At 37.2% G+C, this 72089-nt stretch overlaps 2 protein-coding genes across 2 annotated transcripts; both read left to right on the plus strand.

The window, feature by feature from the left end:
• The first annotated feature begins 30156 nt into the window (after nucleotides 1-30156).
• Nucleotides 30157-30729, plus strand: LOC141653552 (uncharacterized). The gene has a single exon (XM_074461357.1). The coding sequence runs from the start codon at nucleotides 30157-30159 to the stop codon at nucleotides 30727-30729; it is 573 nt and encodes a 190-aa protein (XP_074317458.1).
• Nucleotides 30730-30950: 221 nt separating this feature from the next.
• On the plus strand, nucleotides 30951-31541 carry LOC141653562 (uncharacterized). The gene has a single exon (XM_074461368.1). It carries the CDS (start codon nucleotides 30951-30953, stop codon nucleotides 31539-31541), a length of 591 nt encoding a protein of 196 aa, XP_074317469.1.
• Nucleotides 31542-72089: the final 40548 nt, after the last annotated feature.

The following is a 72089-nucleotide window of genomic DNA, read 5'->3' on the forward strand; positions in this document are numbered from 1 at the left end:
TTTCCCTCAATCTCATTGTCCTCCAATTCCAATTCCGGGGGATCGTCTCTTGAAAGACGGAAGTCGGGTTCATCCAAGTCTTATTCCTAATCCTTTAAAGGCTTATCAAACACGTTATCTTCATCAAAAATAACGTGGACCCTTTCTTCAATAAAGAGAGTTCTCTTGTTGAAGACTTTGTAAGCCTTGCTATGATCTGAGTATCCTATGAAAATTGCCTCATCACTCCTAGGGTCGAATTTACTTAACCGGTTTTTTACCGTTGTTGTGAACAAAACATTTACTCCCAAAGCAACGAAGATGTGAGATATTAGGTTTTCGACCTCTAAGGAGTTCGTAGGGGGTTTTCTTAAGAATAGGTCGGATCATAGCACGATTATGGATATAACAAGAAGTACTAATGGCTTCAGCCCAAAAGTTACGAGGTAAACCACTACACAAAAGCATTGTACGTGCCATATCCTCTAAAGTTCTATTCATACGTTCAACGACACCGTTTTGTTTAGGAGTTCTTGGTGCAGAAAAGTTATGCCCTACACCATTAACTCTACAATATTCTATGAAAGCTTGATTGTCAAACTCGGTGCCATGATCCGTACGAATAGATACAAGATTAGTCTTATATTTGTTTTGAACACGTTTCATAAGACAATCAAATTCATCAAAAGTTTCGTCTTTTGAATGAAGAAAGATAGGCCATACATACCTTGAGTAATCGTCTACAAGAACAAAGACGTACCTGGATCCTCCTCTACTCCTTACCTTCATTAGTCCACATAAATCCATGTGTACTAATTTCAAGGATTGATTTGTGCTTACTACTCTTTTCGGTTTAAACGATGATCTTACTTGTTTGCACCTTGCACATGTGTCACACATCCTTTCTTGGTCGAACATGATCTTATGTAACCCTTCAACCAAGTCCCACTTCTTGAGTTTGTTCAAGGTTAGTGAGCTAATGTGACCAAACCGTTTATGCCATAAACAAGGATCATCAAGAGTAACTTTCATGCATGAAAAAGAGTTAGTAGGCACAACATTTAAATCTACCATGTAAACATTTCTTTTCCTGTGACCTTCTAGAATAACATTGCTAGTTCCTTCAATAATAATGCGACAACTATCAGTATGAAAAACTACTTTATTACCTTTGTCGCACAGTTGAGATATGCTTAGCAAGTTATGTTTTAGACCGTCCACAAGATAAACATCACTGATTGCGTGAGACTTAGAAATTCTGATTTTGCCAACGCCAATAACTTTTCCCTTTTTGTTGTCCCCGAATGTTACTTTTCCTCCGTTGAAGGGCTTGAGTGAAAGAAACAGATTCTTATCTCCAGTCATGTGTCTTGAACATCCACTATCAAGATACCATTGATTGTTTTCTTTCACTACTTCCTGCAGAAGGGATTAGATACAGTTTTTAGGTACCCAAGCTAAGTTGGGTCCCTTATGATTAGTTACTCTATATACTAAATCCTTTCGAATCCAAACTCGTCTAATGACCGTTTTTCTAACCCTTGGTTTATTTGGCTTGGGAGGAGTTCTAGGGTTAGGGTTTTCTCTAGGTTTAGGAATTTCTCTAGGCCTATCATGATTGTTTCCCTTGTGAATAGGTTTACTAGATTGAGATCGACAAGGGTTTTGTGAGGTGCTAGGTTTCTTGGTGTAGTCGAAGGCCATGTCATAGAACCAACGAAATTTATTGTTTCTTTCTTCGTTAGGTTCATTAATGGCGATTTCGTCATCCTCGACAACTGTGTCAACAGTTTTAGCATGGTCGGTATTTTTTTGTATATCATGAGCCTTTTTGACACAATTGATTAGGATGTGACCCGTATGACCACAGTAATTGCAAATCAGGTATTCAGGAAGATCAGCATACTTCCTTTTTCTGAAATCAAAATCCGAAGGTGTTGATTTGCATTTAGAGTGATCTTTACGGCTGTAGCACTCATGTCCTAACCCTATCTTCATATTATTGTCAGATTGTTCGGTTAGGAAGTTTAGGACTTTTGTGCTACCTTCCCACTTATCATGGACCTTTCTAGCATGTAGAAGTAGATCTTTTAGGGTTTTAATTTCCTCTTGACATTTCGTGTGATCTACATCATTATCTTTCTTAAAGTTATCACGAAAGTCTTGGAATCGTTTGTTAAGAAGGAATACAACAGCGGAATATTGTTTCTTAACATTGATCATGTCGGTCTTAGATTCCTTTAATTGCTTTGAAAGGGAATCTATCTCTTTCTTTTGGTCTAAGATCACTTCTTCATCAGATGTGATTCTATTTTCCAAAAGTTCTTTGGCTTTTCTAAGTTCTAAAGTTATAGCTTCATTAGCTATAACTTTAGCTTGAAGGTGCTTGATGTTAAGCTTTAGGTCGGAAGTTATAGCTTCATTAGCTATAACTTTGGACTCTAATTCCTTCTTTTCAGCCATAGTAGAGTCTAACGTTGTTGCTTTCTCAGCTGTAACCTTAGACTTTAACTTCTTAGCCTTAGCCTTCAGAGTGTAATTCTCTTCTGCAATTTCGAGAATCTGTTCCTTTAAATCTTTTAATTCCAAGTCCTGTTCGTGACACTTATCAAGAGATTGTTCAAAGAATTCAATTAAAGCAATTTTAGACAATTTCTTAACGCATTTTTTAAGCTCAAGATAACTTACCTCTTCATCATCATCTTCATCTGATTCTCCAAGAAAGCAATAATTTGAGTGTGAGTTTGTGCTTTCATCGTCGCTGTCGGAGATTAGGTCAAGACTAACACTGCTGAGACAAAGGTTTGCTACTTCGTCGTCTTCAGATTCCTCGTCATCTTCTGAGTCAAGGTCTCCCCAACACGAAGCCATCATAACCTGTTTGAATTCTCTTTTTGTCTTCTCACGTTTTGTCTTGTCCTTGATCTTCTCCCATGGAGGACAATCCTTGATCATGTGACCAGATTCTCCACACTTGAAGCAGCCTCTGTTTGCGAAAGATGACTTTGATTCAGTAACCTTTTTGTTAGATGACTTGTCGTTGTTGTTGTTGTAGGATGATTTTGTTTGTTTGTTTCGAAATATCTTATTTTTGAAACGGCGTGCGAATAGAACAGTTTCATCCTCTAGTTCAGAGTCAACTTCTTCGCTCTTTAAGGCCATACTCTTATTACGGCTTGGTTCAGCGTCATCTTTATTAAGAGTAATTTCATGGGCCATGAGAGCACCGATGAGTTCTTGATAGGATAGGTTTTCAAGATCTCGTGATTCCTCCATTGCAGTGACTTTAGCACGCCACTTCTTAGTAAGGCTCCTAAGAACCTTTCTAGCAATGTCCTCAGCACTGAATTTCTTACCTAGGTTTTTCAGTTCGTTTATGATTCTTGAAAACCTTGCAAACATGCTATCTAAGGACTCATTAGGCTCCATAATGAATAGATCATATTTTTGCATAAGCAAATCTATTCAGTGCTTCCTAACAATGGAAGTACCTTCATAAGCTAGTTCAAGCCCACCCCATATCTCCTTGGCCGTAGAGCATGAAGAAAACCGATCAAACTCTGTAGAAGTCATTCTATTTTGTAGGAGACTTATTGCTTTGGAGTTCTTTTCGGCCTTCTTGTAGTAGGCCTCGACATAGTCCTCTTCTTTCTTTTCATAGGTAGTGCCTTCCTCGGATGCTACAAGAATTTTGTGCAGTCCGTTTTGGATAATCCTCCAGCACTCCCAATCGTGACCTTTCACATAGTGAGTCATCATGTTTTTCCATAATCCATAATTCTTCCCATCAAAGACAGGACACTTGAGATATTTGGAATCCATTTATCACGTGATAGGCAGCGGAATATAAAACGATAAGATAAATGAAAAACAAGATAGATCAGCCTCTTTGCGGTTAGGCAATCAAGAGCACGAGGCTCTGATACCAATTGAAGAGTCTATTGATCCAAAATACTCAAGGGGGGGGGGGGTGAATTGAGGATTTAAAACTTTTGAAAGCTTTTTCGATTATGTGTTTGTAATTGATTATTTAAAGTTTACTGATTAAACTTTAACTAATCAACTAGTGAATGTAAAACGAAATAAACAAACGAACGAAAGAACGAGGAGACACACGGTTTTTGAAGTGGTTCAGTTTCACAAATCGAAACCTCGTCCACTATTCTCGATTAATAAATTTAGTACCTTTCTACGGATTACAAATTTACTAACCCAACTCGTACAACTAACTCTAGCTATAACTCAATGAGTACCGTTAAATACTCGAGTGACTAACTTACGCTAATAAGAAAGCACTAATGATTCTTGCAAAAGTTCACGTTAATGAACAAGTAAGAAATCAACTAAGCACTATTTCTTATAACGATAACAATAAGAACGAGTATACGAGTTTAAAACACACGACCTTTCAAAAATAACAAAACGGTTTTTCTGCTTGAAAACACACGGTTTGCTTTGTAAAATTAAAATCAATTTTTATGCTTAAGGTCTCTATTTTAGATGTTGTAAAGAGTAAAGTATTTATAGGAAGGAAAGAGTAGGGCAACTCGGTTTACAAAAACCCTAATGGCCGAATAAAGAAGATATGTTAACAAATCATATCTTCTATTATTTCTTTCCTAAGCCTTAAAAGATAATAAAGAATATTCCAAAAGATAGAATATAATCTATTCAAATATTATCTTTACTATAAATTCTAAATATGATAAGATTTCCTAAAACAAGAATATCTTTTATCATAAACAAATATATTAAGCAAGATATATAAGATATGTAAAGATATTATTAGGGAATAAAATCTTTACTAAATACACCTTAGGTTACACGAGATGTCACGGCTCATATGCCTCGTGACTCGTGCAAACCCTAGCTCAATATATGGGTTAGAATTTGGGTTTTAAGAGAGGCTTTGTTGAAACCCTAATTAGTAGCAAGGTCCAACTCATAAGTTGACCCAACAAGACCACTAGTCAACGTTCAACATAAAACCGAACTCCGCACTAAACCGGACTTTATTAAATAAATACTTTTATCAAAACATTTAAAATAAACTTTAAACAATTTTAAAAACAATTTTAAAACATTATATGTCGTGTATAGAAAACTCAGCATCCCAATGTTATTGTAAGAGAGCTATAACATTGAGCTCTTTTACTAGTAATGTTATAGCTGCAAAGCTATAACTTTACCAATTCAAGAAACTCATTCTTGGTTATCATTACGAGATAATCACCTATACTATTCTAATCTTCAGGGAGATCTTCGAGTATAGGCTACGTCATCATCCAAGCTTGATTAATCTTTAGACGGACTTCGTCTTCACATAAATCTTGAATGAATCTTCACATCGTTTGATCTTGAATAGGGGCTTGACTATTGTATACTTCCATCACACTTTCCTTTGTTGCTTGTATTAAATAAGTTGCATCTAAAATATTTAGACAAACGATTACGCGCAACAAGTATATAAACTATAAAGCACCTTGACATCATCAAAACATAAACATATAAGCTATATGGTTCAACATAAAGGATTGGACTCATATCCATGTCTTATACAATTTTAGGGTCTTAAGACCTCCCATAACTTGTATGGAGTCTTATAAGTGGTTACATATCTTAGTTATAAGTGGTGTTATCAATTGGTTTACTAAATTCTCTACTTTGAGTTCAAATAACTCTATTTGACCTTTTAATCGTTCTATCTTATCTCAAATAAGATGTGATATTTAGTCATAAAAGCATAAGGGGGAATCAAATTCATGGTTTTATTACAATGATCCAATCGTTGTAATTCTTTTATGATCAATTTAAGTCAAATCAATTTGTGTTGTTGATGTAAAAGATGCATAATGACAAGTTTTTAGAACATAGAAACATTCCATAAACCGAATGACTTGGGTTGAAAGCCAAGTCTTTAAAATCATACAACCATTGTTTGCAAAATGAAATAAAACAAATTTCCATGTCGAACACGGAAATTAAAAGAAGTTATAAAACAACAAGTTAAAATACAACAATACTAAGAAGACAATACAAAATAAAAAGCCAAGCTTCCACAGGTCTTCTACTATAGGTGTAACACCCCCATTTATTCAGGAGCCTTTAGCTAGACATTCCCAAATAAATAGGACTGTTACCATCTCGGTTTCCCGAGGTAGTGAATAACAAAGTCCAACTCACCAAAGTACTTTACATTAAAACTTAACGATTACAAGTTCATTACAACCTAATCAACTAAAACTTAATATAAAATAATTACAACTCGCAGCGGAAATAAAAATAGTGATTAAATATTCTATTTGGTCTAGACTTATAGGTGGATTGGCCAAGTCCTTACGCATCTCATAGCTCCCAAGTCAGCTAATCTTTAGTACCTGTCAAATCTGCTCCCTATTATGATTCACCGCAGGTGTTTACGAATACACAGTCAACCACGAGGTTGAGTAGGGACTAACTAAACAACGTACAATAATAATAAATCCAACTCAGTCAAGATAATCGCATGTTATGGTAACACCCATAACCTTCAACCATCCATGTTATACTCCAATCACCACTACTCCTTCCAAACTCTGTCTTAACGCTTCCTCAGCTCCGAATCTCCACATCTCCCTAGTAGTGAGCCTACTAGGGAAGAGACTCTGAGGGGCGGCCAGTGATCAACTGACTCTACAAGGACTAGCGGTTGCTCAGACCGGTCCCTTCAAATAATAACCAAGGACTAGCGGTATATCGGTCCCTTCAACAAATAACTCACAAGGACTAGCGGTATCTCGGTCCCTACAATCCACTAACAAACAAGGACTAGCAGTTTGGTCCCTTCAAATAAAATCACCATCACCGACTCAACAACATCCAAATTCCCATCATACTCATAACATCTCCAACACCATAATCTCAACTTCATATAATCGCAATCACAATACTCCAAGAATCATATATTCACAAACAATTACAATTGCACAATTAAATAGTTGAGTAGGATAATCCCTACCTGGTAAGCGATTTCAATTAAGCAGCTCAAGCAATCCAAATAATTAAAGAAATCTGAGCCGATTATAATTTCTTCACAAATCAACCTATCATTATAATTATTCCATCAATTATTAATTATCACTTTCATCATTATTAACTATAAATTATCTTTATTCAAATTAATTATTTATTATTATTATTTAAGGTTTACGGTACTTAAAACCCGATTCAAATACAAAACCCGAGTCACCCAACAAAAACCCATCTTAAACAACAAGTAAACCCATACTATTACGTGAGAACTACGTAAAAACAAAGCACACCCATCACCCAACCAATCACGGCAAATCTCGTGTTCAACCCTTCGCTCAAACCCCCTCCTTTAGCCACCTATTACGCCACCCCAGCCACCTTCAGCACCACCCAACCTGCCTCACCCTAGCCTGCACCTCGACCAACCCCGACAACCCTTAACCATCACCTGAACCGTCCTGAACAGGCCCCAAAACCACGCCCTAAACAGCACCCGAAAACCCGACCTAAAAACAACAAAACCAGCCAATTCACCACCCTACTGCCACCATGACCACCTGTGGCCACCACCGTGGTCTCCCTTGAGCCACGGTGGTCCCACCACTTGCAACAACCCCGCACAACAGCCCAAAACGACACACAAAACGAAAGACAACACAAAACCCGTTTAACCACCACACCCGACACCTCACCGTACCAACCACCACCTCAGACCACCCCATTACCACCATTAGCACCGTCTACCGCCGACCTAACCAACCACCCAGACCCCAAGTCACGTTGACAACCACACACGACACAAACCCCGTCTTTCTCACCCACGACCTCCCTTTATTAGACGTCCAAAACAGCACCCACCGTGGTCAATTGTGGTCAAGGTTGGTGTTATTAGAGTCGCGACAGTCAAGGGCAACTACTAAGGTTCACGACACTGTTCACGGTGGTCCATACGGTGTATAAACGTTAACTTAAATTATTAAGACGATATAAACATGAGTTGTGATGATCTTACCTTTTATCGCTTTATTTGCTCTTTCCGTCTCTTAAACTCCTTCTCTTATTTTTATAAATTACTTTTCAGAATTAACATGGTATTTATAGCTTAAGATTAGAGAGTATGTGAGGTCAATTAGGAAACTATTATAATTACCTTATTCTAATTAGTATAGGAATTGTCATTATTATTATTATTATTACCACTACAAATTATATTATTATTATTATTATTATCATATATTATTAGTCTTACCATAACTAGGATTTTCTCATATTATCTTTACTAATCTTATTATTATTATTACACTATTATTATTATTATTATTAATAGTATTATTGATATAATTATTCGTATCTTTACTTAATTATTATTTCCTTATGTTTATTATTAAATCCTGATATAAAATCCCGTACCACCTACATATAATTTCGGCCTCCTTATCTTCTCAACAAAATCACACGGCCCAATATAGGAATATCCGTCCATTTCCAATTCCCGACTTGCTTACTTGCTCAATTATTTAATTAACGTCTTATTTTTAATTATTATTAGAAATGCCTTTAACTAATTATTAAATTACATAAATTATTCTCATAAATTAATATCAAAATACGGGGTATTACAGTCTTCCCCCCTTAAAATGAACTTCGTCCCGATGTTCGCCTACAACTACTATCACAACACTTATAACTACGCACCACTCAACATAATTAACCATTTTCGATTACCAACCACACCCATCTTATCACAAGTTATCCCAACAATAACTCAAAACTTTCGTAATATTACATTCCTTCCCCCTAAAAATAAACTTCGTCCTCGAAGTTTGGAATATCAAACAACAGGAACAAACAAATCATTGTTATAACGCCACAAAATATGAAACACACATTGTAACCCAGGACAACTATTATTTCCAACACAACATTAATTAATGGAAATATATATAGGCTTAGAGTAACACATTCCGCATATCACTAGACATGGTAATCTACTTCACATAATTTACGTCATTAAAATATCAATGTGCAAAAGATAAGAAACAAAACTTACATTTTTCAAGGCTAAGAAAACATGCTACGACTTTCAAAAATCATTAATAAATAATAACATAATTACTTCTCGAGGACTTATACTTTTTAGAAAATACAGAGAGTTAGTAAACCATGAGAGGAAGAATCAAGTCAAAAACTCATAAGGTTAATTTATAATGCATTTTACAAACTACTTGGTTGAAACAGAAATTTTACAGCAACTTGGAAGAAACTTAGGTCAACTTGTAAAAATCACTATAAATTGTCAAAGTATTTTCTTGCAACGTGGCTTATCAATTTAGAAACATATACGAATAATTTAAACAGTGGAGTTGGAATCATGCTTAACCAATAAATAGGTTTTAAATGACAAATTTTACAAAAATATGGCGCGGAAACATCACTGTACAGGAATATTTTGACCACTGTCCGCTAAAATATTTAGGGTTATTTGATAAGAATAATCCAAACTATTACCGTCCTGCTCAAAATAATCCCAACTATTCATTATCCCAAAATAATCCGATTTATTCTCTCATTTAACTTATAATGCTTCCTTACTCGTAGTGACTTGTTATTACTGGTAACTTTAACCTACTCTAAATTTCCTAAGTACCTTAATATTCTTTTACCTTATCTTATCTTCTTCTTCATTTGCTTTACTAAATTAATACCAAATCGTTCACTTTTCCATCCATCACCACTTCACCACCAACCCTCGGCATGCCCAAATCCAGGCCGACGACATCTCCGGCCAACATATGACGCATGTGCCGACCACTGTCATTAATCCCATGGCGTCTGCACTGGCCACCGTTGTTACTCTGACGCGGCCCTCTCCTATCACTAAATCGACGCCCGTCAAGTGCCGGCTATTCTGTAACCTTTCTCTCTTTCTTTTCCTCTCTCTGTAAAATCCCATAATATCAACATTCAGCAACCACTTCATTACACACATCACATCGCTTCTCTTTCTTTCTTCACCTTCTCTTTTCTCTTTATCTTTATCAATTTCACCTTTTTACATAATTTATTAATTAATTTACTAGTACTATTCGACTTTTTCCTTCAATTGTTCAAGATCGTCGATTCATTTTTAATTCAGGTACATTTTGATTTTGTATGAATATTTCTTTTGAAAATTTGTTGATTACTATGTTTTTTTTAGTTATTTGATGATTAATTGTTGATTTTCAGGAGAAATTGTGAAAAAAGTTGACTTTTTTTTAGTGAGGGCGAAGAAGAAGTGTTTTTGGTGATGAGGATCTTCGAAACACAATGGCGAAGGAGTTTTTACCGCCTTCGCTGTCAAATAATGGAAGTATGAATGGGTTTGGTTATGTTAACAATTACGGAGTATGTAATTCAACCTAACCTTAATGTTGCTAGCAATGTGAATGGTACACTGGAAGAAGGACAATAACGATTTGATTGATTTTTCAATTAGTTCTATTTTTTATGTGATCTAAATTGTGTATAAATTGTTTCATTTGGCAGAACAATTATGAGAATGGTAAAGAACAAGTTTTAAGAAGATTAAAGAGATGTGATTAAGAAGAACAGTTATGATAATGTATAGGATTGTTTGATTTGGCAGAACAGTTATGATAACTGTAAGAGTGAAGATGAAAGAGGTGTGATTAAGAAGAAGAATAAGTAAATCAAGGGTTTAAAATGATTTAAGAATAAGTGTAACCTATTTAACAGGTTGCCCTTGCACCGAAGCACTAGAAGTTAAATGATTGCATAATTTGGATTATTTTGGGTTATTGAAAAGTTGGGATTATTTTTAGCAGGACGGACATAGTTGGGATTATTCCTATCAATTAACCCAAATATTTATTCCTCCTAAACCGTATATTATTTGAACATGAGACCAGTGGCATATGAAAGCTAACTCACAAGGGTATCACAAATAAAAATTTCGTACAAGGATTTTAAACAGACAGTAAATGGCAGCCAAAACAATCAATGGTAAAATCTTGTGAAATCAACCAAAATCACATTCTTCACAATTCCACATAATAACTAATACTTTACATTTTTAATCATATTCACACCTTCCACATACATGCCAACATACTTCCTCATATCAACATGCTTATAATAATGCTTATAAGAAATCATATCACATCCCTGTTCCGTAAAATAAGGTTATGCCCCGTAACCGCAATCATTAATGAAAACAACATGTAAACAAGGAAACAAGAACTCCTAAGAGAAATATACTATATTTATTTTAAATTACCCCACACTCGCAAGTATTCTCTCGGGGTTCCCGGTTCAAAACTCGAAGGGCCAAGGTACGAATTAGGCGCGCGCTTTCCTAATGTTACTAAGAGGGGCTCCTAACAGTTTCTACCCGGGGTTCATTTTATTTAGACACAACCTAAGTTCATTATTATTCATTGGTTAGGCCTGAGGATCTTTTCGCTCTGATACCACTTTGTAACACCCCCATTTATTCAGGAGCCTTTAGCTAGACATTCCCAAATAAATAGGACTGTTACCATCTCGGTTTCCCGAGGTAGTGAATAACAAAGTCCAACTCACCAAAGTACTTTACATTAAAACTTAGCGATTACAAGTTCATTACAACCTAATCAACTAAAACTTAATATAAAATAATTACAACTCGCAGCGGAAATGAATATAGTGATTAAATATTCTATGTGGTCTAGACTTCTAGGTGGATTGGCCAAGTCCTTACGCAACCCATAGCTCCCAAGTCAGCTAATCTTTAGTACCTGTCAAATCTACTCCCCATTATAGTTCACCGCAGGTGTTCACGAATACACAGTCAACAATGAGGTTGAGTAGGGACTAACTAAACAACGTACAATAATAATAAATCCAACTCAGTCAAGATAATCGCATGTTATGGTAACACCCATAACCTTCAACCATCCATGTTATACTCCAATCACCACTACTCCTTCCAAACTCCGTCTTAACGCTTCCTCAGCTCCGAATGTGCACATCTCCCTAGTAGTGAGCCTACTAGGGAAGAGACTCTGAGGGGCGGCCAGTGATAAACTGACGCCACAAGGACTAGCGGTTGCTCAGACCTGTCCCTTCAAACAATAACCAAGGAATAGCGGTATATCGGTCCCTTAAACAAATAACTCACTAGGACTAGCGGTATATCGGTCCCTTCAATCCACTAACAAACAAGGACTAACAGTTTGGTCCCTTCAAATAAAATCACCATCACCGGCTCCTAACAGTTTCTACCCGGGGTTCATTTTATTTAGACACAACCTAAGTTCATTATTATTCATTGGTTAGGCCTGAGGATCTTTTCGCTCTGATACCACTTTGTAACACCCCCATTTATTCAGGAGCCTTTAGCTAGACATTCCCAAATAAATAGGACTGTTACCATCTCGGTTTCCCGAGGTAGTGAATAACAAAGTCCAACTCACCAAAGTACTTTACATTAAAACTTAACGATTACAAGTTAATTACAACCTAATCAACTAAAACCTAATATAAAATAATTACAACTCGCAGCGGAAATGAATATAGTGATTAAATATTCTATGTGGTCTAGACTTCTAGGTGGATTGGTCAAGTCCTTACGCAACCCATAGCTCCCAAGTCAGCTAATCTTTAGTACCTGTCAAATCTACTCCCCATTATGGTTCACCGCAGGTGTTCACGAATACACAGTCAACAACGAGGTTGAGTAGGGACTAACTAAACAACGTACAATAATAATAAATCCAACTCAGTCAAGATAATCGCATGTTTTGGTAACACCCATAACCTTCAACCATCCATGTTATACTCCAATCACCACTACTCCTTCCAAACTCCGTCTTAACGCTTCCTCAGCTCCGAATGTGCACATCTCCCTAGTAGTGAGCCTACTAGGGAAGAGACTCTGAGGGGCGGCCAGTGATAAACTGACGCGACAAGGACTAGCGGTTGCTCAGACCGGTCCCTTCAAACAATAACCAAGGACTAGCGGTATATCGGTCCCTTAAACAAATAACTCACAAGGACTAGCGGTATATCGGTCCCTTCAATCCACTAACAAACAAGGACTAGCAGTTTGGTCCCTTCAAATAAAATCACCATCACCGGCTCCTAACAGTTTCTACCCGGGGTTCATTTTATTTAGACACAACCTAAGTTCATTATTATTCATTGGTTAGGCCTGAGGATCTTTTCGCTCTGATACCACTTTGTAACACCCCCATTTATTCAGGAGCCTTTAGCTAGACATTCCCAAATAAATAGGACTGTTACCATCTCGGTTTCCCGAGGTAGTGAATAACAAAGTCCAACTCACCAAAGTACTTTACATTAAAACTTAACGATTACAAGTTCATTACAACCTAATCAACTAAAACCTAATATAAAATAATTACAACTCGCAGCGGAAATGAATATAGTGATTAAATATTCTATGTGGTCTAGACTTCTAGGTGGATTGGTCAAGTCCTTACGCAACCCATAGCTCCCAAGTCGCCTAATCTTTAGTACTGTCAAATCTACTCCCATTATGGTTCACCGCAGTGTTCACGAATACACAAATCAACAACGAGGTTGAGTAGGGACTAACTAAACAACGTACAATAATAATAAATCCAACTCAGTCAAGATAATCGCATGTTTTTGTAACACCCATAACCTTCAACCATCCATGTTATACTCCAATCACCACTACTCCTTCCAAACTCCGTCTTAACGCTTCCTCAGCTCCGAATGTGCACATCTCCCTAGTAGTGAGCCTACTAGGGAAGAGACTCTGAGGGGCGGCCAGTGATAAACTGACGCGACAAGGACTAGCGGTTGCTCAGACCGGTCCCTTCAAACAATAACCAAGGACTAGCGGTATATCAGTCCCTTAAACAAATAACTCACAAGGACTAGCGGTATATCGGTCCCTTCAATCCACTAACAAACAAGGACTAGCAGTTTGGTCCCTTCAAATAAAATCACCATCACCGACTCAACAACATACAAATTCCCATCATACTCATAACATCTCCAACACCATAATCTCAACTTCATATAATCGCAAGCACAATACTCCAAGAATCATATATTCACAAACAATTACAATTGCACAATTAAATAGTTGAGTAGGATAATCCCTACCCGGCAAGCGATTCCAATTAAGCAGCTCAAGCAATCCAAATAATTAAAGAAATCCGACCCGATTATAATTTCTTCACAAATCGACCTATCATTATAATTATTCCATCAATTATTAATTATCACTTTCATCATTATTAACTATATTTTATCTTAATTATTTATTATTATTATTTAACGTCTACGGTACTTAAAACCCGATTCAAATACAAAACATCGAGTCACCCAACAAAAACCCATCTTAAATAACAAGTCAACCCATACTATTACGTGAGAACTACGTAAAAACAAAGCACACCCATCACCCAACCAATCACGGCAAATCCCGTGTTCAACCCTTCACTCAAACCCCCTCCTTTAGCCACCTATTATGCCACCCCAGCCACCTTCAGCACCACCCAACCTGCCTCACCCTAGCCTGCACCTCGACCAACCCCGACAACCCTTAACCATCACCTGAACTGTCCTAAACAGGCCCCAAAACCACGCCCTAATTAGCACCCGAAAACCCGACACAAAAATAACAAAACCCGCCAATTAACCACCCTACTGCCACCATGACCACCCGTGGCCACCACCGTGGTCTCCCTTGACCCACGGTGGTCCCACCACTTGCAACAACCCCGAACAATAGCCCAAAATGACACAGAAAACGAAAGACAACACAAAACCCGTTTAACCACCACACCCGACACCTCACCGTACCAACCACAACCTTAGACCACCCCATTACCACCAGTAGGACCGCCTACCACCGACCTACCAACCACCCAGACCCCAGGTCACGTTGATAACCAGACATGACACAAACCACGTCTTTGTCACCCACGACCTCCCTTATTTAGACGTCCAAAACAGCACCCACGGTGGTCAACTGTGGTCAATATTGGTCTTATTAGAGTCATGACAATCAAGGGCAACTACTAAGGTTCACGACACTCTTCACGGTGGTCCATACGCTATATAAACGTTAACTTAAATTATTAAGACGATATAAACATGAATTCTGACGATCTTACCTTTTATCGCTTTATTTGTTATTTCCGTCTCTTAAACTCCTTCTCTTATTTTTATGAATTACTTTTCAGAATTAACATGTTATTTATAGTGTAAGATTAGAGAGTTTGTGAGGTTAATTAGGAAACTATTATAATTACCTTATTCTAATTAGTATAGGAATTGCCATTATTATTATTATTACCACTACAAATTATATGATTATTATTATTATCATATATTATTAGTCTTACCATGACTAGGATTTTCTCATATTATCTTTACTAATCTTATTATTATTATTACACTATTATTATTAATAGTATTATTGATATAATTATTGGTATCTTTACTTAATTATTATTTCCTTATGTTTATTATTAAATCCTGATATAAAATTCCGTACCACCTACATATAATTTCGGCCTCCTTACCTTCTCAACAAAATCACACGGCCCAATATAGGAATAACCGTCCATTTCCAATTCCCGACTTGCTTACTTGCTCCATTATTTAATTAACGTTTTATTTTTAATTATTATTAGAAATGCCTTTAACTAATTATTAAATTACATAAATTATTCTCATAAATTAATATCATAATACGGGGTATTACAATGGGCGGCTACTCTAGCATCCCTTGTTGAAGATCATCCTCAAGCTTGCTTGTCCTTGCCTTTGTCTTTGCTCACATGCCCTATATCACATTTAAAAGGGGTGAGAATCACAACTTGTATCTAAATACCAAAGTTGAAATTTAAATCAATAACATAATTGATTAGAGAATTTATTACCTACTGGAGTCACACGTCCAGCTTTAACATCTCCAAGATACTTTGGGCAATTTCGTTTCCAATGGCTCGTAGCACAACAATAGTGGCACTTATCTTCGAAAGAAGCACCCTTCTTGGGCTTGGATGAGCTATTCCCAATAGCTTTTCCTTTGCCCTTGTTGGGAGTGGGTTTCTTACCCTTTCTTGTGCTATTCTTGAATTTCCCTTTGCTCTTTTCATTAATATTGAGCATATCCTTTGTCGCACTCAAATTGAGACCCATGTCTCTCTCGGCTTGTACAAGCAAGTTGTGCAATTCATGGAGAGAGGTTTTCATGTTTTGCATATTGTAGTTTACCCTATAAACTGTACATATGCTTTGATGCGGTTCAAGGAATGTAGCACTCGATCAATGACAAGTTGCTCGGGAATTTCAACCCCTTGAATTTTGAGCGTTTCAACATGCTTAGTCAATTTGAGTACATGAGGGCTCACCTTTTGACCCTCTTTGATGTTGAGCTCAATGAATGCAGAGGCCGCTTCATATTGGATTATTCTAGGGGCTTGCGAAAACATGGTCACAAACTTGGTGTAGATCTCATATACGGTGCCTATCTTCATAGCACTCCTTTGGAGATCGGCTTCCATAGAGAAGATCAAGACATTCTTGATTTAGGCCAATTCCTTTAGGTAAGCTTCATAGGCCTCCCTAACCGCGGCGGATGACCTAGTAGTAGGTGTAGCGGGAGCGGCTTCGGTAAGGTAACGAAGCTTGTCGTCACCTTCCGCGGCCAAGCGGAGTTGCGCATCCTAATCGGAAAAGTTAGTGCCATTCTTTTCAAGTTTACATCGATGCATAAATGATCGGATCCAAGAAGCATTAGTGAGTTTTAATCCCCTATAAAATCTACTGCAAAACAGTGGCGGAAACACTGTTGAATGGGATTAAATACACAAAGATAAAAGTTCTAACTGTTATAAATTGAGAATGTATAAAATTCTCAAGGATAAAATTTAATGGTCAAGTCTAAACAAATGCCACTTTTATCAAAAGGGCAAAAATAAAGAAAACCTCCAAAATTGTTCAAGTCTAAAACCATAAAAGAAAGCAGAGAGAACATAGTAGGATCTGCAAACTACTCGCTAGCTCACACAGAAATCCCAGCAAAGTTAACACCTGTCATGTTATAAACATAACAGCCACAATCAATGGGGAGTAACTCGACGTTCTCCCAGCCATATCTCATGATATAAATGTTACAAAAGCAATAATATATCAAAATAAATTGAAATGTTATAAACATAAGTAACAAAATATGATTATCAAATCACGTTAAAACCAACGTGATGCATGCTTAAAAGCAAAATATTCAAAAGACAGAATGGAAATAATTTAGTTCAGGCTAGATATCCACTTTAGCTATACTTTTAACACCGCAGCATCTTTACTAGTTTCGGGAACCCAGTGTCACGCTAAGATGACCAACTCCAAGCTCGCTAACTAGACAACAAACTATAATAGGACACGACTTACCACGTAGTGCGAAGTCCTAGTCTAAGTACATGTACATGACTCTACGACGATCTGTACCGCCCGCGGGATACCCAACCATATAGCTGTTTTAGTAAAACCGTATGCCTTAGTTTATTATTCTTTGCCTTTACTTTCATTATTCCAAACTTAGAAATATCCTAAGTAATATAGTATATTATTCAAATGGTTCGTAAGTGAACTACACTTTTATTTTCTTTAAATTAGAAAACTTAAACTTAAATCCAAAAGTATAAAATTTATTTAAGGACTTTAAATAAATTAAGTTACTGAAATTAAACTTTAAAGACCATCCTTTGACTTAAGGTACTTTAGTAAAGACTTATTACTTAGGCATTAATGAGACGGAGTTCTATATTAATTTATAAAACTGAATAGCAGTATTGTAAAATTCATAATTAATTACAGAAAAATTGAAATGATGCAAGGCCAATTTTCACGGTTTCGTGTAGCTATTGGCTACAACTTTTATTTTAAAACAAACTTCAAAGGACGAAAGTATCAGGGGTCTAAAAATTCATTTTTAAAAACTGTCAGAAAACGTCACCCATAATGTTTCAGTTCATAAATCAACTTTTAGAAAACATTTTAAGGCAAGGCAAAAGTCTAAACATACCTAGACGTTATAAAATTTCTGTGAGAAAAATATTAGCCATTGGATCGTAAGGAAAAGTCAGTTTACGAAATATTCTTTTGACTGATGACAGATTCGCAGTTTACAAACGAGTTGTTCATAAATAATTGTTTCTGAGCAAACTGTACATTGAAAAATTATGAAACTTTTTGTGTAGATTCTAGACTTAGAAATACAGGAGTCTATTCTTTAAACTTTTGCAAATTCGAAATCAATACAGGTGATATGATTTTTACAAACAGACGAACATATTTGACAGATTTAACAACGGTTTTCATCAAACTTGTAAAATACATCATAAATCGAAAATAATGATCCAAGACCTAAAATTTTATACAAAACCTAATACTCCATGTCTCTGCCACATTTTAAAATTTCGTGAATTTATAATTTGATTTAGCATTTTTAACATAATTAAAACCGAACAGAATAGCTATAATCGCAGAAACTGCATCAATATTTTAAATTACGAAATAAATAGTAAAACTCCAAAACAATTACCACGAAAATTCATGGTATCTTTAAATCTATCATTTAACCCAGAAAAATAATTTACACCACATGGAAATCATAAAAACGAAATTATACTATCTTTATATCTTAATAATCGATTTGATCATAAAACTTGTAAATCAACCAAAATAAATACTCTATTGACAAAATGAAATTTATACATAGTCAAAATAAATTATGGATATCAAGAGATCAGAAATTAAAGGTTTTGAAAATCATATGTATCAATAAATCATCATAAAACATTAAAAATCCAATAATACATACAACTACAACAATTAAATCAATGTAATACCGAGTAACGTCGAAGTTACCTTGTTACGAATCCGAATTAATCAAGTACTCGTCCTCGTGTGGATTGTCGCGAAATCCCTTAGAATAGGATGAACGGATGATGAGAGAAGATCGATCTTAATAAAGAAGCAAGAAGGCAAGCACGTACATAGAATTTTGAAATAAAGAAGCAAGAAGGCAAGCACGTACGCAAATTTTATAGAAAGACGTACGTTGTGATTTTTTTTTGTTTGAATGAAAAACCTAATAAATCTTCACAGAAGGTAGAGTTTATAAGAGACTAAAATAAGAAATAAAGTCTTCTTAAAAGTTTTAAGTTGACTGGCCAAATTGGTTGTTTAAACAACCAAAAATATCTTCCCATATAAACAAGAATAAAATGAGTTCAAAAGAAACAAATTCCGAAGTCCAACAAATTAACTCGGAATAGAACTAGAATACGAATTAAATGAATAAATAAAACGAAGTTCTAATGATTAGAAACATAATAACTCTCGAAAACAAAGGAATATTCGAGGCATAAGAAAACTTAAGAATTCAAAGGAAGAAAAGAAATGGTTCGCAGATAAATTCCGAGTCATACAAATTAAATCGTAATCGAAAATAAAATACGGTTACGAAAATAGAATACAAAAATGGCGGGTATTACAACCTCCCCCACTAAAAAAAAGTTTCGTCCTCGAAACTGAAAGTAAAAAAAAAACATTACTTAAAATTTCAAAGACTTTCTTTTAAAATATCTCAAAACAATTTTGTTTTTTTTTTTCAAACCAGCTTTCATAATCGAAGTATTAGAAACTACTTGGCTCATCCCGTGGAATAGAAGAATACCCGTCGCGAACAAGAATTCTATTATCTAAGATAAGAGCAAGTCAACATTTGAAAAGAATCAAATCTTAAAACCAAACATTAGCAAGTACCGAACTGGTCATTAGACGTCTTTAATGAGAAGTACTAGCATTCAACCAATGTCGAAATCCAAAAGAGGATGTGTAAATTTTACTTCAAAACTATAGGACAAATCCAATTTGTAAATACAACGTAACTTTTGAAAGTTTTAGAAGCATCCAAACAAAAGTTTTCGAAACAATTCCGAAATACTTTCAAACGAGTTTTAAAAACATTTCAAGACAAGACAAAATTTAGATACTAACCAAGAGTAAAACGAAAATAGAAGTTTAACACTTTGAAATCATAAATGTCCAATATAATCAAAACTTTGGAGTCAAACCTTGTATAAAACAGAAATATTCGAGGAAAAAGGTTAAAGGTAAAAGTTTTCAAACTTAAGCCAAGGTTAAGGTAGTAACAGATGCTCAGGTGAAGAAGTGGGAAGGAGAGATTCAAGAGCTATACAAAGTTCTCTCAAGGATTACAGAAGAGGTTAAAGATCTCAAGATTCTTGGTACGACTCCTCTATGGAACCCAAACTTTTTCTATTCCCATCGAAAACAACACCAAGGTTATAAAACTCAGGCAACTAAATTATCAAGCTCAGAGTTGCCAAACTACCTAGTCTATATCCTTCAAGATTATCAAATGATACAACTCCCACCCAAACATCTTACCTAACTGATCCACTTCTCAAAACATCATGGTAAAAAAAAATCCATCAAATACTTCAACATTCAACCGACTAACTAAATTCCTCAAGTTATCAAATCCATAAGACTCCTCGAAATACCAAACAGAAAACATCGTCTAACAAAGCTCTGATGAGAATTCCTCTGAACTGAAAGCAACAATGCCTCTAACATCCACAAGTACAATCTAACGAAGATAAAGCTCTCTTAGAAGTCCATTAAATGAATATAAAGGTCTCTTAGCAGTTCATTAAATTCCCAATCATAACACTGCAACAGCTAGGGGGTTAAGAACTCAACCAAGCAACAATTTCGATCATATAAGGTCATCAAACAACAATTTCCTTTATGGTAATTCAGACCAAAATATTCTTCAGACAAATACATGTACTAGGGTTAAGACATTAAGATATGATAGGTATACATAATTCCCAACTCCGGGTTCATAATTCTTCAAATCAATATAATCAATCCAAACTGCAGTTGGGCTAAGACACTCCTTATTCTCAAGGTTAACACTAAACAACCCAAATAAAGTTAAGTCACACAACCAAAAGTTCCAAGGTTACTACAACCTTACATAAGAACTCAACAATCTAAATCCATAAGAATCAAAACTGAGATTAATCTAGGTCAACCAATAATGATACATGGTTACTATAAAAACCATAATCACATTTAGACCAAAATATGCAAGCTGCTATACTTCAAAGCCAACATCTAAGCTAAAATCCTAAATCCATAATCCACTAGCCACCATTCAAGTTAATCCTTATGGAATGAAAGCTCTTATAAGATTAGGCATTAAAGATAAAACTTACTATCCTCAAACCATAAGTAACAAGACTTTACTAAACCTCAAACACACTTAACTTCCATCACAGTTCACCAAGAAAGGGCTAGTCTAACCAGTGAATCTCAAAAGAATAGATACCAAGGTGGAGGAATCACAAAGAAGGATTAATTCATCAGAATAGGAGATGAAAATTATAATAAGGACATAGGAAGCAGCTAAGACTGAAAAAGTAAAGGAAGAAGAAAGATGATCATAGACTAACAAGGTCTGAGACCAGAGAAGGAATTTTAAAGGCTCTAGAGTTGCAAGAGGGCTCACTAGGTCACTCCATCTTCTTGTAGAGAAATAAACACACGAGTCTTGGGTCGCTTCATCTAACAGATCCACAATGTAATCATCTCTTGGTCTACTGCACCCTCGCGAATCTTGAGTCTACTCTTGGCCAACTAGTCTGTAGCTTGAGCAGGACTGAATCTGAGCCGAAACTACCATTGTCCCTTCCTTGTGGCATCAAGATCTCCACGCGTTCAGCTAGGTTGTGGAGCGAGTTCAATATCACCATAATGATCGCGTTCTGGTCTGGGAAAACACCACGTCCATGTCCACCTTCGTTCATCTTCTTCATCGGAGAAATAAAACATAAATTCAATGCTAGTCATTGATTTCGCGGGAACACATAGTCTAACATCCAAGTCCTTGTGGTTTTTACCCATCTCTCACTAAATCATTTATTTAGTCAAATCATTTATTAGGCATTTTCCTAAAGATCAATGTGTGAGCGTCGAGAGCAGTGATGCTCTGATACCAACTGTAATCCCCAATAAAATCTAGTGCAAAACAGTGGCGGAAATACTGTTGAATGGGATTAAATACATAAAAATAAAAGTTCTAACTGTTATAAATTGAGAATGTATAAAATTCTCAAGGATAAAATTTAATGGTCAAGTCTAAACAAATGCCACTTTTATCAAAAGGGCAAAAATAAAGAAAACCTCCAAAATTGTTCAAGTCTAAAACCATAAAAGAAAGCAAAGAGAACATAGTAGGATCTGCAAACAACTCGCTAGCTCACACAGAAATCCCAGCAAAGTTAACACCTGTCATGTTATAAACATAACAGCCACAATCAATGGGGAGTAACTCGACGTTCTCCCAGCCATATCTCATGATATAAATGTTACAGAAGCAATAATATATCAAAATAAATTGAAATGTTATAAAACATAAGTAACAAATATGATTACCAAATCACGTTAAAACCAACGTGCTGCATGCTTAAAAGCAAAATATTCAAAAGACAGAATGGAAATAATTTAGTTCAGGCTAGATATCCACTTTAGCTATACTTTTAACACCGCAGCATCTTTACTAGTTTCGGGAACCCAGTGTCACGCTAAGATGACCAACTCCAAGCTCGCTAACTAGACAACAACCTATAATAGGACACGACTTACCACGTAGTGCAAAGTCCTAGTCTAAGTACATGTACATGACTCTACGACGATCTGTACCGCCCGCAGGATACCCAACCATATAGCTTTTTTAGTAAAACCGTATGCCTTAGTTTATTATTCATTGCCTTCACTTTCATTATTCCAAACTTAGAAATATCCCAAGTGACATAGTATATTATTCAAAGTATATTATTCAAATGGTTCGTAAGTGAACTACACTTTTATTTTCTTCGAATTAGAAAACTTAAACTTAAATCCAAAAGTATAAAATTTATTTAAGGACTTTAAATAAATTAAGTTACTGAAATTAAACTTTAAAGACCATCCTTTGACTTAAGGTACTTTAGTAAAGACTTATTACTTAGGCTTTAATGAGACGGAGTTCTATATTAATTTATAAAACTGAATAGCAGTATTGTAAAATTCATAATTAATTACAGAGAAATCGAAATGATGCAAGGCCAATTTTCACGGTTTTCTGTAGCTATTGGCTACAACTTTTATTTTAAAACCAACTTCAAAGGACGAATGTATCAGGGGTCTAAAAATTCATTTTTAAAAACTGTCAGAAAACGTCACCCATAATGTTTCAGTTCATAAATCCACTTTTAGAAAACATTTTAAGGCAAGGAAAATTTTTAAACATAACTAGACATTATAAAATTTCTGTAAGAAAAATATTAGCCATTGGATCGTAAGGAAAAGTCAGTTTACGAAATATTCTTTTGACGGATGACAGATTCGCAGTTTACAGACGAGCTGTTCATAAATAATTGTTTCTGAGAAACTGTACAGTAAAAAATTATGAAACTTTCTGTGTAGATTCTAGACTTAGAAATAACAGGAGTCTATTCTTTACACTTTTGCAAATTCGAAATAAAAACAGGTGATATAAATTTTACAAACAGACGAACATATTTGACAGATTTAACAACAGTTTTCCTCAAACTTGTAAAATACACCATAAATCGAAAATAATGATCCAAGACCTAAAATTTTATACACAGCCTAATACTCCATGTCTCTGCCACATATTAAAATTTTGTGAATTTATAATTTGATTTAGCATTTTTAACATAACTAAAACCGAACAGAATCGCTATAATCGCATAAACTACATCAATATTTTAAATTACGAAATAAATAGTAAAACTCCAAAACAATTACCACGAAAATTCATGGTATCTTAAAATCTATCATTTAACCCAGAAAAATAATTTACACCACATGGAAATCATAAAAACGAAATTATACTATCTTTATATCATAATATTCGATTTGATCATAAAACTTGTAAATCAACCAAAATAAATACTCTATTGACAAAATAAAATTTATACATAGTCAAAATAAATTATGGATATCAAGAGATCAGAAATTAAAGGTTTTGAAAATCATATGTATCAATAAATCATCATAAAACATTAAAAATCCAATAATACATACAACTACAATAATTAAATCAATGTAATACCGAGTAACGTCAAACTTACCTTGTTACGAATCCGAATTAATCAAGTACTCGTCCTCGTGTGGATCGTCGCGAAATTCCTCAGAATAGGATGAACGGATGATGAGAGAAGATCGATCTTAATAAAGAAGCAAGAAGGCAAGCACGTACGTAGAATTTTGAAATAAAGAAGCAAGAAGGCAAGCACGTACGTTTTTTTTTTTTTTTTTTTTTTTTTTTTGTTTTTTGGTAAAATGTAAGTAATATTATACCAAAAGAGATCACCAAACAATTACATCAACTGTTTTTTGTTTTCCTACAACCATCAAGCATGCTTCAAATAAAATAAAACAATACAACTTAAATCCATGCTTTGTACTCCTCGCTTATCTTGCCACAGCTATGTAATCCATGAAGCCTTAGTCTGACATCCTGATGAACCAAAAACACCAAGGTCCGTGGCCTAAGTAGCACACCTTCAACCCTGCATTTGTTCCTCACATCCCATAACCTGTAAATTAGCACCTGAATTATAGCACCAATCACCTGTTTTCTTAAGAGACTCCTCATTCTAAGCTTCAACCACCACTGAATCACATTCCCAGTAGGAACACTGACCTTCAGAAGAGCATTAATAAACAACAAGCATTCCCTGCTATAAGCACACTCAAAGAATAAGTGAGCATGACTTTCATCCTGAATGCCACATATACAACAAATAGTGTCCTCACAAATAAGGCTTCTATGTAATCTGTCTCTGGTAAGCAGCCTGCCATGAGCCACAAGCCACCCTATAAGACAGTGCTTAGGAGGAGTCAGCCTATTCCACACAAAAGGGATCCAGTTGACATTGTTATGATTAGGCCCCAACCAAATATAACCTGCTTTAACACTATAAATGCCTCCCTGCACAAGCCACCAGTCACCACAGTAACCAAGCTTCAGTTTCTCTTTAACAGCGCACAACTTCCTCCACGACCAACTTGAACCAGCAGTAGGAGTATAATTTGTTTCTCTTTTGATTTTTTTTTTGTTTGAATGAAAAACCTAATAAATCTACGCAGAAGGTAGAGTTTATAAGAGACTAAAATAAGAAATAAAGTCTTCTTAAAAGTTTTAAGTTGACTGGCCAAAATGGCTGTTTAAACAACCAAAAATATCTTCCCATATAAACAAGAATAAAATGAGTTCAAAAGAAACAAATTCCGAAGTCCAACAAATTAACTTGGAATAGAACTAGAATACGAATTAAATGAATAAATAAAATGAAGTTCTAATGATTAGAAACATAATCACTCTCGAAAACAAAGGAATATTCGAGACATAAGACAACTTAAGAATTCAAAGGAAGAAAAGAAATGGCTCGCAGGTAAATTCTAAGTCATACAAATTAAATCGTAATCGAAAATAAAATACGGTTACGAAAATAGAATACAAAAATGGCGGGTGTTACATGAGTGGTGGAGCGGTTCCACTTGTGGAAGTGGATGAAATCGGAGTTGTCATTGCAAATTAATCGAATTGACTACAAAAAGGAAATGAAGGAAACTATTAACATTTATCATTTTACTTGTACACATTTTTAACAAGGTTTTAAAATATGCATTTATATAATGACCTCGCATCTAAATTATATAAATGATTCCGAGATCCATCCTTATACAAACATGGGCACGAAAAACCGATACAACCCATACTTGGATAAATTTGGTGAATTAACTCTTTAATTGATTCTACTATAGAATTCTCGGTCGATGTATTTCATAAAATCCATCTCTAGCCCCGGAACATAAGACTAGTCTTTATATCCCGTTGAGTCCAACCCAATTTCGCGTGTAATAATGTTTTATTACCCCACTTACCCAATGAAAAATGAAAGTACCACGGGGAACCGAATCTACCCCAAATGTCAAAGGGATTTATGAGTCCTACTATTTGGTAAGGCTAATCTCAATTTTGAATGTATGTGTGAGGTCTTGTCGATTTATTATCTATCATCTTTAAGTGAACTAAGTCAATGAATACTTGATAATGATAATTGACAATAGTCGGTAAAACGATTAAATATGCATGTTAAGTTATGACGATTTGGCAATGCATGCAAACATATAAAGCAAGCATTAAAAAAAAGCAAAATTCCAAGTATGACTTTTCCTAAAATAGAAAATCTTATTTTCTATTACATATTCGGAAACCAACTCCTTTGATCCCTTGAATCTTCAACGACACGCCTCCCAAGGATAAACACCATCTTCATCGGAACTCCTTTCCGAATGGCACCGTCTTTAGGAAACTCCGGGATTACAAATAATTTAAATAAAAAAAATGTACATTGTACTTCCTATTATACATTTGCAAAATAAAATCTAATAAAATAAATAAAAGTGATACGAGATAACATTAAATTACAACCGAATCAATATTCCCTTTCATTACGTGTAATATCGATTAAAAACTAAGGCCATACTAAGATAGAATTACATAATTCCAAATTATATAAATAAACTATGACATTCATCAAAGGAAAAATGCAGCATTATAATATGTATCTAACATGCCAAAATTCGTGCCAAATCGCCCTATTTAAAATATATCGAAAATATAGTCCGGTTTTATGGAAATTCGTGATTTTTAACTTATTAAAATCACCAAAAACAATACTAAAATCTAATTTTAGTCCAAGTTAATTACCCTAACATTTTAGGACTCAAAAATTATTCATCACTCAATCTTTGACAATAATCCAACTTGATTTACAATTTATGCTCATATTGACCTTAAAATCATAACCTTTTATGAAATAAATCCAAATTAAATTACAATAATTTGTAAATTTGAATTTTAAATTTTTGAACATTCTGGAATAATTCCATGACACTCATAATGTCAAAAATCAAGGTTAAAATTTTTCGAATTTAAATCGAGAAAAAATAGTTGCTATATATCGGTTTTATCAAATAAAACATCTAAAGTATATGAAAATCAATCTAATCAATGTTCTAACTTTAGATCTAATATGTGGGATATTTATGCAACTTTATATAATTTTCTCATGCAATGTAATTTATTTTAGCTATTCTTGCTAAATTAGTCACTATTTATGTCATTTTTACATTAAAAATTCATAAATTATGAAAACTGAATCGAGTTCATCTCAACTTTTACACAGAGTGAGTAAAATGTGCATGTGACAACATATTAAAATTTCATGGCTTGTTACGAAGTTTAACTAATTTTAACCATTTTACCTCCATTTATTCCATTTTTATCTCATAAAATCATAGATCATGCTATATTAATCACATTAATACGAATTTTTATATACAATAAGTAAAATATGCATGTGAGGTAATATAAAAATTTCAAAGTCGGAAACTTAGTCTAACTAATTTTAGCATTTTAATCATCATTTTACTTAATAAAATGTAATACAATTACTAAAAATTATTAAAATGAGCCATAAATTACCATAAATCATCAATATGACCTAAATTCATTTTAGGACCAGAATATATAACATGCAAAAATTTCGTGGCTTTTATCCTCATAAATCATAAATTTCTAGTTTTATATGTTATACTTTTAACTCGGAAAAACAATAACCGATTATGCATGCAACAACCATAGCTCTTGATACCACTTGAAAGGATTCTATAACCCTCTTATTAAACTATTTTAATTAGAGATCTAATTTACTCATTAAATTAGATATAGATCTTATGCATGCATAACAAAATTAAATCAAAGATTAATAAGAAGGCTTCTTACAATGCGAAAATCGGATTTGGAGCACAAGCAAGAACACCTTTCTTACTTGTTCTTGAGCTTAAATATTGGAAGATTTCTATAGTCCCAATAGTATGAGAACCTCCTATTAGTTGCACCAAGACAACCCCCTTAAAACTACTAAATAATTGACTAGATTACCTTAGTAGCCATCCTTAAAATGTGATCTAATAATATTTGTATTACTACTATAGTAATTTGTATATTTAGATCTTAGAACAATTTTATTTTATCTAAAACTTATTTTAGAGAAGAGAGAAAAGTGAGAAGTAAGAATGAATAATGTGTAAGAATGAATAAGAAAAAAATATGAACAATTCTTATTATATAGGAGGGGGAAAACCGGTGGGTAGGAGAGAGGGAGGAGAGCCAATGCATGCAAAAATTGCTCTTGCAATTGTTTTTATCAAAACCTATAAGGGTGTAGAATAGGCTATAATTGTAATCATTATGTTTTCCACTCAATTAAACAATTTAACCATTTCTTCCTAATGTCCTCCATAAAACCGGTTTTCCTAGCTAAATTGGAGTCCATTTTATTTTTGTCAATTTGTCATATAATGTGTGACACGTGAAACATGTTATTAATAATATTAATGCATACTTAACAATTAAATATCATTACATATATTAATTCAATTATATACAATAATTGACTAGTAATTCCCAATTACATGTAAATAAAATGGTCCATGTTAATATAATCTACAACATATTGCAATTATAATTAACTGTTCATTCTTAATTTAATTGTTTCATAAACAAAATTTTAGTAATATAACATCTTAATCACTAAAACGAATCTCATTTAATCAAATTACAATAAGATTCATATTCTTACTCACATTCGTGAATTGTTCTATTATAAGGAATTAATTAATCTGTATCATTATACAATTAATTAATTTTATCTATTAAGGGGATCGTCACTCAAGTGTGACCTTTAGGGATCAACTGATCACCACCGTATAAACGACAGTAATGTCAAACTCTAGTCAGCCAATCATTACCGATTAATGTTGACCAGTTGACTTATAAAAAGAATCATCCCTTTACGTATTCCTATTATGAGTTTCAATATTGGGATCGCACTATTGTTGAGGACACATACTCCAACACAAAGCTAGTGCACACATTGGAAGGGTACCGTCCCTTCCCGCGGTCGTTTCCCACATTGGGTTTTCCGCGTCACCAAATCTCTTGCGTTAATCTTTTATTACGTCTTTAATTTCCTTATTTAGCATTAACATAAACAATTCAATCGACATACAACGAATAAGATCACATTGACCTTACTTAACCTAATTCGGTATAAAATTACCAAAACAGTTTGGCGCCCACCGTGGGGCATTGTGGTCGTCAATCGTTAATTACTCAGATATATAATGGACAAACAAGCATCATCAGCCGTGTCACAGAGCGGTCAGCCGTCGATACCACCAAATCCTATCCAAAATCCACCATCTGCGGCTCAAACTCAAGCATCCGGACACACACCAAAAACCACATCTGTGACAAAAGTCACTCTGCCTCCCAAAACTCCTGCTGTGGCGACACAATCCAGATCAGACAAAGGAACAGGAAGTTCAAACCGCACTCCACCGCCAAGTCCAACACAAACCTTACTTAGCGGCATGGAAAATCTGCAGAAGATAATGGAAGGCATGCAAGAAGACTAGAGGAAGGCAGAAGCTGAGGCAAGGAAGAGGAACACGGAACTCTGGGCGCAGATAGACATTCTGAGACAGCAATCTAGCACACCAGCAAGCGCGGAGGATGAAGGTCGGGTCCCAATAGTGGATCTCACCCAAGGGGCATCGAGCAGTAGGAGTCAACCTCGGCAAATACCAGCCGAACTGGTAACAAGATTAGATCTGACAGCAATACCAACAGGAGAAAGGATAGTCCCACAAAGACTTGGATTCCTCACACCAGACAGCTGGCAGCCTGCCAGCCGTGTGGAAATACAACCACGTAACATCCCAGTTAGTAACCTCGTAATAACAAACCAAACACCAGGTGCAGGATCCACAAGTAGTTCGCAGGTAAGTTGCCACCAGGGAACGCTTGTGACTTCTGCCCCATTAGGCAGCATGCCGCATCAGAATCCTCTGGAATTCAGGCCTGGGAGCAGCACTCCGAATTAGCAGACAGACTAAGGAAGCCTAACCAACAAGCAATATCTAAAACTGAGGGAGATGCTGAGCAGGGTCCCAGGACTGCCACCTCCACTCGAAAAGGCAGCACCCGACAGCTATGCCTACTCGCCATTTGTGGATACAATATCTGTTGTCGCCATGCCGAAGGGATTCACAAATCCGAACATGCCTCTCTTTGATAGCACAATAGATCCCTTTGACCACATAAGTCAGTACAAGCAAAAGATGATGACAGTAACAGCCGTCGGACATGTAAAAGAAGCCTGTATGTGCAAGGGGTTTGGATCCACACTGCCAGGACCAGCATTCCGATGGCTCGTAAGTCTGCCCAACAGTTCAATATCCACGTTTGCTGACCTGGTGAACGCATTTACTCAGCAATTCGCAAGCAGCCGGAAGCCGCAAAAGCATACAGGCGACTTGTACAGAATTGTTCAAGGCGCAAATGAGACCATTGAGGAGTACAACACTAGGTTCAATAATAATAAGGTGGCAGTACGAGAGTGCGACGTGTCAACAACAGTGGAAGCCTTCAGAAGGGGCCTACACCAAGAGTCAGACCTCTACAAGCAGCTGACTATGCATCCTTGCTATAGTTTCGAAGTAGTATAAGAAAAGGCGGTAGCTGCAATAAGACTGGAAGAAGACATCCTAGCTAGAGCCAGCATACCAAGTATGCCAAGCATATCCAGCACGTCAGCCATGGAAAAGTCAAGTAGAAAACATTCCACCAGCAAAAAGGAGGAAAGGAACAGGCCATATGGTAGGGGAGTCAACAGAATCGACAACAGAGAAAGAATCAGCAACTCCCCACACTGGCAGAATATGGGTTCATGACTGACGTCGGAGGAATCCTAAAAGCACTCAGGGAGATGGGAGACGGGGTAAGGTGGCCCAGGCCACCAGTAGAAGGACAGTCATGGCGAAAAGACAATAAGAAAAAATGTGAGTTCCATCGCGACATTGGGCATAACACGGAAGATTGCTATACTCTGCACAGGGAGATCAGGCGCCTATATGAACATGGGGAGCTGAGCCACCTATTACCACGTGGGGGCAAGCAGCGGGATAAGGTAGGTTCCACGAAGCCCGCAGCACCACCTACATGCACCAAAATAATAAACGTGATAACAGGCGGCTCAGACTTAAGCGGATTAACATACTCAGCAGCCAAGAGACGCGCTACTGAAACTAAGGGAGATAGACCAGAGACTTCCTGCAGAATTTCTCAGAGCAACCTGCCTGCTGTGACTTTCGACGAAGAAGATATACATGACAGCCAGGAGCATCATGACGCACTTATCATAACACTGTCAATGGCCAATTGTACGGTTAGAAAGGTTTTGGTAGATACTGGTAGCTCGGTCAACCTAATTATGTTGAAGACCATAGAAAACATGGGGTTCAGCGAGAAGGACTTGTAGAAGAAAACCATCCCGCTCGTAGGATTCAGTAGAGAGACAGCTAATTGAAGGAAATGTAGATCTATATACTAACATATTCATATATGTTTTTGTTAATTTACTCATAAAATTAATAAATGATCTTATGCATGCAAACTAATAAACAATATAAAGAAGAAATGTTCATCTTACATTGTGATTTCGGTTTCTAGGGCACAAGAGAGATCTCCTTCTCTCTTGTTCTAGTGCTTTCCTTTATGGATGAACTAAGACCCAAGTATAGGATCTCTCCCAAGGATTAATACCCAAAGCACACTCTTAATAAAATTAATATTATGAATACTAGACAATATTAATTTTGTAAGAAAAATTGACCCAAAAATATTTGGTTTTTACTCCCAAAACCGGTTGAGAGAGAGGAGAAAGGAAGGTGAAAATATTTTATCTCTCTAAAATATTTTTGATGAGATGAATGAATGAATGAACAACAATAACATTATTGTGCATAATGTAAAAATTAGAGGAAAAACCAAAGTGGTTTTTGCCTCTCTAAAACCGGGTGGAAGAGGGCATGGGAGGGAGCCAATGCATGCTCTAGTTGTTCTTCACAATGAGCAATAGATATGCAAGGCTAGTTTAGTAGGTAATCATGGTGTTTACCACTAACAAAATTAACTTAATATTTGCCTAATCTTCCTCATATTTTCGGCACATATGGATAACATGGAATCCATTTTATTTTTGTCAATTGTCAATATGTCACATGTCATATGTTACATAAATTTGTTATGTATTTTTAACATATTAAAAATCAACGTATTAATAAAAATACGTCATATACAAAAATCGACTTAGTAATTCATAATTACTTGTACCAAAATATTTTACCAATTATAAATCACAACAATTTGTATTTATAATAATTCATTCAAATTTAATTGTTTCCTTAAACAATAATTTTATCTGAGTAATGATACAATTCGATTACTCAGACCGTATCTCATTTTAATCAATTTCAATGAGATACGTAAATATTACTTCCAAAATCGTTCGTCAATTTTAATTAAATTAATTGACTCGTAACGTTATACGAACAATTAATTGATCAATTAAGAGTGTTGCCCTATAGGTATGACCTAGGGGATCAACTGATCACCACCGTCGCACGACAGTAATGTCAAACTCTAGTCAGCCAATCATTACCGATATATGTTGATCAGTTGACAGTAAATATTACTTCCCAATTGTATTCTTTATAATGAGATTTAAACATGTGATCACCATGATCAACAGTTGTGACCGCATTATTGTCGGAGGACACATATTCCAACAATCTCCCACTTGTCCTCGACAAGTGTGCGTCACCAATTCTCTTATCCTATTACTATCTCCCACTCAATGCAAGGTCTCTTTCAGGTCGTACTTGCAAGTGATCATATCGAGAGTGGTTTCCTCGATCTGGAGAATAACTGATTGACCGGATTTATCTATCATAGATACCTTCCGAGCGTGGCCACGCATTTCCAGATCATTACTCCTCGAGTGGCCCTGAGATATTGTTATAACCCTGACTAGGGGTGGACAATTCCTATCGCACTCATTCCCTTCAACTAGCCACAGCCATCATAACCCAAAATATGCCCATTTGACCCCATTTACGAAGGTCGGAGTAACACAAATCAAAGTTAATCTGAAACTGTGCCATCTTAGGCGAATAGTCTTTAGTCAAAAGAATCGACTCATTTGAATACTATAGCAGCTCTCGCCACGACCAGGCTATATAAATTTGCCAGAACTCTATAAGCGGTCATTAGGCCCGACAAAATGTTCCTAACAGTCTGCCTATGTGATCGACTAGTCATCTCACATGACTCTATGGCACTTGAACTTGCCATCAATCGTATCACACTCTAGTCACTTCGAGACGTCACCTCATACAAGTGACTATGGGCAAATACTATGTTAATCCGTGTTCACTTTAACGGGGTTCAATTGTCACTACAGCCCGTTTGGAGATAACAAGGTATAAATTAAAGATAAAAGACAAATGTGATTGTTAACATGAACAAAACAACACTTTTATTTCATTTCAAAATCTAACAGAAACTTGGTACACGTTTAAGTCCCATGGACGCAACATGTCCATCATGCTTAGCCTGCGATAAAGGCTTGGTGAGCGGATCGGCTATATTGTCATCCGTCCCAACCTTACAAATCGCAATTTCCTTTCTTTCAATGAAATCTCTTATTACATGATATTTTCTAAGTACATGTCTAGATCTATTACTAGACTTCGGCTCCTTAGCTTGGAAGATTGTCCCACTATTATCACAATAGAGAGTGATGGGTGAAGGAAATGTAGATTCATATACACTTTAACATACTCATATATGTCTAAAATAATTTGTCATAAAATTAAAACGGATTTTATGCATGCAAACAATAATATAAAAGAAGAGAAATAATGTCCTTACATTCAATATTTCGGCTATATTGGGCACAAGAGAGATCACCTTTCTCTCTTGTTCTTGAGCTTATCCTTATGGAAGAACAAAGATCTAAGTATAAGATCTCTCCCCAAGCTTTATACCCAAGGCTAACTCTTAATCTAATTAATATTATTTGTACTAGTATAATATTAATCTAAGAGAAAATTGAACCAAAACTTTTATAAACACTTATGTGTTTCGGTTTTTAAGAGAGAAGAAGAGAGGATTTTTCTTCTCACTAGAACTTGTAATTTTTGGATGAGTAGTTGGAATCAATAATACACACATTACATTATGGTGTATATCAAAAATAAGAAGAAAAACCAAGTGGTTTTTCTTCTCTAAAAATCCGGCCAAGAGGAGGTGGAAAGGAGCCAATGCATGGGCTCATTTGTCTTCACAAGGTGAGTAGGCATGCATGGCTACTTTAGCTTTTCATCATTATGTTTTCTATTTAAAATATAAACACAATTTAACCCTAAAACTCCTCTAATATTTCGGCACTTATACTTAATATGGAGTCCATATTATTTTTGTCAATTGTCAATATGTCACATGTCACATGTCACATAAATTTGTTATGTATTTTTAACACATTAAAAATCAACGTATTAATAAAATACGTCACATACAAAAATCGACTTAGTAATTTCATAATTACTTGTGCCAAAATATTTTACCAATTTATAAATCACAACAGATTGTATTTATAATAATTCATTCAATTCCGATTGTTTCTTTAAACAATAATTTCATCCGAGTAATGATACAATTCAATTACTCAGACCGTATCTCATTTAATCACATTTCAATTTGATACGTAAATTTTACTTCCAAAATCGTCCGTCAATTTTCAAGTAATTTAATTAACTCGCAACGTTATACGATTAATTAAATAATCAATTAAGAGTATTGCCCTTTAGGTATGACCTAGGGGTCAACGATCACCACCGTCACACGACAAAGAATGTCAAACTCTAGTCACCAATCATTACCGATATATGTTGACCGGTTGACAACAATAATTTACTTCCCAATTGTATTCTAAAAATGAGATTTAATAATGATATTTAAATCATGTGATCGCACTATTGTTGAGGACACATTTCCCAACAATCTCCCACTTGTCCTCGACAAGTGTGCGTCACCAATTCTCTTGTCCTATTACTATCTCCACTCAATGCAAGGTGTCTTTCCGGTCGTACTTGCAAGTGATCATATCGAGAGTGGTTTCCTCGATCCGGAGAATAACGATTGACCGGATTTATCCACTCGGATACCTTCCGAGCGTGGCCACGCATTTCCGCTTAATTACTCCTCGAGTGGCCCCGAGATATTGTTTTAACCCTGACAAGGGGGTGGACAATTCCTATCGCACTCATTCCCTTCGACTAGCCACAGCCATCATAACCCAAAATATGCCCATTTGACCCCATTTACGAAGGTCGTAGTAACACAAATCAAAGTTAATCTGAAACTGTGCCATCTTAGGTGAATAGTCTTTAGTCAAAAGAATCGACTCATTAGAATACAATAGCAGCTCTCGCCACGACCAGGCTATATAAATTTGCCAGAACTCTATAAGCGGTCATAAGGCCCGACAAGGTGTTCCTAACATCTGCCTATGTGATCGACTAGTCATCTCACATGACTGTATGACACTTGAACTTGCCATCAATCGCATCACACTCTAGTCACTTCGAGACGTCACCTCATACAAGTGACTATGGGCGAATACAATGCTAATCCGTGTTCACTTTAGCGGGGTTCAACGTTGTCTCTACAACCCGTTTGGATGTAACAAAGTATAATAAAAGAGTTTTAAAATAAAACTCTAACGACAAATGCGATTATCACACATGAATAGTCAATGCCTGATTACTATTTCATGTTCTATAATCTAATTTGATCTTGTACGTAGTTGTTCATTTCAATTCAATTGAAATGACATGACTTATCATGTTTAGCCTTTGAGAAGGCTTTGGTTAGTAGGTTTTATCAACTTCTTGTACCTTACTCAACCTTACTACATATTCTTTTTCCTTTGTGATGTATACATTTGCATCACAAAACTTTCTGAGTACGTGTCGAGATCCAATCAAGACATAGGCCCTCTTAGCCTAAGAATAGCTCCCACTGTTTTCATAGTGTGCGGGACTCATCCTCTTGCACATCTCATGATTGCAAGTGTACTCAATTTCCGTTGTAAATATCTCTCATTGTTCTTTATTGCCTAGAACGATTCTAGAAAATCTACTTCTTAATTAACATTGCCACAATGATATCTTAACCATCTTAATGTGTTTTGATTATGGTTTTGTCGGAAACCATGCGCAACCTCAATTGTCAATTGTCACTTGTGTAACACCCTTACACAAAATTGCATCATAAACACTCTGCTTTACCTTCTTAATGCTTCTGCAAGCACTTAAGGGTAATCTTTATATACTAGGTAAAGATTACTTAAATTCGATTTTGAAAACAATTCATCATACTCAAAGTATATGAAGTGTTATACATCATTACTCATTTAATTGATCCGGCAGCGGAAGCAAATGGAATCAATCGAATATGTTCGATTTAATTGAACTAGTCATGAATCTTATCAACATAAGACTTCTTACTGACGCTAATATCATGTGGATTTATCTTCATAAATCCGGATATTCAAGATGTATTATAATACTCCAAAAGTCTTGAATCATTCTCGATGATCAATATGTCATCCACATATTGGACTAATTAAAATTTCCGTAACTCCCACAAAACTTCATGTATAAACACAACTTCTCGACATATCGAGAAATGTTTTATCACATGATCCAAAAATGTTGATTCCAACTCATTGATGTCCTACTTAAGACCCTCTCTTAAGTTTCACATTATCTTAGGATTGCAAGAATCTTCAAAACTCAAGATATGTATTGAATACATTCCTTCTAATTGAAGAAGTGGGTTTTAGATTCACTTGCTATGTATTTCATAACTCATAATGAAACACAATCCCTAAGAAGATCCAAATAGACTTAAGCATTTCAATTAGTGCAAAACCCTTTGCATCCAATCAAACCTTTATTAGTGCAAAACCCTTTGCAACTAATCAAGCCTTTTAATTTTGGATTTTCATGGCTCTAAGCCTTATATTGAGTTGTGACTTAAACACTCTAATGTAAGTCATATGTTCATTACTTTCTAGAAGTAATCAATTTGAATCAAACGATTTCTTTTGTAAGTTATAAGCTCTTTACTTTCTTAAAAGTAGCATGAATCCATCATTTTTAACAAGTGATGAATTTTAACCTCCTAGGTTTTGAAGAAACAATGTTTTACACAAAACGTCTCATGTAGCCAAGAAAGACCAGTTTCTTGCGACATAATATTCTTTGTGGCATTCTTTGTGGCTCTAGAATAATTTCTCCCACTCTGTCTTCTAGAAATAAACTTGTATTTTAGAAAGACAGCTTCACGAGCCGCAAACCCGTCGTACTCATGATAATTGAAAGGGAAAAATGAGCATTTGTTTCTTGTGAAAACTTACAAACATGGTACCCTTACCATTTCATATCTCATATGATTGGATTTTGTGGAAAATAATTTAGACAAAAATGATAAAATCCCCAAAAGGATTCAAGTGACTCAAAGTAACTTGATTGAAATCCAAACCATATCGAATAGCGTTTGATTTCTTATCTAATCACACATTATTCCATAATGCATGCTAAGAGAGATTTACTTGTGATACTATATCACATTTCCTTTGGCTTATATCAAAGTCTTCACTTTGATAATCCCATCACGACTAAATCGTGCTTCTTTGAACTCTTCAAAGATTTCTCTATTTACCTTATTAAGTGAACACATTAGCGTAAACTTAAATCGTTGGTAAAAAGAAAATGATCAACCTATTTTGGATCAATGATTTACAACCTCGATCTCCTTTTCAACCAAAAGGCACGAGGCATCTTGCTTTGAATACAAGATACGCATATACCATTAACAATCTAATGTTTTCAAGAGTACTCGATAACTCTTTGCGTTCATCATTCCAAAATTTAAGGTTTAATCTTGGGTTACCAATTTGAATCTTACATCATCTACATGATATATCATTCTAGTTTGGTTTAGAATATAATCACCTTGATAATGGGCTTGCCATACATCAAATCGTGGTGTATAGGGTCATAAAAGTGAAACCTCTTTTGTATCTTAACAAGTTTATATTCTTATTTAGAGTTTATGCACTTAATAGTCACAATTAAGTACCACTTTAAATCCAAAAACTAGATTGAGTACACAATTACTCTATCTCTCGACTTCATTGTTGCTAGTCGTCATATTCTAATCATCCTATGTATCAAACATAATGATGAAAACCACCACCGGTTTCTAATATTGACGAAGTAATACTAGCAAAATTTATGTTTAATCAAATAAACACTTTTTAAAGAAGAAGTTCCCATTAGATGTCCCACAACTAACTTGTTGATTCTTCAATAATTTGGGGTAGTTTCCTTTCTCGTGTCCAACATTTTAAGACAATGGAAACTTTATCGGTTGGGATTGATAGGTTTAGTATCGTTATTCTCAACAACTTTACCTTTAACATTACCTTGTATCAATTCCATTATAATCTTTACTTCTTGAACCTCATTCTCATCTTAACGGTTTAAGAGAATGCTCCCACTTATTTCAATGAGTCTTTGCTTTGAGAAGCAAAATTGAATTCATGAAGATCACTCTTCATTTGTTCGTTTTAGTCTTAAAACTTTCATTGAAGTGGTTGCGTTATTTTGGTCAATTACGAATTCTGAAAATCTAATCACCAAAACAATTTATCGCTTCAAGGTACTTAATTCAATTAAGTATATGAATAATGATCCATTGTAAGTAGATGTGTTAGTCAAGAATCAAAAACCTGTTTGATAATGAATAACTTTAATCTATACTCTTTACAAGAGATCCTTAGCAATGGTTCATATGAGGTCTTTAGAAGAAAATTCATATTTTGTCTTTAGTTACGATGTTTTAATGGAGATTTGAATCAAAAACGAAATGATATCGTATATGAATTGTGGTAAAGAAATAGAACAATATGATAACGGAATAGTGGAAAACAAAACATTCGTCGTTATATTAATACTTGTAAACAAGTATAGCATTTACATAGTGACCTCTACCCAACTATGATAAATGATTCCAAGACCCAAATTCATATCGACTTAGGCACGGGGTAGCCGATTCAACCTTTATCAATATAACTCGGTGGATTAACCTTTTAATCGATTCTACTTTTAGAACTCTTGGTCGATAAAATTACTCTAATGTTTATCTATAGCCCAAAACACATCAACAAGGGCACGGGGTAGCCGATACATCCCTTATCAATAACTTTTGTTGAGTTCAATCCAAATTTCGAATAAATGTGTCCATTATCCAAACCCACATCAACTTGGGCACGGGGTAGCCGATACATCCCTTATCAACATGAATTCGGTGGATTAACATTCATCACCCACTTCCCCTACGTAACAAGGTTTGTACCCCGGGGTAGCCGAGTGCACTCCCTCGCGAAATAGGTTTTCATGGTTTCTACTATTTGGTAAGGCTATGTCTCAATTGATTATTTTAGCGAGAGGTCATGTCAATTTATTATCTATCACGTTTTAAGTGAACTAAAGCGGTGAACTACGATAATTTTAATTGACACGGTCGATAAACTCGATAAAATAACAATGCATGTTCAGTTATGGCGATTTAGCGATGCATGTGACATAAAATAAAATGCAAGCATAAAGAAAAATAAATCCTAGTATGGCCTTTCCTAAAATAGAAAAACTATTAATCTATTATATATTCGGAAACCAACTCCATTGGTCCCTTGAACTTCGGTTGTTGCACACATCTCGAGGTAACACCGTCTTTATGTATCGCCATTCTTGAAGAAATCCGTCTTTTGGAACTCCGGAATGAATAAAATTACATAATAAATTACATAATTTCCTATTATACATTTGTAACTAAAATAAAATAAATCTATTAAATATTACAAAACGGTGATACGAGATCACAATAAAAATTACAACCGAATCGATATTCCCATGCATTTCGGGAAATACCAATTAAAATCTAAGGCCATACTAAGTAAAATTACATAATTCAAAATTACATAAATTAAAATTATGACAATCATAAAGGAAAAATGCAGCATTATAATATGTATGAACATGCTCAATTTTTATGCTAAATCGCCTTTTAATTAGCCAATATCGTATATTACTCGGTTTTTACGGATTTGCGTGATTTCAACATTTTATAATCACAAAAATACATAAACTCATATTTATGCATAAGTTAATTACCCTAACCTCTTAGGACTCAAAATATAGTCTTCACTAATAATTTGACCATAATTAACTTTTATTTACAAAATTGTTCATAAATGGACCAAAATTACAAAAATAAGCTATTAAACTTCAAATAAATCACAAAATTTCAAATAAATTCAAAATTTGAAATTTAAATTCATGAACATTCTGGAAAAATCCATGACACTCATAATGTTCAAAATCTTAGGTTAAAAATTTCGAAAAATTTCCGGAAAAACAATGTTGCGGTTTATCGATTTTAATAAAATAATCATAAAAACATGGAAAAATTATTTTCATTAACTTTTCAATTTTAGATCTGAAAAATATAATAAAATGCAACATTAGACGTTTTTCCTAAGTCATAGATTATGTTTTATTAATTTTTCACTAATAATGTCACTATTTATGCTATTTTTCTTCAAAAATTCATAAATCATGCTAAAAGACTTCTTTATAGCCAATTATTTTACACACATCTTGTAAAATTGCATGTGACAACATATTAATTTTCTATGACCAGATTCGAAATTTAACTCATATTAACCTATTTTTCTCTTAAATCCGAATTTAATAATGAAAAATTCATTTTTCGAGCATAACAAGTGCAAAAATTATGAAAATTTACAGGTTATCTCAAAATAATATATGTAACAACATATCCAAAAACCAAGTGAAAATTCGAAGTATAGCTAATTTTCGACCAAAAATGACATTTTTACTCATAAAATCACATTTAAATGTCATTATTGTAAATTATGAACAATAAAAATCCGAAAAATTAACCCAAAAATCCTAAAACACTTTAGGACCAGAAATATTAACATGCATGTAATTATTTCGTGATATATCATAATAACACAAATTTTACAAGTTTTATTTTGTTATTCATATAACTCGGAAAAACTTTTAACCAATTTGCATGCAAACAACCGTGGCTCTTGATACCGATTGAAGGAAATGTAGATTCATATACACTTTAACATACTCATATATGTCTAAAATAATTTGTCATAAAATTAAAACGGATTTTATGCATGCAAACAATAATATAAAAGAAGAGAAATAATGTCCTTACATTCAATATTTCGGCTATATTGGGCACAAGAGAGATCACCTTTCTCTCTTGTTCTTGAGCTTATCCTTATGGAAGAACAAAGATCTAAGTATAAGATCTCTCCCCAAGCTTTATACCCAAGGCTAACTCTTAATCTAATTAATATTATTTGTACTAGTATAATATTAATCTAAGAGAAAATTGAACCAAAACTTTTATAAACACTTATGTGTTTCGGTTTTTAAGAGAGAAGAAGAGAGGATTTTTCTTCTCACTAGAACTTGTAATTTTTGGATGAGTAGTTGGAATCAATAATACACACATTACATTATGGTGTATATCAAAAATAAGAAGAAAAACCAAGTGGTTTTTCTTCTCTAAAAATCCGGCCAAGAGGAGGTGGAAAGGAGCCAATGCATGGGCTCATTTGTCTTCACAAGGTGAGTAGGCATGCATGGCTACTTTAGCTTTTCATCATTATGTTTTCTATTTAAAATATAAACACAATTTAACCCTAAAACTCCTCTAATATTTCGGCACTTATACTTAATATGGAGTCCATATTATTTTTGTCAATTGTCAATATGTCACATGTCACATGTCACATAAATTTGTTATGTATTTTTAACACATTAAAAATCAACGTATTAATAAAATACGTCACATACAAAAATCGACTTAGTAATTTCATAATTACTTGTGCCAAAATATTTTACCAATTTATAAATCACAACAGATTGTATTTATAATAATTCATTCAATTCCGATTGTTTCTTTAAACAATAATTTCATCCGAGTAATGATACAATTCAATTACTCAGACCGTATCTCATTTAATCACATTTCAATTTGATACGTAAATTTTACTTCCAAAATCGTCCGTCAATTTTCAAGTAATTTAATTAACTCGCAACGTTATACGATTAATTAAATAATCAATTAAGAGTATTGCCCTTTAGGTATGACCTAGGGGGTCAACTGATCACCACCGTCACACGACAGTAATGTCAAACTCTAGTCAGCCAATCATTACCGATATATGTTGACCAGTTGACAGTAACAATATTACTTCCCAATTGTATTCTTAAAATGAGATTTAATAATGATATTTAAATCATGTGATCGCACTATTGTTGAGGACACATTTCCCAACAATGGGATCATTGGCGGTAGGTACTACTCTTAGACCTTCCGTGAATTGCCTGATCCACACAGCTTCCTTGGCAGCTTCTGATGCTGCAATGTACTCAGCCTCCGTTGTTGAATCCGCGGTTACAGCTTCCTTGAAGCTTCTCCAGCTAACGGCTCCACCATTGAGCATGAAAACAAAACCAGCTTGTGATTTCATGTCATCTCTATCTGTTTGGAAGCTTGAGTCCGTGTAACCATTAACACGAAGTTCGGTGTCTCCTCCAAACACTAAGATAGAATCCTTAGTTCTTCTCAAGTACTTAAGGATGTTCTTGACAGCAATCTAGTGACTCTCACCTGGATTTCCTTGATATCTACTCATCATGCTCAAGGCATACGAGACATCAGGACGTGTGCATATCATGGCGTACATGATTGATCCGACAGCGGAAGCATAAGGGATCGTCTTCATGCGTTCAACATCATGGGGTTCGGAGGGAGATTGAGTCTTGCTCAATATTGTCCCAGTTACCATAGGTACCAAACCCCTTTTGGATTTGTCCATGCTGAACCGTCGAAGAATCTTATCAACATAAGACTCTTGACTTAGTACCAATATCCTCTTGGATCTATCTCTATGGATCCGGATACCTAATATGCGTTGTGCTTCTCTTAAATCCTTCATTTGGAAGTGGTTACCTAACCACTTCTTAACAGAAGACAACATTGGAATATCATTTCCAATGAGTAGTATGTCATCGACATACAAGATTAGGAACACAACATTGCTCCCACTAAATTTCATGTATAAACACGGTTCCTCAACACTTCGATTGAAACCATTTTCCTTTATAACATGATTGAATCGATGATTCCAACTTCTAGATGCTTGCTTAAGACCATAAATGGATCTCTTAAGCTTGCACACTTTTTTAGGATTTTTAGAATCAACAAAACCTTCGGGTTGTATCATGTACACCTCCTCTTCTAATGCCCATTTAGAAAAGCGGTTTTGACATCCATTTGCCATATTTCATAATCATGAAATGCGGCAATCGCTAACAAAATCCGTATGGATCTTAGCATGGCTACGGGGGCGAAGGTCTCATCATAATGGAGACCTTGGACTTGGGTAAATCCTTTTGCCACTAGCCTAGCTTTGTAGACATCGTCATGTCCTTCTATGCCATTCTTGACTTTGAATATCCGTTTGCATTGAAGAGGTCTTGTCCCTTTAGGCAAATCTACCAAGTCCCAAACTTGGTTTTCATGCATAGAATCCATTTCGGACTTCATGGCTTCAAGCCATAAGGAGGAATTAGGACTAGAGATTGCGGTCTTGTAGGTAGCGGGCTCGTCACTTTCTATAAGCAACACATCAAGTGTTCCATCTTCTTCAATAAGTCCCACATATCGATCGGGATGACGAGAAACACGGCCCGTTCTTCTAAGAGGAGGAGGAATAACCGTATTAGACGACGAAGGAACTTCTTCTTGCGTCTCTAGCTCGGTTTGTGGCTCTTGAACTTCATCAAGTTCAAAATTTCTCCCACTCTGTCTCTTAGAAATAAATTCTCTTTCTAAGAAGACAGCCTCGCAAGACACAAACACTTTGTTATCTTGAGGTTTGTAGAAGTAGTATCCTCGAGAGGTCGAGGGGTAACCTACAAAGATGCATTTTTCGGATCTTGGGGCAAGCTTGTTGTCGTTCTTAGTCTTGACGTAAGCATCACATCCCCAAATCTTCATATAGGATATATTGGGGATCCTTCCTGTCCACATCTCACATGGAGTCTTTTCGGTGGACTTTGTGGGACTATTGTTCAAAAATCGAATTGCGGTTTGAATCGCAAATCCCCAAAACGAGTTCGGTAACTCGGTTTGACTCATCATGGATCGAACCATATCAAGTAGGGTTCGATTCCTCTTTTCGGCAACACCATTGAGTTGTGGTGTTCCGGGTGGAGTAAGTTATGATATAATACCACAACGTTTCAAGTGTGAATCAAATTCAAGGCTAAGATATTCTCCACCACGATCGGATCGTAGTGCCTTAATCCTTTTGTTCAATTGGTTCTCTACTTCGTTTTGAAATTCTTTGAATTTCTCAAACGCTTCACTCTTATGCTTCATTAAATAGACATACCCATGTCTACTCAAGTCGTCGGTGAAGGTTATAAAGTAGTCATAATTTCCACGAGCGGTGATACTCATTGGTCCACATACATCGGTGTGTATGAGTCCCAATAGTTCACTAGCTCGTGTCCCTTTACCACTAAAAGGATTACGAGTCATTTTGCCAAGTAGGCAATATTCGCATGTACCATATGATTGATAATCAAATGGTGTAATCACATTAGTCGAAATTAATCTTTTGATGCGATTCTCGTTTATGTGACCTAATCGACAATGCCAAATGAACGCTTCACTTGGGTCACTTGATTTGAGTTTCTTTGATTGAATGTTATAGATATCATTAGTCGGATTTGAGGTCTCTAAAATGTAAATGCCATTGATGGAAGAAGCTTGGCTTATAACCAAATCATTCCTTGAAATAGTACAACGATTGTTCTTAATGACAAAACAAAAACCGTCGATGTCTAGCATGACGATTGAAATAATGTTTTTAGAGAGCGTAGGCACATAAAAACAATTATGTAAATACAACTCAAATCCGTTAGGCAAAGCTAAAACATAAGTTCCTTTGGATTCGGCCGCTACCCGAGCTCCCTTTCCAAGGCGTAGATCCACATCTCCCTTGCTAAGCCTCTTCACGTCTCTTAAACCCTGTAAATGATTACAAAGGTGAGAACCACAACCGGTATCTAGTACCCATGTCGTAGTGGAAGTATAATTTATATCAATAACATAAATTTCCTTAGGAATTTTACCTTTTGGAGTGATGATTCCTTCCCTTATATTTCGCAAATATACGGGACAATTCCTAAGCCAATGTCCCATGCCATAGCAATAATGTCACTCATCATTAACTTGCTTGAAGTTTTTGATTTTCTTTCCCTTCTTCTTGAACTTTTTGCCCTTTGAAGCAAGAGCTTGATTGCTTGAGCTCCCACTAGCTTTGGCATCTTTATCTTCCAGAGACAAAGATCCTACAGATTGTATGAGGTAGTCTTCCTGAGACGGGCTCACACGAGATCTAGTAGTAGTAGGTGGTTTATAAGAAGTGATGAAGTTATGGTTTTCATCCGAACCTATCCCAAAATGAAGTTCTCTAGTAGTGTCGAAATCATTGTTGGAGCAAACGTCGTCAAAAACATTGTGGTAAGACTCAATAGTTATCGGTGCGGTAGCATGTGATGGATTCATTGTAATGAACTACAAGTATGGAGGAAAAGGAAATATTAACATTTGTCTTTTTAAATCATACTTTCAAATAAATTAACAAGATATGAACATTTATATAGTGACCTCTACCCAACTATAATAAATGATTCCAAGACCCAAATTCATATCGACTTAGGCACGGTAGGGCCGATTCATCCTTTATCAATATAACTCGGTGGATTAACGTTTAATCGATTCTACTTTTAGAACTCTTGGTCGATAAAATTACTCTAATGTTTATCTATAGCCCGGAACACATGCGACTACGGTCACGAATACTTCCGTTGAGCTCAATCCAAATTTCGAATAAATGTGTCCATGATCCAAATCCACATCAACTTGGGCACGGTAGGGCCGATTCATCCCTTATCAACATGATTTCGGTGGATAGACATTTATCACCCACTTCCCCTACGTAACAAGTTTTGTACCCCGGTAGGGCCGAGTGCACTCCCTCGCGAAATAGGTTTTCATGGTTTCTACTATTTGGTAAGGCTATGTCTCAATTAATTGTTTTAGCGAGAGGTCATGTCAATTTATTATCTATCACGTTTTAAGTGAACTAAAGCGGTGAACTACGATAATTTTAATTGACACGGTCGATAAACTCGATAAAATGACAATGCATGTTTTAGTTATGGCGATTTAGCGATGCATGCGACATATAAATAAAATGCAAACATAAAAATAAATCCTAGTATGGCCTTCCTAAAATAGAAAAACTATTTAACTATTACATATTCGGAAACCAACTCCATTGGTTCCTTGAACTTCGGTTGTGGCACGCATCTCGAGGTAACACCGTCTTTATGTATCGCCATCTTGAAGAAATCCGTCTTGGGGAACTCCGAGATAAATTAAATTACATAGCAAATTACATAATTTCCTATTATACATTTGTAACTAAAATAAAATAAATCTAGTAAATTACAAAACGGTGATACGAGATCACAATAAATTACAACCGAATCGATATTCCCATACATTTCGGGAAATACCAATTAAAAAACTAAGGCCATACTAAGTAAAAATTACATAATTCAAAAATTACATAAATAAAATTATGACAATCATAAAGAGAATGCAGCATTATAATATGTATGAACATGCCCAATTTTATGCTAAATCGCCTTTAAGTAGCCAATATCGTATATTACTCGGTTTTTACGGATTTGCGTGATTTCAACATTTTATAATCACAAAATTACATAAATTCATATTTATGCATAAGTTAATTACCCTAACCTCTTAGGACTCAAAATTTAGTCTTCACTAATTATTTGACCATAATTAACTCATATTTCTAAAATTTGTTCATTAATGGACTTAAAATTATAAAAATAAGCTATAAACTTCAAATAAATCACAAAATTTCAAATAAATTTGAAATTTGAAATTTAAACTCATGAACATTCTGGAAAAATACCATGACATTCATAATGTTCAAAAACTTAGGTTAAAAATTTGAAAATTTATCCGGAAAAACAATGTTGCGGTTTATCGGTTATAACTAAATAATCATAAAAACATGAGAAAAATTATATTCACCAATTTTTCAATTTTAGATATGACAAAGATAATAAAATGCAACATTGGACGTTTTTCCTTAGTCATGGAGTATGTTTTATTAATTTTTTTCACTAATTAAGTCACTATTCATGCCATTTTTCTTCAAAAATCCATAAATCATGCAAAAAGACTTCAATATAGCCTATTATTTTACACACATCTTGTAAAATTGCATGTGACAACATACTAAATTTCTTTGACCAGATTCGAAATTTATCTCATATAAACCTATTTTTTACCTAAAATCAATTTTAATAATGAAAAATCCATTTTTCGAGCATAAGAAGTTCAAAAATTATGCAAATTTACAGGTCATTTCAAAATAATATATTTGACAACATATCCAAAAATCACAGAAAAATTCGAAGCTTAGCTATTTTTAGTCCGAAAATGACATTTATACTCATAAAATCATATTTTAATGCCATTATTGTGTAATATGAACAATAAAAATCCATAAAATAACCAAAATATCCTAAAAACATTTTAGGATCAGAAACTTTAACATGAAAAAATTAATTTTTGTGATATATCATAATAACACAAATTATACAAGTTTTATATGTTAATCTTTATAACTCGGAAAAACTTTTAACCGATTTGCATGCAAACAACCATGGCTCATGATACCGATTGAAAGAAAAGTAGATCTATATACTAACATATTCATATATGTTTTTTTGTTAATTTACTCATAAAATTAATAAATGATCTTATGCATGCAAACTAATAAACAATATAAAGAAGAAATGTTCATCTTACATTGTGATTTCGGTTTCTAGGGCACAAGAGAGATCTCCTTCTCTCTTGTTCTTGTGCTTTCCTTTATGGATGAACAAAGACCCAAGTATAGGATCTCTCCCAAGGATTAATACCCAAAGCACACTCTTAATAAAATTAATATTATGAATACTAGACAATATTTATTTTGTAAAAAAAATTGACCCAAAAATATTTGGTTTTTACTCCCAAAACCGGTTGAGAGAGAGGAGAAAGGAAGGTGAAAATATTTTATCTCTCTAAAATATTTTTGATGAGATGAATGAATGAATGAACAACAATAACATTATTGTGCATAAGGTAAAAATTAGAGGAAAAACCAAAGTGGTTTTTGCCTCTCTAAAACCGGGTGGAAGAGGGCATGAGAGGGAGCCAATGCATGCTCTAGTTGTTCTTCACAATGAGCAATAGGTATGCAAGGCTAGTTTAGTAGGTAATCATGGTGTTTACCACTAACAAAATTAACTTAATATTTGCCTAATCTTCCTCATATTTTCGGCACATATGGATAACATAGAATCCATTTTATTTTTGTCAATTGTCAATATGTCACATGTCATGTGTTACATAAATTTGTTATGTACTTTTAACATATTAAAAATCAACGTATTAATAAAAATACGTTGACACGTCTGTCGCGTACCTGTCAAAAATAACCAACTGGCTCTAACTAATATAGCTAGGGAAGTCGGGTCGAATCCACAGAGAGGTAGGAAATTGTCTGCTAAAACTAGGTTCGCCAAGGTAACCAATTTGGGGGTTTATAAAATGTGATTTCTAAACTAAGAGGACAAGGAGAAGAGAAATAAAAAGAAAGAGTATAACAGAATAAGGAGAATAGCTAAGACAAACGGTTCACCATAATCATCTGGTCGAGTAATCTAGGTCCCAGTCAATGCGATGACGGTCTAAGGGGTAGCGAACGTCACCTTTCGGTCCTTAATTCACCCTAAGGTGTAAACAGTTTAACTTTCGCCCTCGCTGCAATACTCTATTGTTCGCTACTAGTCTGCCTCTTCCAACCTTTCGGTCCAGGTCAAGGTCCACTAAGAATAAGGGTCTAACCGCGTCGACTCGATTAGGCAATTACAATTAATTGTAGCATTTAAACAACAAAAACGATACCGGCATTAACCTAGTAGATCGATTACCCTCCCTTCATGTTATGGATCCCCTATAGTCTTAGCATAGGAAATTAGCTACTCATAATCGTCGGATTAACAATTACAATAACCAAATAATTTAAACCAAGCATGATAAATAAACTATTAAGAGACTGATTGAACAATTATAAAGCAAAGAGAGAAAAGGATTTAAAAGCGAGAAATACGATTAAGAATTAAACTAGATTGATAATACCGAATCCGAGTAACAAATGTAGAGAATAGAAATCCAAAGAACAAGGATGTAAGTAGCAATCGAAAATGTACGTCGTCCAGCGAGAGGAGTAACGTCATGTTCTCCTCAGTCTTATACTTGAAAAATCGTCTTAAACCTAATCTATGGACTAATTACAAAAGCCCATAAAAGATTAGGCGGAAATAAACTAAAAGCACACGAAAACCCCTCGATCGAGTAGAAAGATTACTCGATCGATCAGAAATCACTCGATCGAGCTAGAACAACCTCTCGATCGAGCACTCGCTGCGAACTTCCTCGATCGACTCCTTAAACTGGTCGATCGACCACTCTTGAGTGTGTAAAGCATTCGATCGAGCAGTAGACCACTCAATCGAGCTATATAGGCATGTTAGGACTTGAACTGCTTCCGAACTCAGCTCATGCGTCTTCCAAATGTTAGATGTCTAAGCTCCGGCTCCTTATTTCCCATGAATGCATAAAATTGGGACAATTAAGGCTTGATTTAGCTCCTCTCTGGTCAATTCCTGCAAAATACAATAAACGGACCAAAGTAGAATATTCGGGGGTATTTGTAGCCGGATGCTACATAAAAGGCACAGAAATGCGTGTAAAAATGAGGTGAAAACCTTATATAAAAGACACGCATCAAATCTCCCCAAACCAAACCTTTGCTTGTCCCCAAGCAAATATGAATGCAACTAAGGGTAAACAATGGAACGGGACCAACGCATCAGCTACAAATCATCCACTAGAACCAATTTAATGCAACAAAATGACAAAATGGCAACTGGAAAGTGCAAACGAGTTAAATTAATGTTTCAAGCTTACTGAACCATCGACCTTGCAAGATTCAGAAGATGTCGGACTCTCACGGGTCGCTCGTCACTCAAAATCAGGCACAGGGTGAGTATAAACGTGAAAGATAGGAAGAAATCAGACACTCACCTAACTCGACCTATAAGAACATGCATGCAGTTAACATGAGTAAAGTCTCTACAACCGTACATATGCATTCCAACCATACTAATGACCAAGACACGTGCCGAGGACTTACATTTGGGTTAGTGAGGTAATGGGTAAGAAGGGGCTAAAATGAATTTGGATATGTGGGGTTAATAGCCAGGCTAGCAACAACGGATCCAAATATAAACTACATCCCATCTTCGTACTCATAACAGCAAGATGAAGCGGTGCAAAATTATGCACTAAACTCACAAAACACCAAAAATCGTCAACTCCCCATAAAATATAGATAAGGCATGGGAGTGTGAAACATTGTGCAATTCTCATTCCTTTTTTTTCATTTTGAATTTTTCTTCTTTTCATTTTCCATTTTTTTTCTTTCTTTCTTTCCACTTTCGTTCTCTTTTTTTTTTTTTTTTTTTTTTTTCATTTTCAATTTAACATTTTTTCTTTTTCTTTCTTTCCCTTCAATTCTTCCACCATCTTCTGAAATCAGATAAAATAACCATATTGCAATAAAACATTCAAAGAACTACTCGTTACTAGCTCAGCTAGGGTAGGAAGTATTATAGAAAGTAGTTGATAGGACAAAAAGGCAATTTGGCTATGTGAGGCTCATGGGTAGAATGAAATAAGGGGGACTGCCTCTCCTAACACGTGTCACCATCCACAAACCGAATGCATACTGGTATTAAGAAGACTAGACTCATGCTTATGCAAATTGATGTTACATGTCTTAGAGAGAGAGTACTACTCACATCCTAAATGAAACCGGTCATGAATGTCACCAGTTTATAAAGCTCTAACCTCCGAATGTAATGTAGCTTGCCGACGTAATGAATCAGGTCTATTCGTTCAGATAAAGAAGGAACAAAAACTCGTAGATTATGCACATAATCATGCCAACTAACTGTCAAGAATATGCAGGGCTCAAGTAAGGATTCAAAGTAGCGTCAATGTTCAAACGTTCGGACTCAATTTAAACATGAATTTTTTGAAATTTTTTTGAATTTTATGATTTTTATATGATTTTTTTTTTTTTTTTTTTTTTTTTTTTTTGAACAACAATGCATGCGAGAATAAATAAACGTGCAAGCAAAAATGCAAGAAACATGCAGACACAGATATGGATGCATACCTCCCCAAACCAAACCGTACAATGTCCTCATTGTACTAAAAATAGGGAAAGAAATGCAGACTGAAAGGAAAAAGAGAGACGGAGTCAGAAAACTTACAAAACGTCATAAGGAGGGACCTCCCCAAACCGACCATGAACATGGGAGGTCAAAGAAAGTCGAGCAGCGGCTCCATAGACGTAAAACAGCAGCTGGAGGTCATAACTACTCGATCGAGCGCCTGGGACAGCTCGATCGAAGGAACCGGTGTATTGGAAGAGCTCGATCGAAGGACGGATCACTCGATCGAGTTAACACGGGTTTGGATCTGGTCGATCGAGGACATTATCCCTTGATCGAGTAACAGCTGCATCAGAAAGTGCTCGATCGAACACAAAGTCATTCGATCGAGTACTTCAACCTGCAAAAGACGCATTAAAAGCAAGGAAAATACAGAGGGGGTTCATAAACAGCGTCTAAAGTTCAACGTGAAGCTAAAGAAAAACAAATAGTTCAACAAAAGTACAAATAAAATCATCTGCCGCCTCCGGAGAGCGCTGGTTTAAGAGGTCCCGCACGACCTTTCGGTATCAAGTAATCGCGGCGCGTCGAGCTCGTCGAAGCGCAAGACTTCAACGCGGTTGTCCGCTTCACTCGCCTCATGGTAATGCTTCACATATTGGCCATTCACCTTGAATCTATGACCCTCGGAATCTTCAAGCTCCACGGATCCAAATTTGGTAACAGCTGTCACCGTGTATGGACCACTCCACCGGACTTCAGACTTGCCAGAAATAGTCTCAAACGGGCATTAAACAAAGAACACCTTCCGCCCCACATGAAACTCCCGAGGTAGGATTCTCTTGTCATGCCATCTCTTCGTCTTTTCCTTGTAAATGCGCGAGCTGTCATAGGCATTGAGCCTAAACTCCTCTAATTCATCTAGCTGCAAAAGACGATTCTGACCACACAATTTAGGATCATAATTAAGCTCACGGATTGCCCACCAGGCCTTACATTCTAGCTCAACAGGTAAGTGACACGATTTCCCATAAACTAACCTATAAGGTGATGCACCAATTTGTGTCTTAAAGGCAGTTCTATAAGCCCATAATGTGTCATCTAGCTTAAGACTCCAGTCCTTCCGTGATTTAGAAACTACCTTAGACAAGATCTCTTTCAGCTCACGATTAGAGACCTCTACCTGACCACTAGTTTGGGGATGATACCCCAAACCACGCCGGTGTTGGACACCAACTCTGCAGACAGATGGAAGTGAGTTTCTTTTCCTTAAAATGCATCCCCCCATCACTAATGACGACCCTAGGGACACCAAAACAGGGGAATATGATCTTTTTGAACATCTTTATCACGGTCTTACCGTCACAGTGAGGTGAAGCAATTGCCTCAACCCATTTTGACACATAGTCTACAGCTACTAAGATGTACCTGTTACCTTTACTGGACGGGAACGGTCCTTGGAAATCAATGCCCCAGACGTCGAAAACCTCAACCTCTAGGATGCCGTTTTGTGGCATCTCATGTCTCTTCGAAATTTTCCCTGATCGTTGGCATGCATCACAAGCTGAAACAAAAGACTTGGCGTCGAAACAAAGAAGGCCGAAAAAAACCGGACTGAAGTACCTTAGCCACGGTGCGCGATGGACCGTGGTGACCACCATATGAAGAGGAGTGACACCTTCCAGACTATTTTGGTCTCCCACTGCGGAATACACCGTCTCGTAGAGACCGTCTCGCACATTCCTTAAACAAGTAAGGATCGTCCCAAAAGTATTGCTTAGCGTTATATAGAAAACGCTTCTTTTCGATGAGAAAGATCGGGCGGCACTCGCCACGACAACGGTTAGCTATATCTGCATACCAAGGTTCTTGGTTAACAATAGACGATACAACAAAGAAATAAAGTATCGTCAGGAAAAGAATCATCAATGGGTAGAGAATCTTCCCCTTCTTGTCGCATCAGCCGCGACAAGTGATCAACTACAACGTTCTCAGCTCCTTTCTTATCCTTAATCTGCAGGTCAAACTCCTGAAGAAGGAGTATCCATCTCGAGAGCGCGGTTTAGCTTCCTTCTTAGCAAGGAGATGCCTCAAAGCTGCATGGTCAGTAAAAACAGTGACTTTCGACCCAACTAAATAAGTACGAAACTTCTCTAAGGCATAAACTACATACGAATGTAACGGCTCCTTCTCGATGGTAGTGTACTTCACTTGAGCCTCATCCATAGTTCGGCTCGCATAGTAAATAGCATTCAAGGCTTTGTCTTTCCTCTGGCCAAGCACCGCTCCTAGTGCATAGTCACTCGCGTCGCACATGATCTCAAACGGCAAGTCCCGGTTGGGAGGTCAGTATGATCGGCGCAGAGACTAAGGCCTGCTTTAACCTGTTAAAAGCGAAAAGACAAGCATCGATAAACACAAAAGGGGCATCCTTGAGCAACAAAATGTAAGTGGTTTAGCAATTTTGGAGAAATCCTTGATAAACCGCGATAAAAAACCGGCGTGACCAAGGAAACTCCTCACCCCCTTAACATTGACAAGAGGTGGTAATTGCTGAATCACTTCCACCTTTGCTTTGTCAACTTCTATTCCCCTATCAGAAACCAAGTGCCCTAAAACAAGTCCCTCGTTGACCATAAAGTGGCACTTCTCCCAATTCAACACAAGGTTAACCTCAATACAAATACTGCAATACTTTCTCAAGGTTAGACAGACAGTTAGAAAAATCACTTCCGTATACACAGAAATCGTCCATAAAAACTTCCATGATAGACTCAATATACTCTGAAATATCCCCATCATACACCTTTGGAAGGTGGCAGGGGGCATTGCACAAACCAAAAGGCATTCTCGCGATACGCAAAACGCCCTTAGGACGGGTAAAAGTAGTCTTGGCCTCGATCGTCCGGGTGGATAGGGATCCGAAAGAACCACAGTACCCGTCTAAATAGCAAAAAAATTTATGAGAAGCTAACCTTTCTACCATTTGATCAATAAAAGGAAGGGGAAAGTGATCTTTCTTAGTGGCGGCGTTTAGCTGTCTGTAGTCTATACACATCCGCCAACCAGTCACTACTCGAGTAGATATTAATTCATTCTTCTCATTCTTAACTACAGTTGTCCCTCCTTTCTTCGGGACTACCTGTACTGGGCTTACCCATCTAGAATTATCTACAGAATAAATAATACCTGCATCCAGCAGCTTCATTACCTCAGCCATCACAACATCCTCGCATCTTCTCGGTTCAGCCCAGCGCGCGACCCTGTCTCGCAAGGTTTGTGATCCTCCTCCAGCTCTATCCTGTGCATACAAATATCGGGACTAATCCCCGTGATATCGTCCAGTGAATAGCCCATTGCTTTCCTGTTTTTCTTAAGTACAGCTAACAAAGAGGTCAGCTGATCGTCACTAAGCTTAGCACTAACAATGACTGGATACTGCTCTGTATCGTCTAGAAAAGCATATTTAAGATGAGAAGGGAGAGGCTTACGTTCCGGTACCTTTACCTCAATGGAGCAAAGTGTGCTAATCATTTGTTACACCTGCTCTCCCTCATGCTCATCTAAATCATCAACAAGCAAATCCAATGCAGCGTCATCGTCCTCTGGGCTATCTGCACACTCATCAAAAAGCATGAGAGCTTCCAGTGGGTCCTTCATAAAAGAACCCGACCAGAAGTCATAAATAGACTCATCAATGATATCGACCGAATAACAAGTGTCCTCTATCATTGGGTGGGCTAAAGTACTGGGCAAACTGAATGTGTTAGAGCGTCATCCCCTCTGCAAGAGTCAGGCGCCCCTGTCTGACATCAATAACGGCCCCAGCTGTACAAAGGAATGGTCTTCCTAAGATAATTTGGGTCCGGGTGTCCTCAGCTATATCCAAAACTATGAAATCTACTGGGATGTAGACCTTGCCTATTTTCACAGGCACATCCTCCAAGACACCTAAGGGTCTCCTAACAGATCTATCAGCCATCTGTAGGGTAATGTTAGTCACTTTGAAGTGACTCATCTTCAATTTCTTGCAGACAGGAAGGGGCATGACACTAACACTGGCACCTAAATCGCAAAGGGCCTTATCAATAACCATATTACCTATGACACAAGTAATAGAAAAGCTGCCCGGGTCTTTCATTTTTGGAGGGGCCTTATTTAACAGTAAATTACTAGACTCTTCCATAAATGAAATTGTCTCAAATTCGCCCAAATTCCTCTTACGCGTCACGATATCCTTCATAAACTTAGCGTAAGTGGGTACCTGAGTAACAAGTTCGGAAAAGGGGACAATTACCTGGAGGTTCTTCACGATGTCCACGAACTTACCGTACTGTTGCTCGATCTTTGCGTCCCTCAGACGACTTGGGAAGGGTACTCTGATAGCGATGAGCGGTCCTGCAACCTTTTCTTTACCCTTATCAATGCGTGACGTCTCCACAGCAGGGGAAGATGACACGGTGGCGGTATTAGATAGTAAATTAGAATTTCCGCCACTTGAAGTACTGGATCGAGTACCTTTGTCGCTCGATCGACCTTGTTCTTCACTCGATCGAGTGATATCTTCAGCATGGTTGCTCGATCGAGTAGAAGAGTCACTCGATCGACCGTCTTGGAATTCTGCACCTCTCGATCGAGCACCATTTTTATTCGTTCGAGTCACTGGACGATTAGAACCGCTCGATCGAGTAGAAGAGCCACTCGATCGAGTGGTTACAGCACACGCAGCAAGTATTTCCTGCAAGAACTCGTCTAGATCATCATCTGAGTCATCATCAGCCGTCAACACCTCGTTTTCTTCTTGAATAAGGTCATTTTGAAAATTCATCGCACTGGCTGGATCGCAAATTGGAAGAAACTTGGCTTGATCTGTCGCGTGTGTCAACTGCGCGACTTGCTCTTTCAATTCCGATATAACCGTATCAGATTTTTGTGACATACTCATCATAATGGATTTCAACTCGGCAATTTCTTCTCTTGCAGAGGGAGAGACTGGTTGTGGTACTGGCGTAGAAGGGGTAGAGACGCTCTTTATCTCTTCATATAGCTGAGAAAAAGGAACCCCTTGCTTGTACTTCTTGTAAGCAAGGGCAGGCTCTATACTTACTACACATTCATAAAGGTCATGTCCTTCCTCGCCACATCTACCACATGGCTCTGTATGCTCTGTAATCGTAGGCATCTTGCAAATAAACTTCCGAGGCAGAAGTTAACCTGCAGCTGATCAAACCTTGAAAAAAAAATGAGATCGGTCTCAAGAAATAAATTCCCTGAGACGAAGGAAAAACTTAATTAAAGCAACAATTATGCGCCACCTCCCCGGCAACGGCGCCAAAATTTGACACGTCTGTCGCGTACCTGTCAAAAATAACCAACTGGCTCTAACTAATATAGCTAGGGAAGTCGGGTCGAATCCACAGAGAGGTAGGAAATTGTCTGCTAAAACTAGGTTCGCCAAGGTAACCAATTTGGGGGTTTATAAAATGTGATTTCTAAACTAAGAGGACAAGGAGAAGAGAAATAAAAAGAAAGAGTATAACAGAATAAGGAGAATAGCTAAGACAAACGGTTCGCCATAATCATCTGGTCGAGTAATCTAGGTCCCAGGTCAATGCAGTACGGTCTAAGGGGTAGCGAATGTCACCTTTCGGTCCTTAATTCACCCTAAAGTGTAAACAGTTTAACTTTCGCCCTCGCTGCAATACTCTATTGTTCGCTACTAATCTGCCTCTTCCAACCTTTCGGTCCAGGTCAAGGTCCACTAAGAATAAGGGTCTAACCGCGTCGACTCGATTAGGCAATTACAATTAATTGTAGCATTTAAACAACAAAGACGATACCGGCATTAACCTAGTAGATCGATTACCCTCCCTTCATGTTATGGATCCCCTATAGTCTTAGCATAGGAAATTAGCTACTCATAATCGTCGGATTAACAATTACAATAACCAAATAATTTAAACCAAGCATGATAAATAAACTATTAAGAGACTGATTGAACAATTATAAAGCAAAGAGAGAAAAGGATTTAAAAGCATTAAATACGATTAAGAATTAAACTAGATTGATAATACCGAATCCGAGTAACAAATGTAGAGAATAGAAATCCAAAGAACAGTGACAGAAGTAGCAGTCGAAAATGTACGTCGTCCAGCGAGAGGAGTAACGTCATGTTCTCCTCAGTCTTATACTGAAAAATCGTCTTAAACCTAATCTATGGACTAATTACAAAAGCCCATAAAAGATTAGGCGGAAATAAACTAAAAGCACACGAAAACCCCTCGATCGAGTAGAAAGATTACTCGATCGACCGCAAATCACTCGATCGAGCTAGAACAACCTCTCGATCGAGCACTGCTTGCAGAACTTCCTCGATCGACTCCTTAAACTGGTCGATCGACCACTCTTGAGTGTGTAAAACATTCGATCGAGCAGTAGACCACTCGATCGAGCTATATAGGCATGTTAGGACTTGAACTGCTTCCGAACTCAGCTCATGCGTCTTCCAAATGTTAGATGTCTAAGCTCCGGCTCCTTATTTCCCATGAATGCATACAATTGGGACAATTAAGGCTTGATTTAGCTCCTCTCTGGTCAATTCCTGCAAAATACAATAAACGGACCAAAGTAGAATATTCGGGGGTATTTGTAGCCGGATGCTACATAAAAGGCACAGAAATGCGTCTAAAAATGAGGTGAAAACCTTATATAAAAGACACGCATCATACGTCATATACAAAAATCGACTTAGTAATTCATAATTACTTGTACCAAAATATTTTACCAATTATAAATCACAACAATTTGTATTTATAATAATTCATTCAAATTTAATTGTTTCCTTAAACAATAATTTCATCTGAGTAATGATACAATTCGATTACTCAGACCGTATCTCATTTTAATCAATTTCAATGAGATACGTAAATATTACTTCCAAAATCGTCCGTCAATTTTAATTAAATTAATTGACTCGTAACGTTATACGATCAATTAATTGATCAATTAAGAGTGTTGCCCTATAGGTATGACCTAGGGGATCAACTGATCACCACCGTCGCACGACAGTAATGTCAAACTCTAGTCAGCCAATCATTACCGATAAATGTTGATCAGTTGCCAGTAAATATTACTTCCCAATTGTATTCTTTATAATGAGATTTAAACATGTGATCACCATGATCAACAGTTGTGACCGCATTATTGTCGGAGGACACATATTCCAACACTAACTCGCTAGGAGAGATCGTGATCCCAACCTATATAGGAGGAGTCAACAAACAAGTAAGATACTTGGTCATAGATGGACCATATACCTATAATGTTATTCTTGGAAGACCATGGTTACATCTGATGAGGGCGGTCCCCTCAACGTATCATCAGTGTGTGAAGTTCCCCACGCCGTGGGGAGTAGAGAAAGTATGAGGAGACCAGGAGGAAGTCAGGGGCTGCTTCAAGCAGGCATTAAAATTCACGGCCAGCCCTCCAGCATAGCAATTATATAAGCAGCACGTCCAGCATGAATACATTGAGCCTCCAGCCGAAGAGCTGGATCAGATTAACCTGGACAAGCTGCGTCTAGAAAGAACTGTGCTAATAGGGGCAGGATGCACATGAAACCTCAGACAGCACCTAGTCAAATTCTTGCAAGCCAATATGGATTGCTTTGCATGGTCACATGATGACATGATAGGAATAGACCCATCTATCATAACACACAAACTCAGCGTAGACCCAGGATGCAAGCCCATCCAGCAGAGACGAAAAAATTTCGCAGCTGAAAGGAATAAGGTAATCAACCAGGAAGTAGACAGCCTGCTAGCAGCAAACAAGATAAGAGAAGTAAAATATCCAGAGTGGCTATCAAATGTGGTAGTAGTAACCAAGAAAAATGGAAAATGGAGAGTATGCGTGGACTACACCGATCTCAGCAAAGCATGTCCAAAGGACCCCTTCCCACTGCCACACATTGACGCAATGAAGGATGCAACAGCTGGACATGAAATGTTAACATTCTTGGACGCCTGGAGTGGTTACAATCAAATCAAAATGGATCCATCAGATCAGGAGAAGACATCATTCATGTCTGAGAGAAGAATATACTGCTACAACGTCATGCCCTTCGGCCTGAAAAACGCAGGGTCCACGTATCAGGGGCTGGTCAACCGGATGTTTAAAGAGCAAATAGGAAGTACTATTGAGTTATATATTGACGATATGGTGATGAAGTCAAAGAAAGCCAAGGATCACACGCAGCATCTGGCAGAAACATTCAGCACCCTCAGAGAGTAGAAAATGAAGCTCAACCCATCCAAATGCACCTTTGGAGTTTCATCCGGAAAATTCTTGGGCTACATCGTGACTCAAAGGGGAATAGAGGGTAGCACAGAATAGATTAAGGCAGTATTGCAGCTAGAGTCACCAGAAAAACCGAAAGATGTGCAAAGGCTAGCAGGCAAGGTGGCAGCTTTGAGCAGGTTCATCTCGAGATCCTCAGACAAGTGCAGGCTATTCTACGATATATTGAGGAAGAGCCAGAAATTCGAGTGGACTGCAGACCATGAGCAGGTATTCAGGAAGCTGAAATACTACCTCAGCACCCCGCCATTACTATCGAAGCCATAACAGGAAGAACCCCTGTTTCTCTATCTAGCTGTCACAGAGGTAGCAGTAAGCGCGGTCCTAGTCAGAGAGCAGGACAAAGAGCAAAAGTCAGTCTACTATGTAAGCATGTCTCTGCTTCCAGCAGAGACCAGGTACACATCTCTTGAAAAATTGGTACTAGCACTTGTAATTGCATCTTACAAACTGCGCCCCTACTTTGAATCCCACACCATACATGTTGGGACCAATTATCCGCTAAAATCTGTAATGAGAAAGCCTGAGCTGTCAGGCAGAATGTCAAAATGGTCCGTATACTTTAGTGGGTACGACATCAGGTATGATCCAAGAACGGCAATAAAGTCGCATGCACTGGCAGATTTCGTGTCAAATTTCAGCCAAGCTATCCAAAATCTAGCAGACGAGGAGATCCTAACCCTCAAAGGGAACAAGGAGGTAGAAGTCTGGCAGATGCACATTGATGGAGCCTCCAACCAAAGGGGGGCAGGTATAGGGCTAATCTTGCGGTCTCCACAGGGAGACTTGATAGCACTAGCAGTGCGATGTGAATTTAAGGCGACTAACAATGAAACAGAGTATGAAGCCCTAATACTAGGGATGCAGCTAGCCCTGGAGTTAAGAGTCAGAAACCTACAGGTATTCAGTGACTCCTTACTGAGTTAATCACGTAAACGATGAATATATAGCCAGGGATTCAAAGATGATAGCCTACCTAAAAGTGGCAAATGAGCTCAAACAAAAATTCAGAGATTGCAAGCTCAAGCAGATCCCCATAGACCAGAATGTGGAGGCTGATGCCCTGGCAACCCTGGGGGCAACCTTCAAACCGACAGAGCTGGCTAACATCCCCATTGCACATGTGTTGGAACCGTCAATCTAAAAACTAGAAGAAGCAGATAAAGGAGAATTGAAAAATCAGCAGGACGGGGCGGCAGTTCTATCAAGCACAATGGCCAGACAGCTGTCCAGCTAAATGGTCAGTCAGCTGATCAGACAGATGACGGGGATTGGCAAACGCCATACCTAGATTGGTTGAGACACGGCAAGCTGCCATATGACAAAAAGGAGGTAAGGGGCTTTAAAATGAAAGCCTCCAGATTCACACTAATTGACAATGTGCTTTTTAGAAAGTCACTGGCAGGACCCTACTTACGGTGCCTGGATAAAAAAGAATCACAGACTGTATTGCATGCCCTCCACAGTGGCGAGTGTGGAAACCATGCAGGGGGCAGAAGTCTGTCAAATAAAGCCCTCAGACAAGGCTACTTCTAGCCCACAATGAGGGCATACTCGGCAGAATACGCCCGGAAATACGACGCCTGCCAGCGCTCAGCGCCAATGATCCATCAGCTAGCAGAGCCCTTACATCCCATCATTTCCCCCTAGCCATTGATGACATGGGGAATGGACATCGTGGGCCCTCTGCCTAGAGCTACATGAAATAGATTATGGATGCTGGCAATGACAGACTATTTTTCAAAATGGATAGAATCATAAGCATTCACAGAAGTAAAAGACAAACATGTCATCTCTTTTATCAAACGTAATATCATCTTCAGGTTTGGTATCCCGTCAGAAATTGTATGTGACAATGGGTCACAATTCATCTCAAACGATGAGGAAGGACATTGTGCCAGGTGGAACATCTCTCTGAAAAAGTCAGCACCCAGGACTCCAAAGTCCAACGGGCAAGCTGAATCCAGCAATAAGATCATCATTGATAACTTAAGAAGGAGATTACAGGAGTTAGGAGGAAAGTGGGCAGATGAGTTGCCACTAGTGCTATGGTCAGACAGAACGACACCAAAGACGGCGACAGGCCAGACACTCTTCAGCCTGGTGTTTGGCGCGGAAGCAGTGATTCCATCAGAGGTTCTAGTTCTAACTCACAGGTATGGATGTATGACAGGGGAACTGAACAGTGCAAAGATGGTCAGGAGCCTTGACACGATAGACGAGCTGCGAGCAAGTGCAAAGATACGTCTGGCTGCCTACAAGCAGTCGGTCGCCAGAAGTTACAACAAGAACGTAAAAATCAGGCTCCTGGAGGTAGGAGACCTGGTTCTTCGTGAAGTGTTCCAAAACACCAAGAATCGTAAGGCAGGCAAATTCGCCTACAAATGGGAAGGACCATACAAGGTAGAAGGCGTTGTTGGCCATGGGGCGTACAGATTGATGACCATGGACGGTCAAATCATACACAAACCATGGAACATACTTCACCTGAAGAGTTTTGATAACAAGTAGATTTTAGTGTAAAGAGTTTTGTATCCAAAAACGCCAAAAAAAAAAAAAAAAAAAAAAAAAATTACGGTAGTAGGCATACTACCAATTTCGTTCCATTTCTTTTCTTTTGTTTCTTTGAACTTTAAAACTACTATTGGAGCTGTGTGGTCTGTAGCTTCCTGGGACCACAATTGCTCTGGTACCTCATGAGACAGCATCATGAACTTCACATCGCTCTGGTGGAATTTCCTGTTTTCAGGCTTCTTTGAATGCATCACTCTGAACTCTAATATCTATGGTACATTGAAAGTGTTGCTAGCAGGACTGTCAACTGCAAACGCGAGGTGACAAGGCACATTGCAGTCCAACATGCCTAACCTAAATTCTCCAGTAGAAGCACCCTCACCAGGCGGCTTGTGGAACATATGAAATGGAGCCTGGCTGACAGCTTAAAGCTCATCCAGCTACCCTGGATACCACCCCCAAATGTAGCTCTCAATACCGAGTACTCGACGCAATCAATTAGGGCCCCAGCATGCATGCACAAACATACGGAACGCAAGGATCTCTGAGTTACCAGAATCCTACAACGTTCCATTTGTCCAAGAATGACGATAAACTTGCCTAAGGTACGCCCCTGTTGTCTTTAAACATGATGAACACACCTTGCGTCATGAACAAGGTTAAGTAGTCAAAATGCGGCATACGCTTAAATAAGACATTGGACTGACACGACAGCTAGCTAAGTCTAAATCAGCCTTCTCAGGAAGACACGACTGGTCTAAATAAGCCTCATAGGTTGACACGACTACCTCTATCCAGAACGCGGCATAAGCCTAAATCAGTCATTAGACTGACACGGCAGCTAGCGGAGTCTAAATCAGCCTTCTCAGGCTGACACGACTGGTCTAAATCAGCCCCCTGGGTTGACACAACCGCTACCAACTAAATCCAGCTAGTAGGCTGACACGGCAGCTTCCTAAGCTAAGTACATAAAAGCTACAAGTTACGATTGTAGACACCTCGTTTCTGCACCTCCCACCAAACACCCAGTGATGATTGGGCCGCATTTCTAGCATATGTCGCGATTTTATGACGTTTCGTAAATCAGTTAATAAAAGGTAACTCAAACACTTGTTTCTACCTCATTGTTGTCATCTAGGTGTCTTTACGGTCATTTTGGCAGTAATTAGAGTACATTTGGAGTCCGGGTTAAAAACCGTCAAATCCCGAGTCAAAGCAATGTGTTTGTCTACCTAAGGTTAGGATGTCATAAAATATTGAGATTATATCTCATTTTGAGTCTCATGTCACTTCATTAGGCTAAACTAAAAGTTTACATTACAAAATGTGCATTTCATTTGGCTAAAATGACAACCCGACCTTTAGGCCCGTTTTACGAGGTGATAACAACTTTTTTGGGTCAGGCCTATTTCACAGAACGTTCTAGATCTCTTTCTTAGCTTTCCAACGCCACCAAAATCACCTTATTCCGAGTCTTGTAGAGAAAGTTATGCCTAAAATACGACAGGCTGTCAAATGCGCTTTCTTACGCAGGAGGAACCCGCTGAGGAAAGGACGCAGCAAGTGCTGCGCCTCTTCCAAGGGACGCAGCTCTTGCTGCGCCTTTTCCTCAAGGCTTTCTTTTTGTCTAAGTTTCCGTGTTTAACCTAAGTCGGTTGTTTCCGAATCTTTCTCTCCTTTCTTAATTCCCTCCGTGTGATTAGTATAAATAGAGACCTTCGGTCTCACATATTTCTCACGCGAGTGTCCGCCCTTCTCTTCTCCCTTTGCATTCTAAGACCACGCTCTTGCTTATTGGCGCCTACGTGCTTGAACTTTCGACCACGTAAGCTTGGATCCTTCCGAGTACCAGCCTCGTTTTGCATGACCGAGCAATTTAACCAACTCCACTACACCATAATCAATTAATCAATTCAATTTGCTTTTAAATCCTTTTTCAAGGGCACTTTCATATTTGCATTATAGATCGAGTCGAGTTACCACTAAAAACCGATTTAGTTAAATCTCGCGACGCTAACATGTAAGTCTGAGGGTGTAAAATCCCAATTTTATTTAATGTATTTTATTTAATGTATTTATTTTCTGTATTATAATTAATGTAAGAATTTATGTCATAAGCATGCTCGAAACCGTCTTTTAAAATCACCTTTTAAAACCCTTTTTAACGGAAGTAACACAGATCTGACGTGGTGAAGAATCGCACCAACTGATGCGCCTTCTGGAAAGGGCGTAGCATCTGCTGCGCCTCTTCCAGGGGCTGCTTTCAGTTGATGCACTTCTTCTTCTTCCTCGGGTTTTTGTTCCTTTCGTCTTTTATTTTTCTTTCTTCATTCTTTCCCTTATTTCACCTAATAATTTTCAAATTAGTTTTTATGAATCCATTTCAATAATTTTCGACTTAAATCCCTTATAATTAATATTTGTGGGTTTTCGTCACAAATTCAAACTCGAATTTTAGAGACTCGATTCGTTCATATCAAGTCCCTTGATTTCGTCTTTGATACATGTTTTCTTCATCAATTCGTAATCTTTTGTTTCCACCATTAACTTCAAGTTTGTAAATAAATCAATTCCAACATCTTAAATAATATCTAACTTATAATAATTCGTTTTAAATTGTTTTCTTTCACTTCATGACGATCCCAGATGCATGTAAATCAATTAATCACTTCTACTCGAGTTACCAATCAATAAATCAATGTAAATTAACCAACGAACATTAACCAACCGCGAGTCTGACTTTCACAGTCATAACCCAACTCAAGAACAGACGCAGGAAGTGCTGCGCCTCATCTATAGGACGCAGCAGATGTTGCGCCTGTTCTGAGGTGGTTTCTGCCTCTGAACTCTTCTCGTTTTGACGTAGGGTTTCTAATTAGGATTTTTAATTATTCTTATTATCACCATAATTCCATATTTTCCATATTTTCCTTATTTTCCAAATTTCCATATTTTCCATATTTTCCATAATTTCCATAATTCCTTAATTTCCATATCTTCCTTATTTTCCAAATTTCCAAATTTTCCTTATTTTCCAAATTTCCTTATTTTCCAAATTTTCCTTATTTTCCAAATTTTCCTTTTCTTCAAATTTCCTTATTTTCCAATTTTCCTAATTTAAATCAATTTCCAATTTCCTTTTTTTCCAATTTTCTAATTTTCATTTATTCTTTTATTTTATTTCTAAAACTCTTTTAGGCATGTTTATGACGTAAATTCAAGTTTATCAATTGTAATTTATTTCTTTATTCAGTATTCGTATTTATTGTGTATGGTTTATTTACTTGGCATTCGCATGTAATTAATCTAACATTCACTTCGACCCCAATTTATGTGCTAATTACTTGTTCACCGACTTAGTCTAATTCTTCACATGTTATGATTAATCTAATGAATGTTGCATTGCATGCATATAATTGACAACATATCAAGTATAGACGATTTTCCCTAATCATTAGTAGAGGCCGCTACCGAGGCGGGCGGGATTAGGTGTTCGATCAAAAGAGCTTCCTAATACGTACCCTCACCCCTTACTCCAGATCTCTGTGAACATCCGTGTTCATTGACATCCACGAGAGTCATTCTAGACATAGAATGCTAAGAGTAACGAGTTCTTGGTGTTCATGTCACTACTTTGTGTCTTGACATGAGATGAGGTATTCGAACGGTTTCCAATTTTCCACAATAAATTGGTGGCGACTCCACAAATGTAAACGCTTGTTCCGAAGCGCCCCCGTGGCCCATTGTCCACAGTTTGGCGACTCCGCTGGGGAGTAATACACTTACGTGTAGCCAAAAGGGTGAAACTTGAACAAGGTTAGGGAATAGTTTGTACAAGACAATTGTCGGTTTTCATAACTCGGTCTTCCTAGATCGTTTCATTCGGCCTTCTTAGGCCTAACCCAACCCATTCGACCAATCGTCCCGTCTAAACGGTTCTAATTCTTATTTGGGCCTAAGGATGGATAGCGATTGACGTCAACCATACCATGGTATTTACTCCTGTTTGTATCAAGGGCTTTCACTACTCGAGGAAATGGACTAGGAATCGACTTTACTCTTGTTTGGCACGAGTCTCTCCACAGACCCCGGGTTTGATTGCTTGGTATGGCAACCCACCTTTTTAAGCCAAAACCCTTCTAAATGCACTCAGCATACCGTTATAATGCCCATATGTATGTTTGTATACGTGATCGCCATTTTGTAAACAAAGCTATAAAATCCTTTTCAAAATGTACACACTTTCAAAATAGCGCAAAATAAGCCGAAACTCTGTCCAAATGTCGAGTCAAACTTCGGGCCTAATACCCATTTCAAAATCCGTGTAAAATAAAAGTCCGAAAGAAAAAAAATCCAAAAAAAAACAAAATATTTTTCAAACCGTGAAAATGTAAATATGTAAATTCAATTGGGCTAAGTTAAAGTCAAAATTCAAACCGACTATGTCCTAGTCGGAACTCTGTCGAGTCATAAACCCGTCTTCCTTTACATTTTGGGTCTTTTCAAATTCAAGTCAAGTCCTAAGGCGTCACGCCGTCATTTTGGACCCCCTACCCCAATTCAGTTAGGATCTAAACATTTCCACACCTCGACTCACACACTCGAGGCTAACACATCGAGTCATTCCAAAATCGGTCTCTTTAATTCTCCTAATGACACGTTCGGGACACACATACCCGAACCTCGAGTCAATTCTGTCTTAAACACACGAATTAGAATTAACACGTGTCGCCAATCCCGTCAATCAAGTCAACCACATAAATGTCACTCTGTCAAAGTCAACACTCGAGTCTAAGGTCAAGGTCAAACACCGTGAGTCCAAACACGAGAAGTCGCTCACGACATTTCATGAATTCACAAGTCAAGTCTAGATTTGTCATCTTGTCCCTTCATTTGTTTGTTGCCTTAGCATGTGTGATCCCATGTCGAATCGAGTTGTAATGCGCGTCATTTCTGTCGAGTAGGAATCCGGCAAGTTCCGTCAGTCAGCAAGGTCACGAAGGAGTTCAAGCCACAATCACCGTGTCCCTTCAAGACGTTTATGCCATGGTCCTGCGAGTTCAAGCTACAGTGGAAAATTTAAGCATTCGTGTCCTCACCCTCGAGAATGGAATGGTGGAAAAGAACACACCACCTAGAGAAACCTCTAGTCTAGGTCATCCAAAGCTTACCTCTTGCAATAACCATCGTCCTAGAAAGCCGAAAACAGCTGAAAGAAAACCTGGGAGGCATCAAAGGGTGCTTACCAATTTAGTCATGTCTTATGCCGATGCTTTGAAGAGACTCTCTGCCCAAGGCAAGCTACATCCAATAGAACCGACTCCGGATCCACCTTTAGAGAAACAGATGAACCTCTGGAAGGGCAACAATTACTGCTTATATCACCACGATAGAGGCCATGATATTGAAGAGTGTTTTCTCTTGAAACACACCATCCAAGATATGATCGAAGAAGGCAAGCTTCCTAAGCCACCTTCTGTCACGCAATCTAAGAAAATCGACCCTCTTGGGTCTAATATCATTCAACATGACGAAGAATCATCTCTAGACTGTTCTCATCTCCTCAATCCTTATAACAACGGAGATGTCAACGTGCTTGAAGACGATGATATCCAAAGTGGAATGCTCATGCTTTCCATTGCCTTCAACAACAAATTTTCCAAAATAGAGGGACCTATTGATAGCCTAAACTCTCGGCTTTCCAACATAGAAAACCAGTTCGCCGAAATGGGTAAGAAGCTTGATGCCCAACCTCTCAAAATGAAAAGTGTCCAGACAAACCCTCAACTTGACAGTCCTAAGGAGAAAGCAACAAGCGAGCAATCCATTCCTAGTTCTTCTCATCCAGGAACCAAAATCAACAAAGGCAACCTCATGGAGCCTTCATCAAAGAAACCTAACAACTCTTCAAGGTCATTCACAATGGCTTCCGAGAAGAAGGATACACCCCCTAGGAAATTTACCAACATTGGTATTACATACACTAATGCCCTTCCTAAACTCATAGAACGACGAATGTTGAAACCTATCGGTCCTACACCTGATCTAGAAAAGAAGTCTAGGTTCTGGGATGAGAATGCCTATTGCCAATATCACAGGGGCAGAGGACATGATACTGAGAGGTGCTATAAGCTCAAGCATGTGATCCAAGATATGATTGAAAGCGGGAAATTGTCCCTCTCAACTTTTAACCCACAAGGTAGCTTAGGCAATCCTCATGGATATACCACTTATCAAGAAACTCTTCTTGACTATTATCCTTCGAATGTTCCCAATGATGAGGACGAGGTGCTCAAATGGGTGAATGCTCAAAGTCGGATGCCAAAGCCAGTTGCTGGAAGAGAAAATGTTCAAGCGTGGGCTGATGATTACGAGTCTAGATCTGCGATCGAGTCAAAGTCCGAGTCCGAGTCCGAGTCTTAGGCTTTCTATCCCATAATTTTGTCATAGTGTCTTCCTTCGTGTCCATTTCCGTTTCTAGTGACAACCTGGGGGCTGTCCCACGAGTCACATGTCTTCTCGAGTCTATGTTAAATACATTTATTATTCATTTCAATAAAAATACACTTTTCATCCATATATTCTATCCTATATTATCTTTTATCCATTTCCTGCGACAACAAGAATTGATTTAAGACATTTTAAAACGAACAACAACATGCCAGTCAATGTGAGTGCACTTAAATGATGTTCCATTCTAAGTTGTAGAGGACCTGAAACTCCGTGTTCTTTTCTTACCTATTCCATGTCTGGCAATAGAAACCTCACTATACCCCAGTTTAGGACGAGCATATCTCAAGAGATTCTAGGCCAAATCCAGACCATCTCCCTTGTTAACGATCCATGACAGAAGGTAAGCCCATTCCTCACAATAAACAACCTGTTTACTAAAAAACCAACCCGTTTCACACCAAAGGTGCTAGTCTAACCCAAGTCCATCCAAGACGATACGAGCCATGATGAAAGACAAAAGACTCAATCAAGAGAAACTGAGGTCAATATACAAGGCCACAATTATGCCCGTAATCCAAAACAAAAGAGTCAAAAGAACAAGGCTCAATCAAATATGTCAAATACCCAAAGTCAAATTTATCCTCAAAAACCGAATCAAAAATCTGAGCAAGAAGCCGAGATATAATCTAGACCAAGAATCTGAGTCTGAATCAAGAACAATGCCGAACGGAATACTGTTGAAGTCTATATAGAATCAAGACACCAATCAAGATGGTCAGCTAGCACCCTCACTTAGCCTTTCACATTTCATACACCCTAAGTCCTTCTGGAGACCGTTATAAGGAGATAGTTAGGAATTTTGAGAATCCTCTCAAGCTTGTCAAGTATACCCATCCTTTAGGGCCAAGATATGGAAACTTGATCCAACGTCATTTTAACCTACATTTATATGCTCAGGCTACATCAAGCCAAGAGACTCTATTTCCAAGCCACATTACAAGCCATAGCCCCATAAAGCCTTAACTCCACAAAATCAAGCTCCAGAGATTTGTTTCATCAAAGCCTCTTATTACCGAGCTCCACATTCCAAATATCCAATCCAGTTTCACCTTGACCCATACACGGAGTCTTCAAATACTTTGCTACCCAGAACGGGACATACCCATATTCATCCTTAGGGTCCACTTTTAGGTGTGCTCACGCTACAAGGAAATTTTGTACAAACTTAGTTATACCTCTTTGGTCTATGATCAGAGGGAGTTATCTCAAATCGATTCTTCGAGTCACCAAAGGAATATTACCCTTGTGACCCCTGCACTTTAAGGTCCTAAAAACATATCTTAGGCACACACTTGAACTACGAGCATGGTTTGATTTCACCTCTTCAGGTGGATACATAGGCAGTCCTTTCGTACACAAGAAGGATACAACCACAACACCCAAATAAAATTAACCAAACCTCAAAACTACGATCTGGTTTGATTTCACTTCGCGTGAATACTTAGGTAGTCCTCAAGGACAAAACCATCTCAACCAACCTCTCTTCCAACTTTCAACCTCAATTAACATCCCTTCCACAACCAGCACCTCTTTACTGGGGGCTCCTTATTGTCGTCCAGCCTCTTTTTTTACCAAAGTCCAGAGTCGTCTTCTCATCCTGGGGGCTTCTCTTCCAAGATGCCACCCTTCCTTTATTCCTCTAAGACTAGCTAGTAATCGGTCCAGACAATGACAAAGATCTTAGATCAATTCTCCAAGTCATCGTGCCTCAAGAGGGGTCTCTTTTACAGCGAGCGGCAGCAAAAGATGTCCTAGTAGACAGATGATCCATGGCTCATGCCTTGCCTTTATATGCCTTCATCATTCTTGCAATTCTTATACCTTTGGAACTGATACGCATTGTCACCCACACTTGGCTAGGGGTTGCGCATACTTAAGCAAAGTCTGTCAAAGTCATCCCTGTGTCGCGTCAAATCTAAGTTAGTGTCGCGTCAGTCAAACCTAAGTCTACATTTCGCGTCGCATCCTAGTAGATCTGTGTCATCTCAAGTCCTATGTCTAAAACCCATTGAATATGCATAACGCATTACAAACGACAAATTTCTTCGAACAAGTTTTAAACGACTTTTAAAAAGAAACGACTTTTTCAAAGCCTATGTGTTTCTTCATTCGAGGTCCATGTGATAATCGCTTACGTGCATATATTAGATTGCATTATTGTGTGGCTAATAACCATGCAGGTAAGTATCAGAAGCAGTACTTTATCAAGACCTCGCTTGCCACAACGAGCGAATATTCTTTGACAGGTGTTTCGACACACCTCTATTCAATTCCCCCAGCGAGAGTACATGGACAGCCAATCGCCCCTCTCGAGACATGGAGATCAGTTCCCGATTATGTTCCCCCAGCGAGAGTACACGGACAAACATTCCCTCTCGAGACATGGAGATCGGTTCCCGATTATGTTCCCCCAGCGAGAGTACACGGACCGACAATCATCCCTCTCAATACGTGGAGATCAACATCAACCCCAAGACTTATCGAAGTTTGTTTGAAGACGACCCAAGCAGATTCCCCAGCAGTTCCCGCCTACGTCCTGCTACCCTTGACATTTTTGTTTCCTCACAGAGTTCGGCAAAGGTGTCGTTCTCCAGAAGTTCCCAAACCAGCGCCTCCTTCCTTAGGTTCGTAAACCCAAAGTTAGGATTCTTACCCCTAGATTCTTAGATCCCAAAATTGCTTCCTTTAGGTTCATAAACCTTTAAGTTCCCACACCAACGTATTTAGGTTCATAAACCCATAAATTCTTTTGGAGTTCTCATACCTCAGAAAGCTTAAGCGCACGTATTTAAAACAAGAATTAGTAACCCATTAGTTTCTAAACTTAACCCTAGGATCCTAATTTCTCTTAGGTTCATAAGCCTTTAAGTTCACATACCAGCCGTCCTTTTAGGTTCATATACCCATGTTCATACACCTAGCTCTTTAGGTTCCCAAACTCCCTAAAGTTCATATACTTATACCCTTTAGAATCATATTCCTTTAGG

The sequence above is a fragment of the Silene latifolia genome, chromosome 1, assembly GCF_048544455.1.
Source record: "Silene latifolia isolate original U9 population chromosome 1, ASM4854445v1, whole genome shotgun sequence".
Lineage (NCBI taxonomy): Eukaryota > Viridiplantae > Streptophyta > Magnoliopsida > Caryophyllales > Caryophyllaceae > Silene > Silene latifolia.

Excerpts from the sequence above, each read along its gene's own strand:
- LOC141653562 (XM_074461368.1), top strand. The coding sequence starts at position 30,951 with ATGACTGACGTCGGAGGAATCCTAAAAGCACTCAGGGAGATGGGAGAC.
- LOC141653552 (XM_074461357.1), top strand. The coding sequence starts at position 30,157 with ATGCTGAGCAGGGTCCCAGGACTGCCACCTCCACTCGAAAAGGCAGCA.